Source organism: Vicia villosa, linkage group LG5 (assembly GCF_029867415.1).
Source record: "Vicia villosa cultivar HV-30 ecotype Madison, WI linkage group LG5, Vvil1.0, whole genome shotgun sequence".
NCBI lineage: Eukaryota > Viridiplantae > Streptophyta > Magnoliopsida > Fabales > Fabaceae > Vicia > Vicia villosa.
The window spans coordinates 151,750,194-151,822,056 of record NC_081184.1 but is presented as its reverse complement, the minus strand read 5'-3'; the positions used below and the strand labels follow the sequence as shown (position 1 = coordinate 151,822,056).

At 35.9% G+C, this 71,863-nt stretch overlaps 5 protein-coding genes across 8 annotated transcripts; 1 reads left to right on the top strand and 4 right to left on the bottom strand.

Moving 5' to 3' along the window:
• The first annotated feature begins 27,019 nt into the window (after window positions 1–27,019).
• Window positions 27,020–30,000, top strand: LOC131603219 (protein SCO1 homolog 2, mitochondrial-like). The gene is made up of 7 exons (XM_058875504.1): window positions 27,020–27,234; window positions 27,334–27,475; window positions 27,622–27,697; window positions 29,033–29,236; window positions 29,317–29,406; window positions 29,557–29,689; window positions 29,776–30,000. Exons 1-7 carry the CDS (start codon window positions 27,158–27,160, stop codon window positions 29,882–29,884), a joined length of 831 nt encoding a protein of 276 aa, XP_058731487.1. The 5' UTR covers window positions 27,020–27,157; the 3' UTR covers window positions 29,885–30,000.
• Window positions 30,001–30,203: 203 nt separating this feature from the next.
• On the bottom strand, window positions 30,204–35,649 carry LOC131603217 (disease resistance protein RPV1-like). The gene is made up of 5 exons (XM_058875503.1): window positions 34,838–35,649; window positions 33,616–34,675; window positions 33,042–33,350; window positions 30,871–32,532; window positions 30,204–30,343 (listed from the first exon to the last, which is right to left on the bottom strand). The coding sequence occupies exons 1-4, from the start codon at window positions 35,281–35,283 to the stop codon at window positions 30,904–30,906; spliced, it is 3,444 nt and encodes a 1,147-aa protein (XP_058731486.1). The 5' UTR covers window positions 35,284–35,649; the 3' UTR covers window positions 30,204–30,343; window positions 30,871–30,903.
• A 253-nt stretch (window positions 35,650–35,902) lies between these two features.
• Window positions 35,903–43,569, bottom strand: LOC131603216 (disease resistance protein RPV1-like). Of its 2 annotated transcripts, none has more exons than XM_058875501.1 (5): window positions 43,083–43,569; window positions 40,558–41,641; window positions 39,960–40,262; window positions 36,722–38,318; window positions 35,903–36,343 (listed from the first exon to the last, which is right to left on the bottom strand). In XM_058875501.1, the coding sequence occupies exons 1-5, from the start codon at window positions 43,532–43,534 to the stop codon at window positions 36,333–36,335; spliced, it is 3,447 nt and encodes a 1,148-aa protein (XP_058731484.1). In that variant the 5' UTR covers window positions 43,535–43,569; the 3' UTR covers window positions 35,903–36,332. The 2 variants fall into 2 exon arrangements, with proteins under 2 accessions (XP_058731484.1, XP_058731485.1); XM_058875502.1 differs by having other exon boundaries at window positions 36,722–38,273.
• Window positions 43,570–44,476: 907 nt separating this feature from the next.
• On the bottom strand, window positions 44,477–50,943 carry LOC131603215 (disease resistance protein RPV1-like). 3 transcript variants are annotated; one of them, XR_009284270.1, is made up of 5 exons: window positions 50,300–50,943; window positions 48,910–49,984; window positions 48,335–48,643; window positions 46,241–47,909; window positions 44,477–44,608 (listed from the first exon to the last, which is right to left on the bottom strand). XR_009284270.1 is itself a non-coding variant. In XM_058875500.1 (4 exons), exons 1-4 carry the CDS (start codon window positions 50,746–50,748, stop codon window positions 46,293–46,295), a joined length of 3,450 nt encoding a protein of 1,149 aa, XP_058731483.1. In that variant the 5' UTR covers window positions 50,749–50,943; the 3' UTR covers window positions 45,379–46,292. The 3 variants fall into 3 exon arrangements, 1 of the variants encoding a protein (XP_058731483.1); XR_009284269.1 differs by lacking the exon at window positions 44,477–44,608 and adding an exon at window positions 44,834–45,326 and having other exon boundaries at window positions 50,300–50,942; XM_058875500.1 differs by lacking the exon at window positions 44,477–44,608 and having other exon boundaries at window positions 45,379–47,909.
• An 8,181-nt stretch (window positions 50,944–59,124) lies between these two features.
• On the bottom strand, window positions 59,125–60,024 carry LOC131607806 (PLAT domain-containing protein 3-like). The gene is made up of 2 exons (XM_058879765.1): window positions 59,866–60,024; window positions 59,125–59,776 (listed from the first exon to the last, which is right to left on the bottom strand). The coding sequence occupies exons 1-2, from the start codon at window positions 59,935–59,937 to the stop codon at window positions 59,279–59,281; spliced, it is 570 nt and encodes a 189-aa protein (XP_058735748.1). The 5' UTR covers window positions 59,938–60,024; the 3' UTR covers window positions 59,125–59,278.
• Window positions 60,025–71,863: the final 11,839 nt, after the last annotated feature.

Sequence of the window (71,863 nt, the reverse complement as noted above, 5' to 3'; positions counted from 1 at the left end):
CCTGTTTGTTTTGTTTTGTTGGTTGATGCTCGACGCTAACCTGTTTGTTTTGTTTCAGATGCTATGCCCTTAAAGGAAGACAAAGTTCTGAAAGCAACCCAGGACAGAAAAAGACTCCGGGCGTTGAAGAACAAGAACCGGGGAACGACCTCGGGTGACCATTCTGGATCTGCAGGCTCCCCTCTGGTAATCCCGGAAGGCGGGACGCCGAAGAGGCCGCGTCGAACGGAGACGCAACGAGATGAAATGTCGGCTCCAGGATCTGAGCGCGGGTTTGTTCTCCCCCCTTGCTTCAACGAGGGCTTGTTTTTCGAGAAGTTCCCTTTGTCTGTCTCCCCGGACGAGGTTAGTCGAGTGGAAGGGATGTCCTCTTCTGCTCGTCAGAAGCAGTTGGCCAGCGACAGTGCTGCCGTCATGAGGGTCATTGGCATGGCCCAACTATTTGCTCAGGGGGGGCGGCGTTTCTGCTGATGTTTTGAAGAAGGTGGAGGACGAGAAGCGGATCGCCGAAGAGGAAGTTGTCAGGCAGAAGGCTCTTCGGGAGAAGACGAAGAAGAGGATGGAGGATCTGCTGAAGCTGAAGGATGATGAGTTGGAGGGTGAGAAGAGAAAGGTCACCGAGAAGGATGAGGAGTTAGAGAGGGAGAAGAAGAAGGTTGCCGAGCTCGAGCAGAGTTGGGAGCCGATGCCGGAGGAATCTGCCGACGTGGCGGTGTTGAAATCACGGGTGGAGTTCGTCGAGAAGATCGACGACCTAAAGATCGAGCTTGCCGATATGGCTGAAGCGGGGTTCAACTGCGCCGTTCAACAGTTGAAGCTCTTGAATCCGGATCTAAAAATGGACAACGTTGGAGTGTCGAGCCGGATTGAGGATGGTCGGCTGATCCCCGGCACACCTGAAGACGATTGAGCTTGTTTGGGGCCTGCGTGCCTTTGTCTTCTTGGCCTGCGCGCCGTTTTTTGATCTTTAGGATTTTTGGGGCTTATGCCCGGTATATTTGGGGCCTGCGTGCCCGACATTTTGATTGTAACCTTTGGACATCGTCGACCACGTTGGTCGGCAATTTTAATGTTTTATAATTTTGCTTGCTTATATCTGTTTATCTGCACCTTCAGTGTTATCGTTGTATGCTCGTGTTTTGATAACTTTCCTGTTGCGCTCGTATGACGAGGTATTTCCTCCATACTTAGAATATCTTTCGATTGTTTTAGGTAACTGATGACTTATGCTCGGATACGCCGGAGAGTTACTTATATACTTGTGATATTATCGGTTTTGTGGACTATGCTCGGCCTAGATTGATTGCCCGGGCGTGTTGAGTACGGCCCGGGTGCGCAGAGCAGGTGTGCGCTGTTAGCGAGTACGAGTCCATGATCATGGCCAAGTCCTCGCGGCGTGAACGGTCCCATCGCGAGCTGGGGTTCTGCCATGCAGGTACTTCCACGGAGGGTCTAGGTGTAGAGTCTTCCGTGTGGTCGGTTCTCCCATTTTGTGGTAGTATCCGACCGTTGCTGTCGTGGAGTTCTCGCGTTCGTACCTACGACGCGGGTCCATACCCGGTTAGCACCCGTGTTGGATACAGGCGTCCAGGGGTGTTAGGTCGGGTCTAACTGTAGTAACGTCTGAGTTTTTCAGCGTTCCAGGGCCGAGCAAGTCTTACTCCAAGGAGATCCTCGAGGTAGTAGGCGCCGTTCTCTGTTTTATCGTAAACTCGGTACGGGCCTTCCCAGTTTGGGGCTAGTTTTCCCTCGCGCGAGTCTTTCATGTTTCTGCGGAGCACTAGGGCGCCGATTTCAAATTCGCGCTTTATAACTTTGGCGTTATGGCGAAGGTCTATTTGCTGTTTTAGTTTAGCTTCTCGGAGGGAGGATCCTGCTCGGATCTCCTCTACCATATCGAGCTCTTCCCTCATGGCCTCGTCGTTAAGTTCTTCCTCGAGGGGGGATTCGGTGCGCCGAGAAGGTTCTCGGATTTCCACGGGGATTACGGCTTCGGTGCCGTAGGTTAATCTGAAGGGAATCTCGCCCGTGCTCGAATGGGGCGTCGTCCTATACGCCCAAAGTACACTATGTAGTTCCTCGACCCAAGCTTTTTTAGCTTCGCCGAGCCTCCTTTTCAGTCCTCGGAGGATGACTCGGTTGGCTGCCTCCGCCTGCCCGTTCGTTTGAGGGTGTTCGACTGAGGTGAAGTGCTGTTTTGTGCCGAGCTTGTCCACGAATTCTTGGAACTTCCTATCGGTGAATTGGGTGCCATTGTCGGTGATTATAGCCTGTGGCACCCCGAACCGAGCGAGTATGTTTCGTTTGTAGAAGCGTAGCACGTTTTGAGATGTGATCTTGGCGAGAGGTTCGGCCTCTATCCATTTCGTGAAGTAATCCACGGCGACCACCAGGTACTTATTCTGGTATGATCCGACTGGGAAAGGGCCGAGGAGGTCCATTCCCCAGGTGGAGAAAGGCCAAGGAGAGGAGAGGGATTTAAGCTCGTTGGGGGGAGCTAGGTGCATGTCGGCATGCCGCTGACATCTGTCGCATTTCTGAACATGCTCTTTGGCGTCCTGCTGCATAGTCGGCCAATAATAGCCGGCTCTGAGGGCTTTCCTCGCCAGCGACCGACCGCCGAGATGCTGGCCGTTAATCCCCTCGTGAAGCTCTTGCAGTACTTCTAGTGCTTGCGAGCCGTCGATGCATTTAAGGAGTGGGACGGAGAAGCCTCGTCGGTAGAGTTTATTTTCGATGACTGTGTACGAGCAGGCTCTCCTCTTAATGGTTGAGGCTTCCTTCGGGTCGTCGGGGAGCTCGTCGTTCGTGATGTATTTGTACACCGGGGTCATCCAGCAATGGTCGTCTCCGATGGCAAACACTTGTATGGCTTGCGTGTTTTTGCCTATGCTTGGATCGGACAAGATTTCTTGTATCACTGACTTGTTCCCTCCCTTCTTTCTCGTGCTCGCAAGCTTGGATAAAAGGTCGGCCCGTGAGTTGTGCTCCCGAGGGATGTGTGCGACGTCTGCCTTTGTGAATCCTTTCATCTTTTCTTTGACGAGCGATAGATACTCGGCTAGTGTGTCGTTTTTGGCCTGGTAATCGCCGCTAACTTGGGACGCAACCAGTTGAGAGTCGGTATAAATCATGACTTCCTGAGCGCCCACGTCCTCGGCGAGGCGTAGGCCCGCTAGGAGGGCTTCGTACTCAGCCTGGTTGTTCGATGTGGTGAAGGATAGGACCAAGGATACTTCGATGAGGAGATGTCGCGGGGAAAAATCGTTGTCTTTTTCGGGATGAGACACCTGATGCCTTCTTTGGGCTCGAGTGCTCATAAAAATGATTTTTCTTTTGTACGGACCAAACTTTTTATTGTTTCCAAAAGAGGAAAAGGAAAAAAGTTGCAATAACCTTAAAAGTGAGGGGAGAGATCTTGGGTAAGAGGGTTGGTTATACGAAGGGAAGGTATTAGCACCCAACGTATCTATAGTACTCTATAGGTTTCTTTGTTTTGTTTATTCCATTCTTGAGAGGTTCTTGTGAAATAGGTGGGACCTAAGGTGTTTGTTTGATTATGCTCGCAAAGATCATCGCGATCCTCTGCATACATATCCCCTAGAGGGAATCAGAGCATCTGTAGCTCGGGGTCTACGGGTGCTAAGGTTTGAATGGTTTTTTTTTGTTTTATTTTGCTCGCCAAGGATACGACCTTGTGCCTACGTATTCTCAAAGGGATGTTGAGAAAGTCAGAGCAATCGTAGTTCCCACTTATGCTAGTGGAAGCAAAGGATAAGAGACAAATGTCATCTAAATGTTCGATGTATCTAATCTATATCATCACATACATCTGTTTGATTTTGTTTGAAAATCTTTTCATTATAAGCCCGGGGCCATGCCACTTAGGGTGCTTAGAATGATAAAGATGTTTTTGTTGTTTAACCAGCCTTGTGGCAAAAAAAACTTTCAATGAAGTCAGCCTTGTGAGAAAAAGTTTTGATTAATCAGCCAGCCTCGTGGCAAAAGTTTCAATGAAGTCAGCCTTGTGACAAAAACTTTGATTAATCAGCCAGTATCGTGGCAAAACGGTTTGATTGATTAGCCAGCCTTGTGGCAAAAAAGTTTGATAAGTTAGCCAGCCTTGTGGCAAAAAAAAAAGTTTGATTGATTAGCCAGCCTTGTGGCAAAAAAGTTTGATTGATTGATTGTGATGATATAGAAGAGATACTCCTATCATAGAGATGATAAATGTCTAATCTCCTAGGGTATTTTGATTTGGATATTGGGGATGCTTATAAGAAGCCCGTGGGTCCTTGTACGAAGCCCAAGAGGAGGCTATCCGAGGGTCCTTGCATTGTAAGCCCAAGAGGAGGCTATGGGAGGGACAATCCAGGGTCCTTGCATTGTAAGCCCAAGAGGAGGCTATGGGAGGGTCACTCGTTTGTACAAAGCCCAAGGGGAGGCATGGTATAGTTGGTCTGAGCTCTTAGAGCGATTTCACCGGGAAACCATACTCTATGTCCTAACCTAAACTAGTGGAGATTCTTTGCACGAAGTCCAATAGGAGGCTATGGGGAACCTAGTGTTGTACTAAGTTGAACAAGCACACATATCACACATATGAACGAACATGAACAAGTATGAACAAATATGAACAAACATGAACAATTATATATATGACAAAGTGTGTGTGTATAATGGAGTTTATGAAGGAAATATACCTGTAAGCATGATCCATTTGTATACACAGGGGCTCGGGACTTACACTCGGGGAGAGGTCCGCTTGAGTTTATTCAAAGCTATGTAAACAGGTATTCACAAAAGGGCTTGGGACTTATACCTACATGGAGGCCCATGGTATTTTTGGGAAGATTTAAAGAAAAACCTTCATTTGTTATTCAAAGTTAAAAAATAAACTGATCGAGGTATGTACAAAAAGGGTGTACAATGAAATACCTAATTTCATGTACAGGAATGGGTATGTACAAAAGGGCTTGGGACTTATACCTACGTGGAGGCCCGTGTTTTATTTACAAAACATGGTTGATTGTTTATTTACAGACGCGTCGTTTGAAAAACTGTTTGAAAGTTTGTTATTTTGAAGAAGTTTTATTGTTTAAAAAAACTGTACAAAAGGAAAAGAAATGGGACTTACACTCTCTAATATTCGAGAGGCCCCACTTCGTTTTGAAAATCAATTGATCGATTAAAAGGTTTAATCAATAGTTTCAAAAAGAAATGGTTTATCGTCTTTGAAGAAAAATGCGATCGCTTGTTTTAAAACGATTTGAATTTGACAAAAGTCAACTTAATTAAGTTAAAACAAGTTCTAATACTCAATTAAGACCTAAGTGATTTAGGGTTTGATCAAAAAAATATTTACAAGTGATTAGGTTTGAAAATTAAATGAAAAACAAATATATAAAGTATTTAAAAACACTTAAAAATGTATCATTTTAAACCTAATTAAAAACACATTAAATAAATCTTTTTTGTTATTTTTTTTTGATATTGTCAAAATATGTATATTAAATAAGAGGTGTGTAAAAAATGAAGAAAAAATAAGTTGATTTGATTGGTTAAATTAAATGATGAAGTTGTGAAGAAAAATGGAAAAACAAAGTGATAAAAAATTGGGTTTTGTCTTCTAAAGGACTTGAACCCACGCCCTTGTGTTTACCATTCAAAAACATAACCAACTGGACCACGCGCGTGGTCTGATTAACAAAGGCATTGCATTGATTATATTTTGAATCAAATTTCCAAATTCAGTTTCAAAAATATGGCGCCAAGAACATGAATCCCATTTGAATTTGAAAATTCTCAAAACTGAATTGTTTGGATCAAGTGAATAGCCTATCTTGCTCGATTTTTCACAAGGAACATGATGGTACCATTTAATTTCATTTATTTTCACTCTAGGGCCATTGATTTTCTGATGAACACGAAGAACCCTAATTCTATGATTCATTCTGAAATCGTGTATAATTGATGAATTGTGAAATTGATTGAGGGTTATTGATCAGTGATAGTGCAGAAACAAGATAGCAACTCAATTTTTCATTTATGATGCATGTATGTATGAGTTTGAAGTTCAAGTAGCTTACCTTCAAAAACGGCCAAACTGGAAATTGAAATCGTGCCTGGAGGTGTTACAGATGTTGTTGCTCAATCTGGACAGCTTCAATGGACCTTAGGGAAGGTGTCTGGATGCTTGGAACAGTTTGAATTCATCTGAGCTAAGTTATGGAACCCGATCTGCAGAGCCTTCAAGTATGAATCGAATTTGAAGATGTAGGTGTTTCAGATCATGAATGATGGTTGGGACAGTTCATATGAAGTATATGGATGGTGTTTAGAAGGTTAGTTTGGACAGATATGAGCTTGAATAAAAATTGGCATGATAAGGCTTAATATATGCATATTTGAGAAGTGAGATGATGATTCTGAGATTTAAGGTGTTTTTGGGTGTATGAGTGATTCAAACAACTTCCAAATGATGTTTGTGAGTTGTGGGAAGCATCATTTTGCTCAGAACTTCAAAGGTTTAGAGGTTGAGCATTTTACCTCTTTGAAACTTAAGAAACTTGCAATTCAAGAAAGAAGAGAGAAAACCTATAATTGTGAGGTTTTGGTGTGAATTGAAGAGTGATTTGCACCTCTATTTATAGGCCAAGAGTTCTGAACTCAGACCTTTGCAAGTTGATCAAGAATTGGTGATTTGGCTTAAGAGATAAAAAGGAATCTTTCACATTAAATGCAAATGGTTAAAAGTGACTAAACCGTGGTTAAATCTCAAGCTTCTTATCCTCTTCTATTCTGATCTCAAACCAGAAAAATATCTTCCAATTATTGCATTGGTGTGTCATCACTTGCATTATTTGGCAAATTGGCTCATAACTTAGTGAAAATGGCATGAAATTTCAAGTGAAAAGTTCACTAATGTCAAAATTCAAAACCATAGCTACACTTCAAATTTTTTCATGCTCTTGGACATTTTGGAAAGCTCATATGACACACTTCAAAACCCTAGTTGAAAGTTTCTTCAAGATCTTTAAGGAAGTGGGTGAAAAAGATCCATGAACTTTGAAGAAAATGAAGTTTTAAGTGAAATTTTCCAAAGATACCAACTTTGAAGCACCATATCTCTTAAATGGTTGATCTTTTGGAAAAAATTTATATGTGACAAAGTTGTTCATTGGATCAAAATCTACAACTTTCATGTTGGAATTTTTTTTCAGTTTGTAGGTGAAATTTTGAGAAATTCCCTTCCAAAGTTTGGAAAAAACCATTGAAAAACACTTAGAAATTTTTCTAAGTATGAAAAGTCAAACTTTTGACTTTTGATTCTTGATTGATTTTCTTGATTTTTCTTGATCAAATGACTTCTCATATCATATATTGATGATTCAAAACTTCAAAAGTCATGGTTGACCAAAATTCCCCAAAAGTCAATGGTGATCTTGTACAGTTGACTTTTTCAGACGAATCGCGTTTCTGGAGATTTCAAATGAAACAGGCTATCCTCATCAAATGAATAGTATGAATGGATCATATTGAGGTATTAGAGGATATTGAATCATAGTTTGAGTTGTGACACCATGTCCTGATTAAAAAGGCAGTTGTTCAATGAATTAGGTCAAAAACCCTAATTGTCGACCAGATGAATTTGATGACTGTAGGTCTTGAATTGAGATGTAATTTCCATTGTATATTGTCATAGGGATTATTTGAAGATGATTGAAACCTTTTATTGACTTCCTGGGGATTTTTAGGGTTTCCCAAATGTGATCCCTGATTTCAGTCCCTAATAGTTCAAAAACCCTGATCTGAGGATTTGTCTGATCAATCTTTGTATAGGAGATGTTCTGAGCCAATGGATTAGGTCAAAATGATGCACTTGGGGTCTTGAGGTCATGTCCCAAGTCATTAGGTCAAATTCTGAGCAAAAGTCAGGAGTATGCTAACTTCAGTCAAAACCCTAACTTGGTTGATTCAGTGCCTTTGAGCTTGTTGAAATGAATCTCTGAGGACCAAATGTTGATTGTTGATGAAGATGGTTCATTTGAGATGAAGGGAGAACAAAACCCTAATTGATTATTACTTGTACTGATGAGTGATTTCCTGATCAAATCCTGCTGAGTCACAAGTAACAAACACAAGCTATGCAATTTGTTAGAGATGCAAATGATGCATATGCAAATGATATGAGGTGGTATCTTAGGTCAAAAATTGGGGTATGACAGGAGCCCCTCGTCGTTCTCCAAGATGATACCGGCTCCGCTGCCCGCGTGGCTTGAGGCGCCATCAACAAAGATGGTCCACTTATTCTCGGTGGGTGTTGGGGAGTTGGAGATCGTCGTCATCTCGGCCACGAAGTCGGCGAGTGCTTGGGCTTTTAACGCTTTCCTGCCCTCGTATTGTATGTCGAACTCGGACAGTTCGAGGGACCACCTCAGCATTCTCCCGGCCATGTCTGGTCGGCTGAGAAGCTGTTTGATCGGTTGGTCTGTCCGGACGACAATAGTGTGGGCGAGGAAGTAGTACCTCAGTCTTCTGGCGGCCGTTATTAGGGCTAGCGCGATTTTTTCTATCTGTTGATAGCGGACCTCGGGCCCCTGAAGGGCTTTGCTAGTGAAGTACACCGGCTTCTGCCCGTCTTCCGTTTCTCGGATCAGGGCCGCGCTGGCCGCCTCGCCCGAAACGGCCAAGTAGAGATAGGGAACCTCGTTGCTGTCTGGTCGGGATAACACCGGGGGTTTGGATAGCACTTGTTTGAGGTGGGATAATGCTTGTTCGCATTCCTCGGACCACTCGAAAGCTGCTTCCTTCCGAAGAAGCTTAAAGAATGGAAATGCATGCTGGGCGAATTTCGCGACGAAGCGGGATAATGCCGTGAGCATTCCGTTTAGTACTTGGATGGATTTTTTATTGGTGGGGGTAGGGAGGTCTGAGAATGCTCGGCATTTATCGGGGTTGGCTTCTATTCCTCGTTCTGTTAAGTAGAAGCCGAGGAATTTACCTGCCCGTACTCCGAAGGTGCACTTCTCTGGATTGAAGCGCATCCTGCAGGACCTGGCCTGCTTGAAGACCCGCTCGAGATGTAGCGTGTGGTCGGAGTCCTCTCGAGATTTGACGATCATGTCGTCCATATATACCTCGAGCGTGTTGCCGATTTCTCCTCGGAAGACCTTGTTCATCATCCGCTGGTAAGTTGCCCCGGCGTTTTTGAGTCCGAAGGGCATTACGTTGTAGTAATAATTGCCCGATTCGGTCATGAAAGCCGTGCATTGCTTGTCGCATTTCGCCATGGGAATCTGGTTGTAACCAGAATAAGCGTCCATGAAGGACAACAGTTTATAGCCGGCCGAGTTGTCGACCAGTCTATCAATATTAGGTAAAGGGTAGGCGTCTTTTGGACATGCCCGGTTAACATCAGTATAATCAACACACATTCTCCATTTTCCATTAGATTTTTTAACAAGTACAACGTTTGAGAGCCAAGTTGAATACTTGGCCTCGGAAATAAAATTTGCCTCTAGGAGGTCTTTTATAGCTTTCTCGGCAGCCTCCGCTTTCTCGGGAGACTGCCGACGCCTACGTTGTACTACGGCCTTGGCGGTTGGATTGATGGAGAGGTGGTGGCAGGCGACCTCAGGGTCGAGTCCGGGCATCTCTACGGCGCTCCAGGCGAACAGGTCGGCATTGGCTCGAAGGCAGGCTACGAGTTGCTTCCTCGGCAGGTCAGGGATGCCTTTGCCGATCTTCACTGCTCTGTCAGCGTTGTCTCCCAGGGGGATCAGCTCGAAATCTCCGTCGGGGACAGGCCGGACGGGATGGGGGGCCTTTGATTGTGTCTCTTCCCCGGTCTTCAGTTCTTCTTGTGTGAACCTTGCATCGAGGTCGACTGAGCTGACGTTGGCCGTTGGAACCTGATCTTCCCGCGGGCGTTTGTCTTCGGCTCTCGGTTTTTTGTTGGAGCTGGTCGGAGGGGCGATCAGCTCTAGTCCTTTGACGGAGGCATCGAAGATTCTCCTCGCAGCTTCAATGTCGGCGTTGATGGTGGCCACTTTCCCTGTCCTCGTGTAGAACTTCATCTTCAGATGGACCGTGGAGGGCATGGCGGTTAGCTCGGCCAGTGTTGGGCGTCCGATGATGCAGTTGTACAATGTTTTGCAGTCGATCACCAAAAACCTGGTTTTGACTTGTCTGGACGCTTCCCCTTCCCCGAAGGTGACAATCAGCTCGACGTAGCCCCATGGTTTGGTGGTGGCTCCGTTAAAACCCTGGAGGTCGGAACCCACATAGGGAGTGAGGTGCGAGTCGTCCAGCTGAAGTGTTCGGAAAAGGTGAGAGTACATGATGTCGACCGAACTACCTTCATCCACCAGGACTCGTCGAACATCGAAGTTTGCCATTCTGGCTCGGACGAGGAGGGGAATGGTGGCGTTTGGAGCTCCGCCGGGCAGTTCCTCGAGGTAGAAAGTGATTGGCTCCGACTTTCCTCGGAATTTCCGCAGAGTAGGGCCGAGGTCGGCATTGGCGCTGAGTAGCTCGTCGAACTTTCTCTTGACTGAACTGACGGTGAGAGAGCCGGGGTCGCCGCCGTTGGAGATGACCATTGCGGTGGGGAAATGTTCCCAGGTGCTGAGGGAGGTCGTCACGCCGAGTGAAGGGATGAAGTCTTCCGGTCGGGTCACGGACAACGCGACTTGAAGCGGTCTGCTGTCTGGTGAGTTCCCCTCGTCAGAGTTTCGAGGGATGTCTCTTCTGGAGGGTTCTCCCTTCTTGGTATATTTTGCCAGGTGGCCCTCTTTGATCAGGGTCTCTATGGCATCTTTGAGATGTATGCATTCGTCAGTCATGTGCCCGTGACTCTTGTGGTACTTGCAGTACTTGGACTTGTCCGTCCCCGGTCTTGTAGGATTTGACTTCGGGGGCCTGATGTTGGATTTTTTGAACTCGGCGTTCTGGAAGTCGGCCAGGATTCTCTCCCGGGAGGTGTTCAAAGGAGTGTAGTCGTTGAAACGCCCTGCCGGTCCTCGCCGTTCTTTGACATCTCGGGACCTGTCGTCCCTTCTTTTGTCTTGTCCTCGGCGTGACCCTGGATCCTCGAGGTTTGAGCTGCGAGCGGCATTACTGCCCCTCGAGGCTTTGATCGCGACTGCCTCGGCTTCTTCAAAGTCGATGAATGCCTTTGCTTTGCGAAGGAGGGCATTCATCGAGTGCACCTCCTCAATCTTGATGGCCTTCTTGAAGTCACTGCCGGGGAGAAGTCCTCGCTCCAAGATGTACCTCTTCATGTAGTCGGCCGTCTGCACTTGGACGGCCTCCTTGTTGAATCTTTCAAGGTAATCCCGAAGAGGTTCGTTGGGTCCTTGTACCACGGCCTCGAGATTGGCTTCCGATTTCGGTTGTCGTCGGGAGGCTGTGAAGTGGCTCAAGAAGAGTTCTTTGAGCTCGGTCCAGGAGTGGATGGAGTTCGGAGGGAGGTTCCTGTACCAATTCATCGCTCCCTTCCTGAGGGTGGTCGGGAAGATGCGGCACTTGATCGAGCCTCTGACGACGTGATAGTCCATGACCGCTTCGATGCTCCGAATATGGTCGTCGGGGTCGGTGGTCCCGTCGTATTGGTCCAATACTGGCGGTTTTTCCATCCCCCGAGGGAGGTGAGCTCTCCGGATGTTGGCGGACAAGGGGCTGTGGAAGTCCTCCTCGTCGCTCGGTCCTGGTGAACGGTAGTGCCTGTTTCGTCGGGAATCCTCTTGGTTGTCACCCAGCGCAGCTTTGGAGGGGCCCCAACGGCCCTGTTCGGGGGAGGGGCTTCTTTGTTCAGCGGCTTCAGGTTTCTGGTTCTTCCTGCTCTTTCTGGGTGGAGAACGGGAACGGGTCCTCCGGCGGCGATGTCTTCTCGGGGGAGACCTTGAAGAGGATGGAGAACGCCGACGGTATCTCCTCGGCGGTGAGCGCGAGGAGGAATAGGAGCGTGACCTGTAGTGCCTCCGGGGAGAGGGGCGACGTCGTCGCTGTCTTTCCAGTTCGTGAATTCGGTCGTCCTGGATTCTGAGGAGGCTATTCGTCAATTGTATTTCTTTGAGCAAGCGGACGGTGATGGGGTCAGCGTCCTCGGGAATGTTGAGTGGTTCCTCTTCCTCCCCATGACGGGCTCTCCGTCTCTCAGAGGTGTGGGTGAATGAGGAAGCATGTTTCCCATCTCGGAGGTCGGTCTCGTTCACATTCTGGGCATGCTCCGGCCCGTTGGTCGTTCGGATCTGCTCGCCGTTCTGAACGTGCCCTTCGGGGGGAACATGGTCGACATTCTGGACTTGTTGCAGGACCTGCAACGGCTGAGTGTCCCGGGTTTCATGCCCGGACCTTTGTCGCCGACGATCCCCCCGACGATGATTAGCTAGCTCGCGGGAGGATTCCTCGATCAGCTCGTGAAGGAGGAAAGGGTCAGCGTTTGGGATGTTGTTGTTGTTGTCAGCCATGACGATTGGAGATGATTAGCTTTGATCTTTGTTTGTTAAAGATGGGGAAGCAAGTTCCCACAGACGGCGCCACTGATCGTACCTGATCAGAAGAATCGTCGTAGGCTGCTCGGACTGGATCTTCTAGGAAGGAGAAGGGGGGGTGTACCTGCAAGGTACTCCAATGCCAAAGTAAGTTGACGAGCAAAGGAGCGCAAGTACTAGCTAAGAGTGAGTAAGAATTGAATACCTGACCCTCTACTGAGAGAGGGTATTTATAGCCCCCAGCGCTGGGCCATGATCACGCTAGTGGACTGGATTTCCAAGCCCAACTAGGAGACTGCCAGGTTTCCTAGGCGGAAATATCGGAGGTGCGTGATTCCCTCTGTCCTGGTTAACCGCTCCGGAATCCAAGGGAGACGCGGTCTTATAGGGGCCACGTGGACTCCGTAGTATTCGAAGGATTGGGTGTGAAGGACCACTGCGCGGAGCAGGGTCCTCGGCAGTTAGATGCTCGCGGGGAGACCACTGCACGGAGCAGGGTCCTCGGTCGTTAGATCCTGCTCGTGGAGAGCACTGTGCTGAGCACCAGCTAGAAGACGGAGAGTGGCGCCGGGCAATGCCTAGACGAGCATCGTCCGCCAGTAGCTTAGGTTGGTTTGGGCCTTTAAGCCTAATGGGCTGAAACTAGGTTGGGCCAAATCTTGGCCCAGCCCAGAACAATGCTCATCACCCACATAAATCGATCAATGTCATAATCATCAATAAAACACATATCTCATACCAACAATACATGTATAATAAACACCAGTTATACCCACAACATCATACAGGTAAGACATTCATTAGTGTACCTATAAACATATCCCGCCACAAACAAATAAGATCGGGTGTTTTTAAAATAATTCAAGCCACAACTCAAAACACCATTTGAGTATATAAATTATTAGATTAGCTTCACTGTACTCGAAACGGCACCAAAATCCGGTTTACGGTTTAAAAGTTACACATTTTTAAACTTGTCAAAACGACCTGTCGCAACAACTAACAGCACGCGGCACCACACACATTCGCGACGCGGAACGAATCGGAACTACGCCTTCGCGGCGCAAACAAGGTTTCGCGGCGCGGAACGAGAAGGAACTACGCCTTCGCGGAGCGGCCATACGCTCGCGGCGCGTACTGAACACAACAAAACTTCCTGGCCTTCTGCCAAGCAGTTCGCGGCGCCAACTCCTGGATGCGGCGCGAACTGGCGATTTCCAGAACTCCGAATAGCAGAAAACAGCCTGCGATTTCATCCCTCTTTCACCGAATCACTACCAAACCAATCTCATCCCAACCAGGTTTCGCATACAGTGAAATAACACATATTATGACACATTTATAATACATTCAACCATCCAATTATCACCAATACATGATCAATATAATCAATATGCATCAATCCTCCCAAAACCTAACACTTCTATAACCTAAGCACAACCCAATTGATACGAATAACACGATCAAATTCTATCATACTACCTATAATCCCATAATAGAAGATAAACGGAAGAGTCCCCCCTTACCTGAAGGTTGATTCTTCGCTCTTCCTCGGTTCGCACTTCTCCGCTCCTCTTCTCTTTTCACGTTCAGACTCTTCTCTTCTCCTTAGTTCTATTCCTCTTTCCCACAATTCCTCTATTTTGTGGAAAATAAAATAAAACTGTTTTAATTAGTAATAGGGCCTACCAATACACCCCCCTCTTTACTAAAAGCGACACTGGCCCATCCGTCTCATTATTCCCATTTTTCTCAGTTAACTCAAATAATTCTAATATTTAATCCAAAAATTAATTAAGTTAAATAAAGAATTTTATGGGGTGTTACATCCATCACATTCAGGAGCAAGGTATTTTCTATCCATTGTAGATGATTATTCTAGAAAATTATGGGTATTCATCCAGAAGACTAAGGATGAAACTTTTGAGAATTTCAAAAGTTGGAAGACTCTGGTTGAAAATCAGACTGGCAAAAAGGTCAAGAGGTTGAGAACCGACAATGGCCTTGAATTTTGCAATAAGGCATTCGACAGTTCTTGTGCTGCCTCTGGTATTGCAAGGCATAGAACTACTGCAGGTACTCCACAGCAAAATGGTTTGGCTGAAAGGTTTAATCGAACTATTTTGGAGAGAGTCAGATGCGTGTTGACTAGTGCGGGGTTAACGAAGGTGTTCTGGGCTGAGGTTGTTTCGACAGCAACATATCTGATAAACAGATGTCCTTCGACAACGTTAGATATGAAGACACCTGTGTCATACCCCAATTTTTGACCTAAGATACCACCTCATATCATTTGCATATGCATCATTTGCATCTCTAACAAATTGCATAGCTTGTGTTTGCTACTTGTGACTCAGCAGGATTTAATCAGGAAATCACTCATCAGTACAAGTAACAATCAATTAGGGTTTTGTTCTCCCTTCATCTCAAAAGAACTATCTTCATCAACAATCAACATTTGGTCCTCAGAGATTCACTTCAACAAACTCAACAGCTTTGAATCGACTGAATTAGGGTTTTGACTGAAGACAGCATACTCCTGACTTTTGCTCAGAATTTGACCTAATGGCTTGGGACATGACCTCAAGACCCCAAGTACATCACTTTTACCTAATCCATTGGCTCAGAACATCTCCTACACAAAGATTGATCAGACAAATCCTCAGATCAGGGTTTTGAACTATCAGGGACTGAAATCAGGGATCACATTTGGGAAACCATAAAAACCCCCAGGAAGTCAATCAAAGGTTTCAATCATCCTCAAATAATCCCTATGACAATATCCCATGGAAATTGCATCTCAATTCAAGACCTACAGTCATCAATTTCATCAGGTCGACAATTAGGGTTTTTTGACCTAATTCACTGAACAACTGACTTTTTAATCAGGACATGGTGTCACAACTCAAACCATGGCTCAATATCCTCTAATGCTTCAATGTGATCCATTCATACTATTCATTTGATGAGGATAGCCTGTTTCATTTGAAATCTCCAGAAACGCGATTCGTCTGAAAAAGTCAACTGTACAAGATCACCATTGACTTTTGGGGAATTTTGGTCAACCATGACTTTTGAAGTTTTAAATCATCAATATATGATATGAGAAGTCATTTGATCAAGAAAAATCAAGAAAATCAATCAAGAATCAAAAAGTCAAAAGTTTGACTTTCCATACTTAGAAAAATTTCTAAGTGTTTTTTCATGGTTTTTTCCAAACTTTGAAAGGGAATTTCTCAAAATTTCACCTACAAACTGAAAAAAACTTCCAACATGAAAGTTGTAGATTTTGATCCAATAAACAACTTTGACACATATAAATTTTTTCCATAAGATCAACCATTTAAGAGATATGGAGCTTCAAAGTTGGCATCTTTTGAAAAATTCACTTGAAACTTCATTTTTCTCAAAGTTCATGGATCTTTTTCACTCACTTCCTTAAAGATCTTGAAGAAACTTTCAACTAGAGTTTTGAAGTATGTAACATGAGCTTTCCAAAATGTCCAAGAGCATGAAAAAATATGGAGTGTAGCTATGGTTTTGAATTTTGACATTAGTGACCATTTCACTTGAAATTTCAAGCCATTTTTGCAAAGTTATGAACCAAATTACCAAATAATGCAAGTAATGATGCATCAAGACAATAATTGAAGATATTTTCTGATTAGAAGATCAGAATGGAAGAGGATAAGAAGCTTGAAGTTTAACCATGGTTTGGTCACTTTAACCATTTTTGCATTAAATGTAAAAGATTCCTTTTTATCTCTTAAGCCAAATCATCAAACTTTGATCAAGTTGCAAAGCTCTGAGTTCAGACTCTTTGGCCTATAAATAGAGGTCCAAACTCCATTCAAAATCACACCAAAGTCACACAAATTATAGGCTTTCTCTTTCTTTCTTAGAATGCAAGTTTCTTAAGTTTCAAAGAGGTAAAATGCTCAACCTCTAAACCTTTGAATTTCTGACCAAAGTGATGCTTCCCACAAACCACAAACATCATATGGGATGTGTTTGATCCACTCACACACTCCAAAAACATCTCAAACTCAAAATCACTACCTCACTTCTCAAATATGCATAATCTAAGCCTTATCATGCCAAAATCCATTCAAGATCATTTCTGTCCAAAATAACACTTCTAACACCTTCCATATACTTCATATGAATGATCCAAACACTCACATACGACCTGTAACACCTCCATCTTCAAATTCGATTCATACTTGAAGCAACTGCAGTTCAGGTGCCATGGCCATGCTCAGATGAATTCAGCTTGTTCCAGACATCCAGACACCTTCCATAATCATCATTGAAGCTATCCAGATTGATACAAAGCATCTGTAACACTTATATTGAAGAATCAAATCTCCAGTTTGGCCGTTTTTGAAGGTAAGTCACTTGAACTTCAAACTCATACTTGCACGCATCATAAATGAAATATGAGCATACCATCTTGTTTCTGCACCTATGAGGATCATTAACCCTCAATCAATTGCATCATATCATGATCATACACGATTTCACAATGATTTGTCATATTAGGGTTCTTCGTGTTCATCAGAAAATTGATCACCTTAGAGAAAAAATAAATGAAATTAAATGATACCATCATGATCCTTATGAAAAAACGAGTGAGTTAGACCCTTCACTTGATCAATTTGGTTCAGTTTTCAGAAAATTCAAATTCAAATGGGATTCATGTTCTTGGCGCCATATTTTTGAAACTGAATTTGGAAATTTGATTCAAAATATAATCAATGCAATGCCTTTGTTAATCAGACCACGCGCGTGGTCCAGTTGGTTATGCTTTTGAGTGGTGAGCGTGAGGTCGTGGGTTCAACACCCTTAGGGACCAAAACCTTTTTTTTACAACTATTTTTCTCTCATTTTTCACACAACTTCATTTAATTATTTAACTAACCAAATTAATTTATTTTCTCTTCATTTTTTACACACCTCTTATTTAATATATATATTTTGACAATATAAAAAAAAATCACAAAAAAAGATTTATTTAATACATTTTTAATTGGTTTTAAAATGACTTGTTTTTAAGTAATTTTAATACTTTTAAATATTATTTTTCATTTGATTTTCAAATTTAATCACTTGTAAATATTTTTTGAAGCAAACCCTAAACATCTAAATGTTAATTGAAGACAATCTTCTTGTTTATCTCGATTAAATTGATTTCTTTCAAAATTCAAATCGTTTTAAAAAACGAGCGATCCCGATTCCTTTTCAAAAACAATGAACCATTTCTTTTTGAAACTTTTGATTAAATCTTTTAATTAATCAATTGATTTTCAAAACGATGTGGGGCCTCTCGAATATTAGAGAGTATAAGACCCACTCTTTTTTTCCTTTTACAGTTTTTCTTTGTACAGAAAACTTTTTCAAAACAATACTTTTCAAACTGTTTTTAAAACAATAAATCTCACATCTTTTTTTTCAAAACCACCCACCCTGTTTTATGAAAATAAAACAGGGGCCTCTCGAATATTAGAGAGTATAAGACCCACTCCTTTTTCTTTTTACACAGTCTTTTTATTCAAAATAAATAAACTTTCTTTCAGAACAAACTTTCAAACCGTTTTTCAAACAACGCGACTGTAAATAAAACGATCAACCATGTTTTGTAAATAAAACACGGGCCTCCACGTAGGTATAAGTCCCAAGCCCTTTTGTACATACCCATTCCAGTACATGAAATTAGGTATTTCATTGTACGCCTTTTGTACATATCTCGATCAGTTTGATTTTTAACTTTAATAACAAACCAAAAACGAAGGTTTCTTTAAATCTTCCCAAAAATATACCATGGGCCTCCATGTAGGTATAAGTCCCGAGCCCCTTTGTAAATACCTGTTTACATAGCTTTGAATAAATTCAAATGGACCTCTCCCCGAGTGTGAGTCCCGAGCCCTGTGTATACAAATGGATCATGCTTACAGGTATATTTCCTTCATAAACTCCATTATACACGCACACTTTGTCATATATAACTGTTCATATAACTGTTCATGTACTTGTGCATATTTGTTTGTACTTGTTCACATTTGTGATTATGTTATATGCTTGTTCAACTTAGTACAACACTAGGTTCCCCATAGCCTCCTATTGGGCTTCGTGCAAAGAATCTCCACTAGTTTAGGTTAGGACATAGAGTATGGTTTCCCGGTGAAATCGCTCTAAGAGCTCAGACCAACTATACCATGCCTCCCCTTGGGCTTTGTACAAACGAGTGACCCTCCCATAGCCTCCTCTTGGGCTTACAATGCAAGGACCCTGGATTGTCCCTCCCATAGCCTCCTCTTGGGCTTACAATGCAAGGACCCTCGGATAGCCTCCTCTTGGGCTTCGTACAAGGACCCACGGGCTTCTTATAAGCATCCCCAATATCCAAAACAAATACCCTAGGAGATTAGACATTTTTCATCTCTATGCTAGGAGTATCTCTTATATATCATCACAAACAATCAATCAATCAAACTTTTTTGCCACAAGGCTGGCTAATCAATCAAACTGTTTTACCACCGTACTGGATGATTAATCAAAGTTTTTGTCACAAGGCTGACTTCATTGAAACTTTTGCCACAAGGCTGGCTGATTAATCAAAGTTTTTGTCACAAGGCTGACTTCATTGAAACTTTTGCCACAAGGCTGGTTAAACACAAAAACATCTTTATCATTCTAAGCACCCTAAGTGGCATGGCCCCGGGCTTATAATGAAAAGATTTTTAAACAAAATCAAACAGATGTATGTGATGATATAGATTAGATACATCTAGCATTTAGACGACATTTGTCTATTTTTCTTTGCTTCCACTAGCATAAGTGGGAACTACGATTGCTCTGACTTTCTCAACATCCCTTTGAGAATACGTAGGCACAAGGTCGATCCTTGGCGAGCAAAACAAAACAAAAAAAAACCATTCAAACCTTAGCACCCGTAGACCCCGAGCTACAGATGCTCTGATTCCCTCTAGGGGATATGTATGCAGAGGATCGCGATGATCTTTGCGAGCATAATCAAACAAACACCTTAGGTCCCACCTATTTCACAAGAACCTCCACCACAACAAGAATGGAATAAACATAACAAAGAAACCTATAGAGTACTATAGATACGTTGGGTGCTAATACCTTCCCTTCGTATAACCAACCCTCTTACCCGGAATCTCTCCCCCACTTTTAAGGTTATTGCAGCTTTTTTCCTTTTCCTCCTTTGGAAATAATAAAAAGTTTGGTCGAAACAAAGAAAAATCATTTTTTATGAGCACTCGAGCCCAAAGAAGGCATCAGGTGTCTCATCCACAAAAAAAGAGGAAACAAAACGGTTTTTCGCCCGCGACAACCTGAAGAAGTTTGGTCGGGACATCCACCAGATCTCGACAAACTGAGAGTATTTGGATGCATAGCCTATGCTCACATTAGGCAAGACAAGGTCGAACCTAGAGCTCTGAAATGCATGTTCATGGGATACCCCGAAGGAGTCAAAGCTTATAGGCTATGGTGCCTAGAGCCAGGTCACATGAGGTGTATCACTAGTCGAGATGTAGTTTTCAATGAAGCTGAAATGGATTTTAAGAAAACTGATGATGTTGGTCGAAGTACAGAAACATCTGACGAAGAGCTGGAACAGGTAGAGATTCCTGTTGAGGTGGAGCATGTTGATGCTGAATTGCATATCCCAGATGAAGTCGAAGAAGAAGCAGAAGATGCTGAAGTTGAGGAAACTGACGATGACTACCTATTGTCGAGAGATAGGTCGAGAAGAGTCATCAAGCCACCTCAGAGACTTGGATATGCAAATCTTATAGCTTATGCCTTAATCTCTGCAAGTGAGGTTCTAGACGAAGAACCTAAAGACTATAAGGAAGTTATGAGGAGTCGAAATAAGAATGAATGGCTGAAGGCCATGGATGATGAGATGAAATCTCTTCATGATAATCATACTTGGGAACTGATCAAGAAACCTGCTGGGGCAAGGTTAGTCAGCTGTAAATGGATTTTCAAAGTTAAGGAAGGAATTGAAGGAGTGACGTCGAAAAGATACAAGGCAAGGTTAGTTGCAAGGGGTTTCACTCAGAAAGAAGGTGTCAACTTCAATGATGTGTTTTCTCCTGTTGTGAAGCATAGGTCCATTCGAATGTTGCTTGCCATGGTGACACAGTTCGATCTTGAACTGGAACAGATGGATGTGAAGACTGCGTTCTTGTATGGTGATCTAGATGAAACGATCCTGATGAGGCAACCTGAAGGGTATGTCGAAAAGGGGAAGGAAGATTATGTGTGCAAGTTAAAGAGATCTTTGTATGAGCTGAAACAATCTCCTCGACAGTGGAATAGGAGATTCGACAAGTTCATGGCACGCATAAGTTTCATTAGAAGTCAGTTCGACCACTGCGTTTACTTCAGATTTCGACCTGGTAATTCATTTGTTATTTTGTTGCTTTATGTGGATGATATTCTCATAGCAAGCAACAATGTTGAAGATGTGACGAGGGTGAAGGCTGATCTCAATAAGGAGTTTGATATGAAGGATCTGGGAGCTGCTTCCAGGATTCTTGGAATTGACATTCGAAGAGATAGAAAGAAGTCGAAGTTATGCTTATCTCAAGAGGCATATCTACGAAAGATTCTCGAAAAGTTTGGTATGTCGAATTCGAAGCCAATTGTGACTCCAACAAACCCTCAATTCAAGCTGAGTATTGATCAGTGTCCCAGTACTCACGTCGAAAGAGCCTATATGAATAGCATCCCATATGCTAATATAGTTGGTTCTTTGATGTATGTTATGGTCTGTACTAGACCCGACATAGCATATGCAGTAAGTCTTGTAAGCAGGTACATGGAGAACCCTGGAAAGGCTCACTGGCAAGCATTGAAGTGGATTTTAAGGTACATAAATGGGTCTCTGAATAGAGTCCTAATTTATGGTGGAGCCTTGGGTGAAGATAGTAAAGCAGTAATAGAAGGATATGTCGACTCTGATTATGCAGGTTGTATGGATTCCAGAAAATCTATTTCTGGATATGTTTTCACTATGTTTGGCACTGCAATTAGTTGGAAAGCAACACTTCAGAAGGTTGTTGCTCTATCAACCACTGAAGTGGAGTATATTGCCCTAACTGAAGCTGTGAAAGAAGCATTGTGGCTTGAAGGTTTTGCGAAGGAGTTGAAACTTCAAGGTCGAGGTTTCACTGTTAAATGTGATAGTCAAAGTGAAATACACCTGTCGAAGAATTCAACCTATCATGAGCGAACTAAGCACATTGATGTGAGGCTGCATTTCGTCAGAGGAGTAATCGAGCATGGAGAAGTCCAAGTGCTGAAGGTTTCGACTGAAGACAATGCTGCTGATATGATCACCAAGACATTGTCGAGATGCAAGTTTTTCAACTGTATGCAGTTGATAAAGCTGCATGAAGAAAGCTAGTCTATTCCTTGACGTTGTAGAGTTAGGTCCAAGGTGGAGATTTGTGAGATATTGGATCGAACTCTAGTATTGTCGAAGGATAGCTTCTTGGTTCGACAGTTCGACAGAGTTAAGCATGAAGTCGAAGGATTGTTCACATGCTGGTGTCGAAGTGTGCATGCTGTAGTCGAAGATGGGTCTAGCATGCAGATGTCGAAGATGCTAGGGCTGTTAGCATGTTAAATTAGGTTTTAGTGTTTAAACCCTAATTTGTTAAGTTAGCTTGTTTATTAAGTTGGCTTGTGTAATGGGCCTTGCTGAAAAAGCCCATTAGTTAGTATGTTAGGTCTTATTATAAATAGCATACTAGTCTCTCATCATTGCTAAGCTGCAAATCCTAATTTAGGGTGAGAGAGGTTATTTGTTATTCTTGTAAACTTGTAATCTTGTTTTAAGAGAAAGTAAAAGAATAGCAGTTATAACCAATTCTTGTGTTCCTCTTCTTCCTTGTCCTTTATTCTTCCATTGTATTATACTTTGTTCTTGGTATTGAATTCACAACAGTTGGACTAGGCATCTTTGTGAGAGACACACCACTTGTTCACCTAAAACCTTAAGGTGATAAGTGAGTGAATTCTCCCACTTATAAATGTTCAAGTCACCACATTTCTATCCAATGTGGACTATTTCTTCACTTACTCACATTTGCATTATTATTCTAACAGATTTTTCTTTAGCCATTGGATAGCTCATATAACAACTATGCACTCAACATAAAAAGAAGAGGGACCGATGATACTTCAAAAGAAAGCAAATACAAAAACTCCAAAATTATCACGAGCGATCCCTCTACAACCAGCCTTGTCATTACCTGGGGAGAAAGCTTCATCACAGTTAAATTTAAGCCAACCTTGAGGAGGAGGTTACTAAATGATCTCTTTGATGGAGGGAGCACGAGGCAGCCAAAGAGAGGTATCAAAGGCTTTAAGCAGAAGGAAGTCATCCATGGAAGATGTGGCACAAAGATTATCGTTGTTTCTAGCGTGAGACATTTGAGCCTCAATGCTTGAAAATTGCAATAATACTAATTATAGTATGAGTTTTGTTTATAAATCTAGAGGCATTCCTAGCATTCCAAATGCCATTTAAAATGTAAACAATGCTAGAGTGATGATTAAGGAGCATTGAGGAGAACCATTACCAATCTTCCATAAATTCTCTAAGTTGGTCGGAGAGTGATTATCATTAATATTCCTACATAACCAGAACCAAAGGCGTCTTGCATAGTTGCAAGCGAAGAAAATGTGTTCCAGAATTTCAAAACTGGATATGCTCAGAGAACAAACAGAGGCTATGTTACACCCTCTATACATAAGTTGATCATCAATATGGAGTTTCCCAAGCATTAATTTCTAGACAGTCATAGCTTTAGATGGAAGGTTGTCATTGTTCCAAGGCAGCAAGTTTGAAGGAATGGATTTGATTAAGTAATCCTCTTTCAGACATAGGGGTTCTAAAGAATCATGAGGCCAACTTAACTGATTATTGACATCTCTGTTTGAAAAACATGCCAGAGAAATTTGTGGTTGCACAATTGGTGTGGGAAAACTCTAGTTAATCTTATGCAAATTCTTTCAAATATGCATGGTAATTTGAAGGCCAAGTTGCATGACATCATTGAGGGAAATTTTATAATTCTTCCTCAATATTTGGTGCTCATGTGTCTTGCTGCGCCTCGACTCACAATTGGGGTGTTCATCAACGATAAAGGAAGATAGGAAAGTTTGGAAGCTAACTATTAGTAATGGTTAAATTTCTGTTAAAACTACCTTTACTCATCTCTCCTGCTCTCATCAAGCCATTGCATGCAGGTATGACTATCTTGAACTCATCAATCCCACTGTTAAATTCAATCTTGTTTTGGAGATTAATTTATGGAAAACTGTGTCAATAGATGATAATTTATGTTTAAGGGGCCTTCAATTGCCCTCCTGCTACAACCCGTGTTTAAGTAATGAGATTGCATCATTTATTATTTTAAAGTTGGACAGAGGTCCACCAATTAGTTGCTTGGAGGATTGTTGGAAGGTCATTGACAGTAAGGGCTCTATACCATGCAAAGTTGTTATCATTGTTAGCGAGCAAGTTGGACAAAGGTCCACCAATTAGTTTCTTAGAGACTACTCTATTCAAGCGCCGCAACAAATTCATTTTTTTGACAACTCCCACTTACATGGAGAGAAATACTTGCATGGAAACAATCTAAATCTATATTCTTAAGAACAACCAATAAAAATAGAGAATAATTTTAATTTATTTTAATTTTGTTTTGGGTTAAATAAGTTTTTAGTCCCTATAAATATGACAACTTTTAATTTTAGTCCCTGCAAAAATTTTCTTCAAACAATGGTCCTCGCAATATTTTCCGTCCCTATTTTTAGTCCCTCCCGTTAAATTTCACTAACGGAGGTTTACGTGACACGCCACGTGTAACGCCACGTCAATTAAAGTAAATACTAATTAAAAATAGATAGATTGCGGTGGTTTTAAACCCCCTTTAAATAACTTAAAAAACCAGAAATTTACATGAGCAATTAATTAAACTGTTGGTAGGGAAATCTTTGTTACCCTCATTCTTCACATTATCAAACCTACAAACCTTGATTACACTCTCTCAATCCTCTTTGCATCTTCTATATACCATGAGATAAGAATGTTAATAATATCTAAACCATATTTAACAACCTCTATTACATATACTAAAGCAAAAATCCATTAAACATAGAAAACCTTCCACCATTGCCGCATCTACAGCAACCACCACCACGACACAGCCACTGAACAATGAACCACGAGTACTACCTCCACGAATGAATATGAGGGTCTACTTGATGTTCGTCTTAAGGCATGTTATTCTGGGTGTCTTGGTATGTGTCTTGTTCATTATGATTCTTGATTTATATTACATTAGCTTCTTGAGAATAGAAGTGATGACGATTTAATTCTCGTTTGATTGCAGGGTTATTTTTTATGATTGTTACTTGGTTTTCATATACATAAATAAATATGGTTGGCATTGGTATAAATTGATCTTATATTAATTTGTTAATGTACTTGATTACATAGTGATGGAAATTATGGAACTCTATTATATCAGTGAAAGCTTATTTATCATGAATTTGTTTTCATTGGTGTTTCTATTAACACCTGCATGGTACGTTCATTCATTTATAGTCTCTATTTTGCAATTGATGATGTATTAGGGACAGAGTAATGATTAATTAATAGTTTGAAATTAGTTAGATAGTAACTTTTTCATGATCCAGTTAACTTAATTGTTTTATTTTATTTTATGGTTTTTTGCTTTAATATATGCAATAGAGGTTTCAATTGAATACATCTTATTGAATTATGTAAGTAATTAACAGTGTCAACAATGAGCCAAATTAGTGTCTTCCTGAACATTATTCCTCTTAAGTTAATATAAAGTTAGAGAGGCCATATTAAATTCAATGGGTTTATACATTACTTTAATTCACGAACTGCATCATCTAATGCATGCATCGATGACAAAACTCATTGAGCTGCAATTAAATCCCAAATCATACCACATTAGCCATCATGCAACTATGGGCACTACTCAATTATAACTAAAATTTAAAAACCTTGAATTTGAAAAATACATACAACAGGTCCCATGGATTAAGGATTGGGTACACCTTCAAAAAGATTCCTGAAGTGCAGGAATGCTTCTGGTGTGATTTGTCAGTAAAGTATGATGCTGAAAATTGGGAGCTATTAATATAAATATCTCAATGATTAGGAGTGATAGTCTAAAATCTAAAATTTGAAGTAGAACATATTGCATAAAATATAGTAGAAAATCTATTAATTGTATTTACTTTCTTACATTTGTTTTTTGGTTTAGAAAATAAAGTGAAGAAGACATTTCTTATATAAAAAGGAAATAGACTATTAATAGATGATTTTGTAAATTATTTGGAAGGATAATGACTGGAGAAAGATAAAATAATATTTGATTACTATATATCACATTTGTATTTAGATCAAATTTTCAAAATAAGAAGATTAAAAAAAAGTTACGGTTCTTTTTACTGTTCTTTATATGTGATTGTTTTTTCAAGTAATTTTAAGGGGGTTTAAACCCCCCGCAATATGTCATTTTTCTTTAGAATTGACTTGAACTGACGTGGCATGACACATGGCATGACATGTAAGCCTCCGTTAGTGAAATTTAACGGTAGGGACCAAAAATAGAGACGGAAAATATTGCGAGGACCATTGTTTGAAGGAAAATTTTGTAGGGACTAAAATTGAAAGTTGCAATATTTATAGGGACCCCTAACATATTTAACCCTTTTGTTTTTAATTGAATTTATGAGGTGGTTGAAATTATGAAAAAGAAAGAAAATTATGTATTTATTTTTTAATTAATTCAAATTTTATGATTGGTTGTGTATAAAAGAATTATATATATATATATATATATATATATATATATATATATATATATATATATATATATATATATATATATATATATATATATATATATATATATATATAGGAGGGAAGTAAGTTATTATAACTTAAACCACATCTTGACCATTAATTCTTATTAATCTAATCGTTAAAAATGATAAAGAATAAGAATAAATTATCAAAATATAGAGTAAGTTATAATAACTTATTCATGGAGTAAATATATCCCTTTATATATATATATATATATATATATATATATATATATATATATATATATATATATATATATATATATAAAAGAATTTTCTTACATGGAAAAAAATTATTTTTTAAATAAACTCATTAATCAACTATAGGAATGATATACATACTAATGTATCTATAAACTTCAATAAAAACAAAGTCTTTCTAATTTTAAAATTTATTAGATTTGAGATTTTAACTTTAATCCCTTCATTTTTATATCCACTTTTCTTTTCGATGATGGACTCAAACCCTCTTTTAATTAAAAAATTTCCATTATCCAACATGAAAAAAAAACGATAATGAAGGTAGGTCAGACCGTGAGTATCGTATATCTCTGTTCTGGTATAATCTTGGTGAACAAGAAAAATAAAATTTTAAAATTTGTATCAGCAGCATAACATGTCATGGGTTTTTCTCACCAAAAACCCTTTCCACCGTTTTATTCTCAAAACTTAAAATCTAGAATATTAATTAATTACCAATAGCCATGACTGTTTCAAGATTTTTACACTTTTCTTCCAAACACCGTTCCACCCGTGAAGCTCTCGCTCTTCTTCTTCCCAGGTCACTCTCTAAACCCCAAATTTTCACTCTTTTTCAATTTATTTTCCAATTTCATGCGACTCATGTGTAGTTATTGTTATTTTTTTGTTGTTGTTATAGGCGTGTTCCCTCCAACAAAACTCAATCTGTTAGATATTCAAATTCTACAAAACGTGATAAACCAAGACATGATCTTCATCCTGTATTTCCTTCACAATCTGAGGGTTCTCGCTCCTCCTCCTCCTGGGGAGCTAAAACTGTTGTATGTTACCTTTTCCGTTAATTTACTGTTTTTTTTGTTCTTTCATTATTATCATTACTATGCAGGGATTGTATGATTGTGAATCTTGTTTCAAGTGGATTAGAATTCAATGTAACAGTGCTACTCTTGATTTTTTTCCCCTGTAGGCAGCTGTTGCTCTAGGGTTTGCCGGGATCGCGGCTTTTTTTCATTATAACGATGAGAGGAGAGTTGTTCCAAAAGGTATTTCCAAGTTTTTTCAATTTTTTCTTTTTTTTTAATTTCGCCATAAGCCTGTATGAGTTGCAATGTCGTTAATCGTTATCCCCGTAGAGCTGAAGAAGAGTCAAACAGTTAGAGGTAGAGGAAGACCTAGAAAAACTATAACAGAAGTTATTAATAAAGATTTTGAGATTAACGATTTGAATAGAAGTATGGTCTTAGATATAACATTATGGCAGAAGTTAATTCATGTAGCCGACTCTACTTAGTGGGATAAGGCTGAATTGTTGTTGTAACATAATTGTTTTTGGTTTCTATGACTCTGTTAATTACATTTATACAAGTGTGCCAGCTTCCAAAACATATGACAAACATGAAACTTTCACATTACATTAAAATCGGATAGCAATCACTCTCTACAACTGAGGAGCTATATATATTCTGCTCATTTTGTCACACAATATTTTGTACATTAGGTTTTGGATCATAGTAATGTACCTAACCTATTCAAGTCACTTTTAGTGCCATTTCATGGGTACTCATGCCAGCTTGTAAAATATATTTAGGGAGGGGTTCTGCTAAAATACTCGACTAGGCAAAATACATTCAGTAAGATTTAGGTGCTCTATTTTTCTTAGTTTTATCCAACTTAGTTACTTGCTGTTAATTACTCGCTGTTAATGAAACTTAATCTCTCAAAAATAGTGTTTTTCTTTGGTCTTCATTTGTCTCAAGCCGGTTCTCAGTGAGCTGCATATACTTTGATGACTATATCTAGATATCTAGTATACCTAGAAGGCTAGAGCAAACAATCAGAGGAGAATGGTAGGTTCATATCCTAATATGTTGCAAATTCACTATCAGATACTTCCTATAAATTGAGCTGTATAACTAAATATACGCACATGAAGTGTTGCCGAGATAATTGAGGATCCGTTTTTGTATTGTATCCCTAATATCGTATTTCTTTTAATGGTTCTACTGTTTTACCAAGTAGCCATTTGTTGGCACTAAAGTCAGAGCTAGGGATAGATCCTAGTTCTATTGCTTTATGATTTGGGTGGAGTTGAATTATACTAACTAAAATGACCTGACTTGCAAAAGTAAGGCATGCAGTTGAAATGGTCAAGCCAATACTTTGTAATAACCACATAAGTTCTGTCATTATTCTAATCCATGGTTATATTTACGGAATCATTTGTGACCTTGGGGTGAAATAGAACCTTTTCATTTTGTAGTTCTAATTTTCCAGTTTTAGATATCAAACCATGGCGAGTTACTTGATTTGATAAGTGTAATTGCATTATAAGTTGTTTTTATGTCTGTTGTCTTAGTTACTTTGTTTGTTGGATCCAGGCGATCAGCGGGATAGCTGCAGTAGAAATATAGTCAGTGGACCTATAATTGGTGGTCCTTTTACTCTGGTTAATAAAGAAAAACAGACGGTTACAGAACGCAATTTTCTTGGTAATTGGATCCTCCTGTACTTTGGCTATACCTCATCTCCTGATATTGGGCCAGAACAAGTTCACCTTATGGCAAAGGCAATTGATACCTTAGGTTTGACACTTCTATCTCTGCTTACTTTATTATGTTTATTTTCTGATAAACCTTAACAGAATGCGTTTATTATGATCCAGAATCAAAACAGAATCTTAAAATTCTGCCAGTATTTGTTACCATTGATCCTCAACGTGATACTCCCTCACAACTCCGTGCATACCTTGAAGGTTAGATTGTCTCATTGACAAAAATATTGTGATTTGTAATTACTGAAACTTTTGGATTTAGTAAATTATGTTCTATTTTATATTCAAAGACAACATGCGTCCTTTTAACTTTCGTTGTCTCTTTTTCCCTTTAATGTACATGTACTACAGAGTTTAGCTCAAGAATCGTAGGATTAACTGGAACAGTTGCAGCTATTAGGAAGATGGCACAAGAGTATCGTGTGTATTTTAAAAAGGTAGAAGAGGATGGAACTGATTATCTTGTTGACAGTTCCCATAACATGTAAGCCATTATTCTGCTCTCATGCATTTCCTTATGAAATTCTGTATGATTACACTTAACATAGATATAAGTGTTAAAACAATCAGGTATTTGTTGAACCCTGACATGGAAGTTGTGAGATGCTTCGGAGTCGAGTATAACGCTGAGCAGTTGTCAGAAGCTATATGGAAAGAGCTGAACAAAACACCCTTGTGATACTTTAGAGTAGGAATTTTGTGCTTTAATTCACTACTGTTTCTAAGAGCCAACATTTTTCTGTTGTTGCATAAAAAGAATCTTATTTTTCATTTCTAAAGGCTGGGATGTTTATATTAAGGGATGTCAATTCTTTCGACAAATTAGTTATTAGAGTACTGATTTTAACTACAACAAGTTATTACTGTGATACTTATAATAATAAACACATTTACTAAACAATGTGGAAGAATGCTTAAAAAGAGTTTTGATAGATTGAATCTGTTGTACATTTGAAAATCGAAACGGTCTTCAAATTAAATGTCATGCCACAGCTAACTATTGCATACCCAAATACAACAAAATCACAAATTCAATTCAAATGAGCAGTCTCTCTCTCTATGACGATTGACGAGGGGGTGTTTAGAGTTCTCCTTGAAGTGCTGAAAATGATGTTTCAGAGTTGTGTCTACCAAATGTCTGAAATACAAATAACAACTTGTTATCTATTTACCAAATGAAACAATAGAGAAAGTAAAATCAAAGTTAAGTAGCTTGACAAGATCAATGATACTATGAGACTAATTTCTCTAGATTGATGAAGCAAAATGTTTAATTGTTTATAGGTTTGCAACTAAATGCACCAACCTAATTCACTGAAATTATTCAAAAGTCAAAACATTAATGGACATGTAAACATTTGATTTTATTTACCCGAACTATTCTAAAAATTTATTGTAGCCAAAATAGTAACAGATCAAGGAAATTGTAGTCATGGAAAAACAAAGCAAGTTAACATGTGCTGAATTGTTGATACCGGACATTTGAAAACTTATGTCAAGGAATCCATGGAATGCCACAAAAGTATTCAATTTAGAGTACTTGTGATTTGTTAATTAAAAAATGCCAAGATTGTGAATTATAAAACAAAATTTCAACATTTAAAGGTTGCAACAGAAAAATTGTTGGTGATGAGACAATTTATTCACAAAAGAAAAATTACTTACTTGTAACAACTACTCATCCGACTCAAATATTGTTCACATTTGGTTCTTTCGAATATACAGAGGACATATTGCACACTCTTTCACAATTACGTTTAATTGATAATCTGAGGGCCTAACATAATCATCACCTAGGATCTCAAAAGTGAAACTTTGGGCATGAATGAGCTTGTTGCAAATGGTTGCTCGGTCTAATTCATATTTCCATAGGAATGTGTGATCTCGGATGATAAATCTATCTCCCAGCATCCAATTCATATCGTCATGAAAAACGAATGGCTTACCATCTGATATAAAGCTTAATTTGTATGTAATGCTACTACCTCTTCTTGAGTCATCCATATCTTCACCTCCTAAAACAACACACAGAGCAAAACCAATGAGCCTGTTTTCACTGCACACATATTCATCATTATTTTTCACAGTTATTGAATGCCCGTGGCAACGGTGAAGGAACCAATCTGGAACTCTACTCCCCGGAAAACAAAAGACCGCTGACAGATATGCATTATCAGTGATCTTAATACATGCTTTGTTTACTATATAATTCCAAGAAAATGCATCTAACTCTTCACTGTTGGTGAGAAGAAATTCGTAGGAACCATCCATTTTGTCATTGGAATCAGACATGAGTGCCAACAATGAATTTCGCACCACTTTCTTAATGGATGTGCAATCAAATGCCAACAACTGAATTAGATTCTGTGGAAGCTTTGGAATACATTCAAGGCTTTTGCAATCACTTAAATTAAGTGATTTCAAACTTGAGAGATGAACCATACTCTCAGGAAGATTCACAATTCTGCTTCCTTGAAGTGAAATTTTAGTCAAGAATGACATACGACCAATGTCACTTGGGATTTCTGGAAAAATCCTAAGCATTGAGCAACCCGAAAAATCAAGTTCTGTCAACTTCAATTTGAAAATGCTGCTTGGAAAAGTTTCAAGTGATTTACAGTAGGTAATGTCTAATTTGAGAAGTTTGCTGAGACTTCCAATGGAAGATGGAATAGTCTTAAGCTTTTTGCAACCTCGCAAACTCAATTCTTCAAGCCCAACCAAACGGTGTAGCGATGAAGGGAGTTCCTTTATTGCTGTTTTTTCTAAGCTGAGCACTTTTAGATTTTCCATAATCTCCTCGATCTCAGGTAACTCTTCCAACTTTAAACAATCACTGAGACAAAGTCTTGTTAGAAACTTCAAATTTATAAGTTCAGCTGGTAGGCTTGTTAGGGACTCACATTCCGAAAGATCTAACAAACAAAGCTCACTGATACTTGAAAACATATCTGAATCTATATCCATATCCCCAATCCAGTCGCCTCCCTCAAAATTTGACTCATAGGAATTAAAGCAATTGTATGATTGAACCACGTCAGTTGTTCCGGTGATTAGAATTGTTTCAATTTTGCGACAACCATGCAGAGCAACTAATCCGGTTGATCTTGATAGAATATTGCTACGAATACTTAAACTCTTGAGTGATGTACAGCCATCTACACATAACCGGTTAAGTTTGTGGAGGAAGCTAGAGGAGTACACTTTTTTCAAACTTACACAACCACTAAGAATTATTTCTTCAATATTAGGAAACAAAGACAGGTCAGGTACTCCAATCATCTTCTGAGAACAGCTAAGGTTAAGTCTCTTCAAATTTGGTAAAGTCTAGAAAAAAAGAATAAGTCACCAACTATGAACTTGAACCCATTCAAAAAGTTGAATTGATTAATAAGAAAAAAAATTAACTGACATATAATTGACATATATTGATGGTATAATTCTTTTTATACTTAATGATGCATACCAATTAAATTTTTTAATATAAAGTAATTAAACACTTCAGTTACAATGTAAGTAATTTCTATTAAATCATAATGAAAAAATTAAATTGTTTTTAATTGTCAATTATAATATTGTTAAGAATAAGTTATATAGCCATTAGATACATTAGACTATGTGTCCATTAGATACATTTTTGTTCAATGAATCTAAAAAATTAAATTTTGCTTATAATAAGGAATAGAGGGAGTATAATAGATATTTTTAAGTTATAGTAATGTATGAATATTTAAATTATTTTAAAAGTTATATATATGATTCAATATATAATATTTTAAAAATATAAGTTATCACCAAAGTACAAAACACACAATATAAATCTTGAAACAAAATACCTGATCTCTCTCCCATAGTTGTTCAAGATCGCTTGAATGCATATCAAGTGCAACAAGATTATTTGGGCAAAAATCTTGCGGCAAAGATCTTTGAGGGAAACCAACCCAACCAAGAAATTTTAGATTATCCGGAAAACTATTAAGAAATGTATGAAATGTCACATTTGAGTAACTTTCAAACCAATAAGAATTATAGAACTTAATCATTCTGAGATTATGCATTTTCTTAAAAGTTTTGGCATGTAACTGAACTTCGTTTATTTTGCTTAAGTCCAATGCTATGCTCTGGATTGCATCTGTTCCCTGTCCCTAAACGCCAACAATGAAAATTATTAAAGATAAATAAACAGTAAAAAGGATTCCGTGAAATGTACTATTTTCTCTTTTTTTAAATATAAGCAAAAATTAAATAAATAAAATATTAACGTAATTAGTTAAAAATTCTTATCAAATATATTAATCAATTTTAATTTATATTTGAAACTAAAGCTAGTAACTTTTAAGCATTTTGCAAAATGTGTAAAATAAAGCTCATGGGAGAGATAGAGTAGATTTGAGGGGCTAACCAACATACCTTGTTCTTTTTTAAAACATTATATATATCTTCAGGTTTGTGCAATCGACTACGTTTTTCCGGATTATTGACACTTTGCTGTCGAACAACTTCATGTCCCATTTCTTGTATTCGATCATGCATCCAAACTCTACCTTCTAAAATAGATATAAGACACCTATCTTGAAGAACATCCATTCCAATACGAGTAGAAAAACCATAACAATCCAGTGTTTGAACCACGCATTTCTCGGTTTCTCCTCTACAGAAACAAGCTATATCAAGAAATATATCTTTTTGTTCGTCATCAAGTCCATCATAACTCAATTTCAACACATTGAAAATTTTAGGCTCGGGATTCTTTTCAAGCTTTTGCAACTCACTTTCCCACGCTTCCTTTGCTCTACCTTGAAGAAATAAGCCCAAAACTTTAAGAGCTAATGGAACTCCTTTAGCATAATTTAATACCTTTTTTGTTAAACTCGCATAAGTTTCTATTGGTTCTTTTTGTTTAAAGGCATTTAAACAGAAGAGTTGTAGAGAATCTTTCTCGTCCATCTCAATTACGTGATACATTTCATCAACATTGGCATTCTTAAGTACTTGTTTGTCTCTACTAGTCACAATAATTCTACTCCCGTGGACAAAATTACTACATGTCCCAATTAAATCAATAAATTGATCAGAATCTTTGACATCATCAAAAACAAGAAGAACCTTTGTCCGTTTGAATCTAGAGGAAGTAATGTCTTGTTTATCTAGAAGGTGTGATAAGTATTTGCTTTTAACATTGTCTACTCCATATTTTTCTATTTCCAGTTGAACGTTTTTTACTATGCCTCTAGAATTAAAATGAGTTGCGAGTTTTTCATAAATTGCACCGGCAATTTCAGTTTTTCCTATCCCTCCCATACCCCATATTCCTATAATATGGACAGCCGATGACTCGAGGTGCAACAAGTTTTGGATTTGTTCAATATGCTTGTCAATTCCAATCTTTCCTTCATGATTATATAAGCCACAACGACTCAACTTTTTCAGAATATCTTTCACAATCTCTTCAACAAGTGTGCTATCTGGCCTGGAGAATAATGCAAAAATTTAAAGCATTATTCTCATCTTCATACAAACTAAATGAAAAGAAACTTGAGTATGAACCCAAACACCCGCATAAAACTTGAGTATATAGATCAGAACTACTATACATATAATAACGAGAAGAGCATGTAAATAAATTAGTGACCTGATTTTCTGTGAATCCCAGCCAGAGAGTTTAGCTACTTGGGTTAGAGCAGCCTTCCATGCGTCCACTTTGTCGCCTAATGGCAGATGTTTAACAAAATCGTCAGCATAACTCTTTTTCTGATGCCTAACATTTGACGGATCCACCCTATAGAAGACTGGTATCACTTCCCTTTCATATTTCTCCTTACATTCGAGTATCTTTGTGAGTTCATCTAAGCACCACGTAGAAGAAGCATAGTGTTTTGACAAAATAACCACATAAATAGCTGATTCTTCTATTGCTTTGCACAGTGCTGGAGAAATTTCTTCGCCCCTGACAAGTCTATTATCAATGAATGTTTCAATCCTTTGCCTACACAATTCTGCATGAAGATGACTGGTGAAGTTGTCACGAGTGTCCTCTCCTCTAAAGCTGAGGAACACATCGTACTTTGGATGAGACATAGCAATAGAACTATAGCAGAGCTATTGGTACCCGACAACGGATTCTTGGTTTTATTGTGTTGTGTGTCTTTTTCCTTTAGATAGAACAATCATTTATAAAGGCTTGATCATAGCTGAAACTTCCATGTCTTTTCTATATATATTGTTTTCTGCTTGACTTTGAATCAGCTACTGTAAGTCATATAAAAAGCTAGACACGCATTCAATAGATTTGGACCATTTCAAACCATTATTTAAGAAGAAAAATAAAAAACATCAAAATCAATAGGGTTATTGTTTTGGACTATTAGAGTTTGACCGGTTGATAAGGTGAGGAGATATTCCTAATACACCCCCTCACGCCCAGCAATCTTTCTGATATTATATAAGAGTTTGACCTAACTCATCCTTACAAAACCGGTTGGTAATGTGAGGAGTGTTCCTCAATATATACTCTTTCAATGCTCTATCTCCAACCAATGTGGGACATCAGGATCTTTCTAATATGGACTAATCACCTACCGACAATATTAGGAAGATCCTAAAGTCCCACATTGGTTGGAGATAGAGCATTGAAAGATTATATATAGAGGGACACTCCTCACCTTACCAACCGGTTTTGTAAGGATGAGTTAGGTCAAACTCTAATAGACAATAATCGGCTATTCCATTTAAAACCATTTCTACTCCTTGACTTTCACATCACAGTTGTACAAAAATATAGGAGCATCGGATCAGTTGATCTCATACTAATAATTAAACAAGTGATCATAACGTGGAGAGCTCAAAAGTAGGAAAAGATGCTTGCACGTCAATATACACTGCTGTTGCATAACAAGAATTTTTCAAGAAATTACTTATTTCCTAAACAATGTGGAAGAATGCTTAAAAAGAGTTTTAATAGATTGAATCTGTTACATAATTTAATCAATTAAAATGTCAAACCACAACTAACTATTGCATACCCAAACATCAATAAATCACACATTCAATTTAAATGAGCAGTCTCTATGACAAGGGGTGATTTGTGTTCTCCTTTAAGTGCAGAAAATGGTGCTTCTGAGTTGTGTCTACCAAATGTCTGAAATACAAATAACAACTTGTTATCCATTTACCAAAATTAATCGATACAGAAAGTAAAATCAAAGTCAACGATATGAGGTTCATTTATAACAACAACAATCATTCGAAAGTCAAAACATTAGTTAACATGTATATTTGGAATATTGGGATTTTATTTAACCAAAAATTTTAAAATTTATGGTATCCAAAATGGTGACAGTTCAAAACATGTGCCAAGGAATCCATGAAATGCCATAAGAAGTATTCAGCTCAGGGTACTTATGATTTGTGAATTGCAAAATTGTTAATTTTACAACAAAATTTCAACATTTAAAGCTTGCAACAGAAAATTATATTGGAGATAAGACAATTTATTCACATAATAAAAATTACTTACTTCCATACAGAGGATGAATTCCACACTCGTTCACCATTATGTTTAATTGACAATCTGAGCGCCTAAAATAATCACCTATGATCTCAAAAGTGAAGTTTTGGGCATGAATGAGGTTGTTGCCAACGCTTGCTCGGTCTAATTGATATTTCCATAAGAATGTGTGATCTCGGATGATACAACTATCTTCTGGCTTCCAATTCAAATCGTCATAAAAAACGAATGACTTATCATCAAATAAAAGGCTTAATTTGTATGTAATTCTACTGCCTCTTGTTCTTGTGTCATCACCTCCAAAAACAACACAGAGAGCGAAACCAATGAGTCCATTTTCATTGCACACATATCCATCATTATTTTTCACAGTTATTGAATGTCCCTGGCCTCGGTGAAGGAACCAATCCGGAACTCTACTCCCTGGAAAGCAGAAGAGCGCTGACCGATATCCATCATCAGCGATCTTAATCCATGCTTTGTTTACAATATAACTCCAAGAAGATGCGTCTAACTCTTCACTGTTGGTGAGACGAAATTCGTAGAAATCATCTATTTCGTCATTGTAATCTGACATGAGTTTCAACCATGAATTTGACACCACTTTCTTAATGGATGTGCAATTTAATGCCAACAACTCATTTAGACATGGTGGAAGCTTTGGAATACATTCAAGGCTTTTGCAATCACTTAAATTAAGTGATTTCAAACTTGAGAGATGAACAATACTCTCAGGAAGATTCACAATTCTGCCTCCTTGAAGTGAAATTTTAGTCAAGAATGACATACGACCAATGTCACTTGGGATTTCTGGAAAAATCCTAAGCATTGAGCAACCAGAAAAATCAAGTTCTGTCAACTTCAATTTGAAGATGCTGCTTGGAAAAGTTTCAAGTGATTTACAGTAGGTAATGTCTAACTTAACAAGTTTGCTGAGACTTCCAATGGAAGATGGAATAGTCTTAAGCTTTTTGCAACCTCGCAAACTCAATTCTTCAAGCCCGACCAAACGGTGTAGCGATGAAGGTAGTTCCTTTATTGCTGTTTTTTCTAAGTTGAGCACTTTTAGATTTTCTATAATCTCCTTGATTTCAGGTAACTCTTCCAACTTTAAACAATCACTGAGACAAAGTCTTGTTAGAAACTTCAAATTTATAAGTTCAGCCGGTAGGCTTGTTAGGGACTCACATTCCGAAAGATCTAACAAACAAAGCTCACTGATACTTGAAAACATATCTGAATCCATATCCCCAATCCAGTCGCCTCCCTCAAAATTTGACTCATAGGAATTAACAATACTGTATGTTTGAACCACATCCGTTGTTCCGGTGATTAGAATTGTTTCAAGGTTGCGACAACCATGCAGAGCAACTAATCCGGTTGATCTTGATAGAATATTACTACGAATACTTAAACTCTTGAGTGATGTGCAACCATCTGCATGTAACCAGTTAAGTTTGTGGAGGATGCTAGAGGAGTAAACTTGTTCCAAACTGAGACAACCAGTGAGACTTATTTCTTCAATATTTGGAAACAAAGACAGGTCTGGTACTCCAGTCATCTTCATAGAATAGCTAAGGTTAAGTCTCTTCAAATTTGGTAAAGTCTAGAAAAAAAGAATAAATCATCAACTATGAACTTGAACCCATTCATAAAGCTGAATAGGTTAATAAGAAAAGTGTACCAAATAACAGTGATGATAAAAAAAAATTGAAGTTTATATAGCAGGACTCAATTCAAGCTCTAGAATGATATGAAGACATGTTCACCACACACGACTTTTTAAAATCGCTTTACTTTATGTTACAATGTTATAGTTACAAAGATTTCTTCGGAGACTAATCTTTGTTGGAAAAATTGTTGAAATACGAGATGAATTAATTCTCTTCTCTCAACTAAATTTCTCCTTAATAGGTCTAAATTATTACTTTGATCAAGGTATGATATTTAATATATAAGTTAATGTATACTATTAAATTACATGACTATAAATATTAAATCATTTAATTTTTCGTATACATAATAATTGAGATTAAACGAGCTCCGGTTAGGGATGAGAATAAGTTAGACTGAATTAGGCTTTGTCAAGCTTGAGTCTGACCTACTAAAAAAATTCAAAGCATAAGTCTGGCCTTTGGCCTATCAAAGATCTATTTTTCAGCCGGAGCCTAGCCTTTTCGAAGGTCTGATTAGCCTAATAGCCTATTTAAAAAGTCTATATCATTTGAACATATCTAAATAAACACATCAACTAATGTTTCAATATACTAGAGAATCAAAAGTACAATGAGACTAAATGTTTGTTTACAATGACTTATTTAATCTCAGATAAAAGCATAAGTTTTGTGAGATTATTAGTTTTGGAGAATTTATTTAAAACAATTTATGACATTATTCTTAAGGTTTTTTCAACTTATTTTCACAAGTTCTTCAAGATAACTAAACTTTACTTTTGTATTTTATTATAAAATACAAAATATAATATAAAAAATAATAAATTTATTCATAAAATAGGCCGGTCTGATAGGCTTAAAAGACTTTATTCATGGTCTGTGACCTAGCCTATTTAACTAAATAGGCTTAAAAAAAAGCCTAAGACTTCTCTACTTAAAAAAAGTCTGGCATGGCTTTAGCCTGTGTAGGCTAGGCCGTATGCCCCTGTTAGTTGGCCTGACCTATTCCCACTCCTAACTCCTGCTTGTATTATGACCTCTCGGCACGAACTCTTGATTACTAGAGCCCCATTCCCCTAGGAACCAGAGCGCATAAAGCAAAAATAAAATAAAATAATTGAGATGATAAAACATGGTTGAATTGGCATAAACAAACATTCTATACATAATTGATAGAGGTGTGCTTGTATTAAAGTTTTATAAATCGCGTATCCTCTACGCGCAACTATAATGATTAATCCCTAGAGTCAAAGATGACCATAATAGACGGCAAAACTCTTTCTCAAAAATTTTCACACTGTTGCGTGCCCAAGATTGAGTTCAAATCCAAGATCTTTGATTAAGCTGCAAGAGACACTTACCATCTCATCCAAGTGCTATTAGGTTTGTATTAAATTTAGCATAACAAAACTTAATCATTTTATGTTAATTCATAATATTTTTAAGTTATAATAATTTATGAATATTTATATTATTCTAAAAATTATATACACGATTGAATACAAAATATTTTTAAAATATAATTCTATAATCGAAGCACAAAGGCACATAATATAAAGCTTGAAACAAAATACCTTATCTCTCTTCCAAAGTTGTTCAAGATCGCTATAAGGCATATCAAGTACAACAAGATTATCCGGGCAAAAGTCCTGCGGCAGAGATCTTTGAGGGAACCCATCCCAACTAAGAATTTTCAAATTATCCGAAAAACCATTCAAAAATGTATAAAAAGTCACATTTAAGTAACTTTTAAACCTATAAGAATCATAGAACCGGATCATTCTGAGATTAGGCATATTCTTAAAAGTTTCAGAATGTAACTTAACTTTCTTTATTTCGCCTAGGTTCAATAATATACCCTGGATTGCATCTGTTCCCTGTCCGTAAACACCAATAATGAGAATTATTAGAGATGAATAAGCAGTAAAAGGGATTCTATGAAATGTATTACTTTCTTTTTTCTTAAATATAAGCAAAAATTGAATAGAAAATTAATCTAGTTAGTTAAAATTTGATCAAATATATCAAGTTACTTTAGTCGATTTTTATTTATATTTAAAACTAAAGCAAGTAACTTTTAAGCGTTTAAGCATTTTACAAGTGAAAAATAAAACTCGGGAGAGAGATAGAGAATGAGTTATCAAGTTAAATTTGAGGGGCTAAAAACCATACCTTGTTCTTTTTTAAAACATCATATATATCATCAGGTTTGTGCAATCGATTACGTTTTTCCGGATTATTGACACTTTGTTGTCGAATAATTTCATGTCCCATTTCTTGAATTCGATCATGCATCCAAACTTTATCTTCTAAAACAGATATAAGACACCTATCTTGAAGAACATCCATTCCAATACGAGTAGAAAAACCATAACAATCCAAAATTTGAACAATAAGTTTCTCGGTTTCTCCTCTAAAGAAACAAGCTATATCAAGAAATATTTCTTTTTGTTCGTCATCAACTCCATCAAAACTCAACTTCAAAATACTGAAAATTTTAGGATTGGGAATCTTTTTGAGCTTTTGCAACTCACTTTCCCATGCTTCCTTTGTTCTACCCTGGAGAAATAAGCCCAAAACTTTAAGAGCTAATGGAACTCCTTTAGCATAATTTAATACCTTTTCTGTTAAACTCGCATAAGCTTCTATTGGTTCTCTTTGTTTAAATGCATTTAAACAAAATAGTTGTAGAGAATCTTTATCATCCATCTGAACTACATGATACATTTCATCAACATTAGCATTCTTAAGCACTTGTTTGTCTCTACTTGTCACGATGATTCTACTCCCGTGGCCAAAATTACTACATGTTCCAATTAAATCAATAAATTGATCAGAATCTTTCACATCATCAAAAACAAGAAGAACCTTTGTACGTTTGAGCCTAGGATCAAATAAAAAGTTGAGTCCAGAGGAAGTAATGCCTTGTTGAACTAGAAGGTGTGATAAGTATTTGCTTTTTACATGGTCTACTCCATATATCTTTATTTCCTGTTGAACATTTTTAACTATGCCACTGGAACTAAAATGAGTTGCAAGTTTTTCATAGATTGCACAGGCAATTTCAGTTTTTCCTATCCCTCCCATACCCCATATTCCTATAGTACGAACTGTCGATGACTCGAGCTGCAACAAGGTTTGGATTTGTTCAATATGCTTGTCAATTCCAATATTTCCTTCATGATCATTTGAGATACAACTATTCAATTTTTTCAGAATATCTTTCACAATCTCTTCAACAAGTTTACTATCTGGCCTGAAAAATAATGCAAAATAAAGGACATTAGATATATTCACATATATAGGTGACATTTAAGGATTCTTCATAAATATTTAAGTTTGTTTAACTTGAATAAAATTAATATATATTATTCATTACAAAACTATTATTTAATTTTTTTATATATAAATTATATATGTAATTATATATCATAAAATTTATTATTATTATTGGGAGTTAAAAAGTCGACACCTCGAGTTAGGTCTCAACTCCGTCCCTAGTAGTGTTGTATTTTAGAGTCATCATTCAAGGATCAATCCTTGTCCCTCGAGTTATTGTCAAATGGGTATGTCTAAAACTTAATCAACCACTTATAAAGATGTTTCGTGGTGAAACGAAAATCGTTCGGCGAATGATAATGTAGTGTTTTGCTACAGTGGATTTGAGCTTCTGGCGTGGTGAGAGGTTGCTGACATAGAAAGTTAAGAGCATCTCCAATGGTGCAACTTACATTTGAGTTCTTTATGGGACCCACTAAGCCACATCATATTAAAATAATTTATTTAATTTTAACTTTAATAAAAATTTGATATGGGTCCCACAACTTTACCTCATAACTTGATTTGATTGGGTACTACAATCTTTTAGTTGTTGCATTGCAATGCAACTCTATTATGACATGGCAAATTTTTTAAATATTTAATTATTAAATTAATGGTACAAGTGGAGAACTCAATAGAAGAAACTATCATTGGAGATGGTCTAACACTCTAACGCCAAATCAGTGAGAAAATAATAAGTGATGTGAGAATGAAAATGGATTTTGATTATTTGAGAATGACACATTTTCTCTCTTATATAGTGGGAGCGGCTTTAACCAAAAACGTTGAGTGCAACGTGCACCATAATTAGCCGTCAAATTGATATGGATGTCTGGTGAGTCGTGATATTCCTGAAGGAAAAATTACCTACTTTAGAGGTAATAGATGAGTCAATGTTTTTCATGATCGCTACCATCGCTTTGCCATTGGGCTTTTTGTCCTGGGCCTTTGTGAGCAACACATAATAGTTGCCCCTATACTTGTTAAAAGGTACAATGATAGCCCTGTATTTGTAGGATTATTTGTGGTGTTTAGAATACTTTGGGTTTGATCAGAGAAGTCCTGCGTGTATTTTTCTGAGAAATTGGAGATCCTTCTCTCATTCTAAAAATAAGGTATTTATAGAGGTACCTTGGATCTAGGCTAGAGAGCTAGAAAGTGGCTTGCCCTAGCTTCATGACCAAGGAAGGCCATCAGAGGACTTGATCCTCTATAATAAATAATGCTCATATTTTCACCGTCATTAATTACTCTCTCTATCTCATTCTTTTGATTTCTCTCCTCTTCACACTCAATTATTCACCACTCTTGTGATTGCTTGTTCCAACACTTATTAATAAAAAAATGTGAGAAGAACGTGTAAATAAATTAATGACCTGATTTTCTGAGAATCCAAGCCAGAGAGATTAGCTACTTGGGTTAGAGCAGCCTTCCATGCGTCCACTTTGTCTCCAAATCGTCGTTGATGTTTAACTAAATCGTCTGCATAACTCTGTCTCTGATGCCTAACATTTGACGGATCCACTTTGTAGAAGACAGGTATCACTTCCCTTCCATATCTCTCCTTACATTCGAGAATCTTGGTGAGTTCATCTAAGCACCAAGTGGAAGAAGCATAGTGTTGTGACAAAATGACCACATAAATCGCTGATGCTTCTATTGCTTTGCACAGTGCTGGTGAAATCTCTTCGCCTCTGTCAAGTTTATCATCATCTATGAATGTTTCAATCCTTTGCCTACACAATTCTGCACGAAGATGACTCGTAAAGTTGTCACGAGTGTCCTCTCCTCTAAAGCTGAGGAACATATCGTACTTTGGATGAGACATAGCAATAGAACTATAGCAGAGCTATTAGTACCTGAGATTGGAATCTTGGTTTTATTGTTGTGTGCCTTTTTCCTTTAGCATGAACAATTATTTATAAAGACTTGATCATAGCTGAAGCTTCCATGTCTTTTCTATATATATTGTTTTCTGCTTGACTTTGAATCAGCTACAGTAAGTCATATAAAAAGCTCGCATTCAATAGATTTGGACCATTTCAATATATAAGAAGAAAAAAACAAGAGTTGTACAATTAAAAAGTCTAATTTACAGTATAATAACATTGTTCAACTTTTCTTGGTATCTACTACTGCTTCCTGTCCTTATAATAAAATTAAAAAATAAAAAACATCAAAATCATTAGGGTTGTTGTTTTGGACTAATCACCTACCGACAATGACCAGCTATTCCATTTAAAACCATTTCTACTCCGTGACTGTCAGATCACAGCTCTACAAAAATACAGGAGTATCAGAGCAGTTGATCTTCATCCAACGATCACCCACGCTCTACACCGGATATACGGGATACCACTTCAACGACATCTCCTATATAACTGTGATCAGAGTCACACATAGTTACAATTCTACTTATAATTAAAACCTTTTAACTTAATCTCATATAACTTGAGCATCAAAATATTAATATTTTTTTACATGTACCATCTCTAGTCACCATGTCAAAAGAATTTTCACTGTGATCTTCATTAACATACTAATCATTTTCTGCTCCAGTATGGAAAAGTGGCGTCTCCCTGCTAGTCATCGTCCAAGGGAGCTTCCCTCTCACCACCGTCACCGTCCATGAAGGAGACACAAACAGAACTCTACTGAAGAGTGTGTCACTCGCCATCAACGGAACCCGTTCACAAAACGGATCACTGAGTGCATCATCCCTAAGTATTTAAAGAAATCCCCAAAGGTGGAGACTTATGACAGTACTAGAGACCTCACCGAGTACTTCGTGCATGTGGACACAATTTTAGTTACCATCAGGACAGGAGCGGAGTAAAGTGCAAACATTTTATAGAGCCGCCATGACTTGGTTTAAGGGTCTCAAAGATAACTCCATCATCTCCTGCAGAACAATATGCAAAGAATTCACATCACACTTCACCTCCTGAAAGCGTAAACAGAAAGACAATTGTCGTACTTAACGCCATTTTGTCGAGGAACAAGGGACCCTGATCCTGGTTCTTAGAGTACACCATTTCGAATACGTCTATAGAAAGAACCATGCAAGAGTATGCTAATACATAGTTCAAAGAATCCGAGGTGAAATATCCTAAAGCCAAGAAGGATAATTTAAGTCAGACAAATTCTCTATTCAACCACGAACATTTTGTATTTCTCAACATTTCAATTCTGTAAGCATGTTTAGAATCAAGAAAATGGATGACTCGAATAATGAAATGAATTACGTTGTATTTTATATTCTACTCTCTTTAATGTACATGTACTACAGAGCTTAACTCAAGAATCATAGGATTAATTGGACAAGTTATAATAAACAAATTTACTAAACAGTGTGGAAGAATGCTTAAAAGGAGTTTCAATAATCTGTCGATAATTTAACCAATTGAGGCCTTAAACCTTATTCAAAATACTGTACATTTTAAAATTGAAACGATCTTCAAATTAAGTGTCAAGCCACAGCTAACTATTGCATACTCTCGACAAGGAGAAATTGCACATTCAATTTAAATGAGTAGACAATCTCTAGGATGAGGGATGATCTGTGTTCTCCTCGAAGTGCAGAAAATAATGTTTCCTTCTGAGTTATGTTTATCAAATGTCTGAAACACAAATAACCACTTGTCATCTATTTAATTACCAAAATCTATCCATATACAGACATTAAAATCAAAGTTAACTAGCTTGACAAGATCAATGTGTTAGGAAAAACCAACGCATATAGAAAAGAGAAACACAATTACAACTTGAGAATATAACTCCAAAACTGGAGAAAAAACTACTGTCGGTGTAAAATGACAATTAAAGAATAATATTATGGCAAAATTGTAGTAACACGTAATCTACCCTCAACTACTATTATTCTCCAACGTAAATATTTAACTACAATTCACTACACTCTAACAAAGATTATAATGAAAAATATTTAAAAAAAATCAAATAAAAGTTGAAATTGTATTTGACCAATGCATTTTATAATGAAAACTCGAATCCATTATATACCCTTCAACTCTCTCTACCCTTAATAATTAAGTGATGTGAAATATTTCTTAAGATGTATATTTTCAACCAGCACTAACACAATGGTATGAGATTAATTGCTCTAGATTGATGAAGCAAAATATTTAATTGATTATAGGTTTACAACTAAAGGTACCAAACTAACTCAATGATACGTTCAGTAATGACAACAAAGTATTCAAAAGTCAAAACTCTAACATCTAAACTTGGAATTTTATTTACCCAAAGGATTCTAAATATCCTCCATTTAGGAAGTTGTAGTCATGAATAACAAAGCAAGTTAACATGTGCTGAATTGTTGATACCAGAGACTTCAAAACATGTATCAAGGAATCCAGGGAATGCCACAAAAAGAATTCAATTTAGAGTACTTGTGATTTGTGAAATTAAAAATCTCAAAATTGTGAATTACACAACAAAATTTCAACACTTATAGGTTGCAACAGAAAAACTATTGGTGATGAGACAATTTATTCACAAAAGAAAAATCTCTTACTTGTAATAACTAGCCATCCATCTTCTTTTGTTTTTTTTTCCACTAAACTGAATTATTGTGCAGCTTTGCTTGCATTCGGTTCTTTGGTAATAAACAGAGGACGTAATCCACACTCTTTCACCTTGACGTTTAATTGATAACGTGAGGGCCAAATTTCACCTAGGATCTCAAAATTGATGTTGTAGGCATCAAAGAAACTATTGCTAATTCTTGCTAAGTCAATTTGATGATTCCATATAAGCGTGTGATTTTGGATGAAAGACCTATCTCGATACTCACAATTCAACTTGCCATATGAAAAGTCTAGCTTACTATCAGATATAAAGCTTAATTTGTATTCAATGCCTCTAACTCCTATTCTTGTGCCATCCATGACTTCATCTCTAAAAACAAAACAGAGAGCAAAACCAATGAGCTTCTTTTCACTGCACAAATGTTCATAATTACTTTTCACAGTTATTGAATGTCCCTGGCAACGGTGAATGAACCAATCCGGAACCTTACTCCCTGGAAAACAGAAGAGCGCTGACAGATATGCATTATCAGTGATCTTAATCAATGCTTCGTTTACTATATAACTCCAAGAAGATGCCTCTAACTCTTCACTGTTGGTGAGATGGAACTCGCAGATACTATCCATTTCGTCATTGGAATCAGACATGAGTTTCAACAATGGATTTTGCACCACTTTCTTAATGGATGTGCAATCAAATGCCAACAACTCATTTAGACATGGCGGAAGCTTTGGAATACATTCAAGGCTTTTGCAATCACTTAAATCAAGTGATGTCAAACTTGAGAGATGAACCATACTGTCAGGAAGGGTCACAATATTGGTTCCTCGCAGTGAAATTTCAGTCAAGGATGATAATACACCAATGTCAGATGGGACTTCTGGAAAGGTCCTAAGCATTGAGCAACCATTAAAATCAAGTGCTGTCAACTTCAATTTGAAAATGCTGCTTGGGAAAGTTTCAAGTGAGTCACAGTAAGTAAGGTGTAATTTGAGAAGTTTGCTGAGATTTCCAATGGAAGATGGAATAGTCTTAAGCTTTCTGCAACCTCGCAAAGTCAATTCTTCAAGCCTAACCAAATGATGCAATGATGAAGGTAGTTCTGTAATTGCTGTACCGTCTAAGTGAAGCGCTACTAAGTTTTCTATAGAACCACTGAGACGAAATCTTGTTAGAAACTTCAAATTGAAGAATTCAGCTGGTAGGCATGTTAGGGACTCACATTCCAACAGATCTAAGCAACAAAACTCGTTGAAATTTGAAAACATCCTTTTATATATATCACCCAAAAACCCGTAGCCTCTCGCAAAATATGAATCTATTACTGTTTTATCATCAAATTCGCAGTTTAAATATCCATATACATCAGTTGAACTGGTGATTAAAATTGTTTCAAGGTTGCGACAACCATACAGATGAACTGATCCAGTTGATCTTGATAGAATATTGCTAGGAATACTTAAACTCTTGAGTGATGTACAACCATCTGCATATAACCAGTTAAGTTTATGGAGGATGCTAGAGGAGTAAACTTGTTCCAAACTTAGACAACCAGTGAGAATTATTTCTTCAATATTTGGAAACAAAGACAGGTCTGGTAATCCAATAATCTTCTCAGAATAGCTAAGGTCAAGTCTCTTCAAATTTGGTAAAGTCTAGAAAAAAAAGAATAAATCATCAGCTATGAACTTAAACCCATTCAAAAAGTTGAATTGATAAATAAGAAAAGTGTAACAAATAAATAACAATGATGATAAAAAAGAAATTAAAATTTAACACATAAATATTCAACTAAGAATAAATATAAATCCAAGGCCAGGTTGAAAGGCAGAACCCTCTTAATTAGAGGGAAGAGATCATACCGTCTCAACTAAATGATCTTGAGTTTGTATTAAGTTTAACATAACAAAATTAAACCATTTTATTTAATTTTAATTTATAATAATTTGAAGTTATAGTAATTTATAAATATTTAAATTATTTTCAGAATTATATATATGATTTAATATATAATAGTTTAAAAATATAATTCTATCATCAAAGCACAAAAGCACATAATATGAAGTTTGATAGCAAATACCTGATCTCTCTCCCATAGTTGTTCAAGGTCGCTTGAAGGCATATCAAGTGCAACAAGATTATTTGGACAAAAATCTTGCGGCAAAGATTTTTGAGGGAAACCAGTCCAACCAAGAAATTTTAAATTATCCGGAAAACTATTAAGAAATGTATGAAATGTCACATTTGAGTAACTTTCAAACCAATAAGTTTTGTAAAACTGAATCATTTTGAGATTATGCATTTTCTTAAAAGTTTTGGCATGTAACTGAACTTTTTTTATTTTGTTTAAGTCCAATACTATGCTCTGGATTGCATCTGTTCCTTGTCCCTAGACACCAACAATGAAAATTATTAGAGATGTAAAAAGGATTCCTACTATTTTCTCTTGTCTTAAATATAAGCAAAAATTAAATAAAAAAATGTAATTAATTTAAAATTCGGATCAAATATATCAACTCACTTTAATCAATTTTTATTTATATTTGAAACTAAAGCAAGTAACTTTTAAGCATTTTGCAATAGGAGTAAAATAAAACTCATTAGAGAGATAGAAAATGAGTTATCAAGTTAGATCTGAGTGGTTAACAAACATACCTTGTTCTTTGTTAAAACATCATATATATCATCAGGTTTGTGTAATCGACTACGTTTTTCCGGATTATTGACACTTTGTTGTCGAACAATTTCATGTCCCATTTCTTGTATTCGATCATGCATCCAAACTCTACCTTCTGAAATAGATATAAGAGACCTATCTTGAAGAACATCCATTCCAATACGAGTAGAAAAACCATAACAATCCAATGTTTGAACTACACATTCCTCGGCTTCTCCTCTACACAAACAAGCTATATCAAGAAATATATCTTTTTGTTCGTCGTCAAGTCCATCATAACTCAATTTCAACACATTGAAAATTCCAGGCTCGGGAATCTTTTCAAGCTTTTGCAACTCACTTTCCCATGACTCCTTTGCTCTATCCTGAAGAAATAAGCCCAAAACTTTAAGAGCTAGTGGAACTCCTTTAGCATAATTTAATACCTTTGTCGTTAAAGTCACATAAGTTTCTCTTGGTTCTTTTTGTTTAAAAGCATTTAAGCAGAAGAGTTGTAGAGAATTGTTATCATCCATCTCAACTACGTGATATATTTCATCAACATTGGCATTCTTAAGCACTTGTTTGTCCCTACTAGTCACAATGATTCTACTTCCGAGGCCAAAATTACTACATGTCCCAATTAAATCAATAAATTGATCAGAATCTTTCACATCATCAAAAACAAGAAGAACGTTTGTCCGTTTGAGCCTCGGATCAAATGAAACGTTGAAACGTTTGTCTTGTTGAACTAGAAGGTGCGATAAGTATTTGCTTTTTACATGGTCTACTCCATATAGTTTTATTTCCTGTTGAACATTTTTAACTATGCCACTAAAACTAAAATGAGTTGCGAGTTTTTCATAGATTGCACCAGCAATTTCAGTTTTTCCTATCCCTCCCATACCCCATATTCCTAGAATACGAACAGTTAATGACTCGAGGTGCAACAAGGTTTGAATTTGTTCAAGATGTTTGTCAATTCCAATCTTTTCTTCATGATCATTTGAGGCACAACTACTCAATTTTTTCACAATATCTTTCACAATCTCTTCAACAAAATTGCTATCTGGCCTGGAAAATAATACAAAAATTTAAAGCATTATTCTCATCTTCATAAAATATAAATGAAAAGAAACTTGAGTATGAACCCAAACAACATAAAATTGTTTCACAGCCAACAGATACTAGGATGTAACAAGAAAGACAACAAAAATTTAATAAGAAATGACATTGGATATATTCACACATGTAAGTGACATTTAAGGATTCTTCATAAAAATTTAAGTTTGTTTATAAATATACAAAATTATAATGTAAACTTTTTTTTATAAATTATATATATATATATAAATAATAATAACAAGAGCATATAAATAAATGAGTGACCTGATTTTTTGTGAATCCCAGCCAGAGAGATTAGCTACTTGGGACAGAGCAGCCTTCCATACGTCCACTTTGTCCCCAAAAAGTAGATGATGTTTAACAAAATCGTCAGCATAACTTTGTCTCTGATGCCTAACATTTGACGGAACCACCCTATAGAATACAGGTATCACTTCCCTTCCATATCTCTCCTTACATTCCAGTATCTTTGTGAGTTCTTCCAAGCACCATGTGGAAGAAGCATAGTGTTGTGACAAAATGACCACATAAATAGCTGATTCTTCTATTGCTTTGCACAGTGCTGGAGAAATCTCTTGGCCCCTGATCAGTCTATTATCTATGAATGTTTCAATATTTTGTCTACGCAATTCTGCATGAAGATGACTAGTGAAGTTGTCACGAGTGTCCTCTCCTCTAAAGCTGAGAAACACATCATATTTTGAATGAGACATACTAGCTAGCAGCAATAACACACTATAGTTGAAATTCTTGGTTTTGTGCTACTTGCATTATAGCGTATTAGCGTCAACATTAATACTACTTGCTCACGAAACTTCCATGGAGTTTCTCTCTTTCTCCTTGTTGTCTGCTTGACTTTGCATTAGCTACAGTAAGTCATGCATTGCTTGAGAGCCACTCATTCATTATCTCATATATCTGTATTATCCGTGGAAACGTGGCTCAATACAAACTACTTTTTCTCTTTTAATATAAAAACTAGTAACATACCCGTGCTTGCTTAAGCACGATGTGTTAGAAAAAATATTAATTGCAAAAAAAAATTATACTTGAAACAATAACGTAAAAATAAGTTTGAAAAATTAGTATATATAAAGAATTAAATGAGATGTTATAGGTAAGTGTCTAAGGTTACTATAAAAAAAATTAAATAGTGTGGAAAATAATAGATTATAGGACAAATAATTGGTGTGGTTAATGGAAATGAATGTAATTTAAATTGAATATAAAAACTTAGATACAAATAAAAAAAATGTAATTGTTGGATAAGTGAATTATATAATGTTATGAATTTAGATTAAACAAATTATTAAGTAATATCAAATACGTGATATATATTAAAGATTAGGTATAATAAAATAGGACGCATGCAATGTATAATTGCATTTAAATTTAGAACAATTGTTGGAGTAAAAATATCATTAGATGTCATAGTTAAAAATTTAGAATAGTATTTTAGATATAAATATATTTGAAAGAAATATATGATTTAATAATAATAAATAGATAATAGATAACAACAATGATGAATAAAAGTGTAGTTCAACGTTTTACATGAATAAAAGTAGAAAAAAAATTGTAACTGCAAGGAAATGAAAGGGTGAAACATATAGGGAAGTGTTCCATGACATATGTTTCATTTATCGCGAATAATCCATTCAAGTTACTGTTTTTCTTCCCACACCTTTCTGTGTTGACCCAAACGAACCACCTGTAGACCACCCTTCTACATTCTCCGATACGATGGAAGGAGACGCACAAAATCACAGCCCGACCACAGTGAAGATTATGAGTTCAAGGTATGTTTATATACTTATGCGTTATTAAACTGTATACTGCGATCTCCACTGCATGCGCCGTTGTGTCGCACCGGCAACCTATTTTTCACATCGAGTTTGTTCACAAAGACACTGTGTAAGTGTGTTAATGTTCTAATACATTATTGTCACAGAAAATAGGGTTGATGTGATGTATTAGGTTTTACAGCTTCGTTGCATGTTCTGATATTGCATTTTTGTATGTTTAGATTTTTATAGGAGGACCGTCCACGGAACCTATATCATTTGTGGTAATAAATATCAGTCTATCGCAAGATCGTTTTAGATATAGTAATCGTCACACCAATTGGTAGTTAACCTATTTTTTTATGCAGAAGTGAAGATGGTTCCCATATAATGAAACGTTCAGGGAAACGTACGCGGAGTGCCACTCTGAAAGCTATGTTGGAGGAGTTAGCACGTGCAAAGAAAGAGAGGAAAGAGGCAATGGAGGAGATCGCTGCATCGCAGGTGAAAACGGAACTTGGAAGTGAGGATGAACCTCCTGTTGTCAGGTGTGTAGCTGGACAGATTGGGCAAGAAGGAATAGGAGGGTTCCATAAAGGAAAGGGAAAAGGAAAGGTAGGCGGGTCTGGTGGTAGTTCTGAGAGAAACATGTATCACGCAACCCTTTATTTAAGATCTTTTTCTGCAAGGTATGAGTTATATTGATTCATTAACATTTTGTTATATTCTGGTTGAGCAGACAGCAAGTAGGAAATAAGATGACCTTGTTTTGTGTCTGACCATGTGTAGGAGTAATAAACGTGACAAAGTGTTGGCAAAAACAAAGGGAAAGGTTGCAGTAGTTGGTAATGGCGAAGTATTGCCAAAGATGTGCAAGAAAGGAAAGGGGAAAGTTATATACTCAGGAAGTGCAGGTGGTGCGACACAAAAAACTTTGAATGAAAAGGTTGAACAGTCAAGTGACACCGAAAGGTAAATGTGTTATAAACATCGGTACATACGGTGAGGTCTTAATGATGTATTTAACCATAAAAGTCATGTGTAGTATATGGTGAGGTTTTGTTTTTTAACAGATTTTATTATATTTATAATGCACCGTGTTTAATTTGCAAGCTGTTATGTTTTTCCATGAAGGAGTGATTTTGAGCTGAATGGCTTGCCGTCTTCCAAGCATAACAAACAGCATAAGGCTGCAAATGCATCAGTCAAGAAGAACCCATCAATGGAAAAACGCAAGGCCATAGCCGCTTTGCCTGAAGAAATGTTGCACGGTAAGGGAAAGCGTAACATGGGAAAGCGTAAAAGTGTCAGATGTGTTCAAGGTGGACCCGGAAGCAAGGATCAACGGTGTTTGTTGTAGAATCGGACTCCATGGTTGACAGGAACCGGTTTAGCAGACGGCTGCGAAAAAAATGGAATTATTGTTCATAATAACTACAATGTGAATGTGGTATGAGGTTCTGTAGAAGGTTGCATCAAAATAAACTGCACATATTAAGAAGAAGAATGGGTTCGCATGTCACAGGGGGTACTTACTCTAACTGTTCATGATAGGTGTTGGAAGACAATATCATGTAAATAGCTCAAGTGATATGGTCTGGAGATGTTAGTAAACTGCATATACATAAATAGACACTCAGAAAAATATTGAAGGTGGAAAGACGTACGTTGCATCCCTAAGGACCAAATTAACCTGTAATTTCTTGCTTCCGCCATGTTTCTGGGCATACCCGATACTTTCAACGATACCAATAATGTCTGGGAGTCATATATATCAACAATAAAACATTATTACCGATAAGCATATAAACAAAACACATCAGAGAAACATTATCTATCATATATATTATCGATAAGCATATAAACCAAAAACATCAGAGAAACATCATTAACATATATTTTATATTACCGATTAGCATATAAACCAAAAACATCAGAGAAACATTAATAACATATATATTATATTACCAATAAGCATATAAACAAAACACATAAGAAAAACATTATTAACATATATATTATATTACCAATAAGCATATCTTTATGAGTTTTCCGGTTATAATATCAGCAAAACTCGTAAACATGTGTTGCTTTGGCTGTATCTCATGTTTGTTGACATCAGAAACAGTTGTTCCTCCAGTAAACTTCACCATAAACCTATGGCCAGAAGGTTTAAACACCAACTTATTTGGCTCAACTTTGAAGTTCGACACCGTATAGGTCTGGTCCAATGCAAATCTGTCATTGTATGCAGCCGTATACGTCGTTGGTACAACAACATGGATATCACACCCCTGTGAAAGGTAGTATATGAGTCAGTATACTATTATACATATATCCAACGCTAAACCCTAACATCTTCTATTTGCAGCAACGTCAAACAAACAATGCAAAACTTATATTGACTCAATACATCTTCAAATATGCAACGTTTAAACCTTACATGTTTGTCGACAAAAATCATTTCAAAGTGTTCTTTGTTGTTGGAAATAACACTTCATTTATGCTCCATACGAACCGCCACCTTCCACAAATCTTGTGTCATTGATGTTGGCAATTTTTTCGAACGGTCTGGCCATGGTAGAGAGAGGGAGCGAGATTTTTCGGTGGAGAGAAAAAGAAGTATGAGCACAGATTTAAGATGATTATTCGGTGGTGGAGGAGAATAGAAGTTTGTGGGAGGGATATTGAAGAGAGAGGGGAAGATGAAGTAGAGTAGGTGTGATAAGTAGTGATATGATGGAAAAGGATGACTGCAAAGTTTGTCTTCTCGAGAAAAAAGGAAAAGAAATAGTCATATGCAGAAAGTGGTACACGTGATGGAAGAAAAAGTGGTAGTTTTGAAAAGGTTGAAAAAGTGTTAGTTTGGAAAGGAAGAAAAAGAAGGAAACAAAAAGTGTATAATTGGAAGGAAGTAGAAGACATTATCCACCTGTCAGGCAAATTTCCAAAGAAGGGTAAAATTGGTATTTCAAGAACAACTGATTTTCTTATATGATAGATGCGTTGACTTTTTTTTTAAGTCGTCCGTCAAAATTAATACAATAACCAAAAATAAAAGTCATTTGATTGTTATTTTTGTAAAGATCCATTGATATATAATTTCAATATTTAATAATTTAAAATGTTTTATATTGAAAGACTAGAATATCTAAAAAGAAAAGAAAGATGTGTTTTTAATAAATAAGTTAATATAGTTATGCAACCATTGAAGATAATATTTTACATCATGGTCATATTAATAAGACTACTATAAATTAAATGATATTTTTTGTCTTTAATACGAAATCGAAAAATGATTTTAGAAACATGACACAGACTTGTTTTTAAATGAATGAAAGTCAATTTTAAATAAGATTTGTATCTTGATTAGAAGTGGTTGGATTCACATAAGTCATCTCATTCACAAACTAATTTAGTTTTGTACAACTCTCCAATATTAAGTTGTGTAAGTTTTTTTTTTTTTTTTTTTACTATTACCACCTAATAATAGGAGAAAAATGACGATCAAATGACAAAATCTTCATGCAATTTTTTTTTGTTTTCGCACCGGTTCCGACTTAAATAGTAGATCGACTAATCCGGCTCGTGCTACGGAGGTACGTGCACTGGCCAAGTGTTGTTTCAACCAGGAATCGAACTCGGTATTCTCCGAATATCGTCCTTTGCAGAGACTCGTTTACCACTCGAGTCCAAGCGCTTAATTAAATCTTCATGCAATTTTTATAAAAGAAAAAAGAGAATAAATAAGATGTTGGTGATAAAATAAATTGAAATATGTAGATAAATTATAAAGAAATAGAAAACATAGTTTAACTAATTAAGGCAATGACATGTTAATTGGTGTTAGTGTAACTTCAAATATAATTTTATTAGGTTTTAAGAGGATAACCTACATAGAATAAGAGAAAATCGGACATCTCTTTGCGGGGCGGGTATATTGGGTAGTACTTTACGTTGTCCAAGGCTTCACCCATGACGCCAGGAGATGAGCAATACTCACCCGATAAGAATATATTTTAGAATTTAATCAACCCACTCCCTTAAACATCATACTGATACTGATTAGTTCGTGAAAGTCATACCAGAAAATCAACCTTCATTAACATGTAGCCATCAACATCCAACTATTTCATCCTCAAGCCTTCAATCAACATTAACCTCAAGTTCTAATTTTAATGAATCAGACTTTATGCCTATTGAAGTCACACTCATCCAAGCCATACCTTTAGAAATTACAACTTTTGAAACTCACTAACTAGAAGTTCAGACCAACTCTGTTCAATCTAAACCTGAACTTACACGAACAAGCAATACAAGACCAAAGAAACTTTATTCTTAATGAACCTCAACTTGCACCTCAGCAAACAATACTAGAAACCCAACATGAACCACAATCTCCTGAACATCAAACCCTTCCATCTATACACTCTGCTCATTCTACCCCTTCAAGAGAAACAAATGTTGTGTCAGGATCTGGAAAATATTTATATCCTTCTCTGAAGTAAGATGCCCTCCTGTCCCTTCACACCTCAACCAATTCCTAATATGAACCCTCCACCTAATATTCAAGACCAAATGGAAGAATTTAAGACTAGTATTTATGATAGGATTAAGGATCTGGTTGTGAGAGACTCACAACATCCGACTACATTGCATATGCTGCTAAGTTGGATACTCTTCAAACCTATGTGGATACAACTCTACAAAATCTGAAGTCTTTCACATCTGAGATTGTAGCTTATTCTAGCCAGAAGCAAGAGCAATTAGAGGCTAAAATGGTTATGTTGATGCAAATCAAGAGGCTATGGGAGCCCGACTTTATAATGGGGTTGCTAATCAAGATTCTATATTAAACAAGCAAGAAGAAATGAATGCTCAGTTGAAGTATGTGGTTGCAAAGCAGAATGACATGGAATCTGACATCAAGGTCATCCTAGAGATTCTGTAAAAACCCTAGGCTTTAGGACTTAGAACCGTTTGTTGTTTTTACTATTATTAAAATATTTTTGCATATGAAAATCATTTTTTTGGTTTAATAATATTTTTCTCCAGTATCTTTTCTTATTTTCTGTACTTTATGTTTTTGTTGATGACAAAAGGAGGAGTAAGATAAATAAGTATTTAAGCACTTGAAATTGATAATTAAGACTAATTTATTGCTTGAATTCTAAAGATTAATTTATTTTACTTTAAAGATCAAATTTAATTAATCTTCATAGAACTTATCTAAAGCTAACAAATCTTGATTTTTGGACTATTAGACTCAGGGGGAGCTTACGAACCTTAGACCCTGAAGTGAACTTGTAAATTAAATTAACAATCAGTGTTCTTAAAAACTTGTGTTTGTCATTATAAAAAGAGATAGACATTGTTGGAACAAAATTGATTTGTACCATATTTCTAAATTTTTTATGATAACAAAGTATTTAAAGAAAAATGGGTATATGTGTTCAAGTGTGTAGGATCGTAGACTAAAATTTATGATATAAACTTAGTACTGAGACTGAAAATGAACTTTAATGAGAAGCTAAAAGATCCTGAGTCAGAAGGATCAAAATCTAAGAATTAGACTCTAAAGACTCGGACTCATAAGGAAGTCAATTTCTGAAGACCAGAGTCTTAAGAAAGTCAACCTATGAAGATCTGGACTTTGAAAGTTCAGAAGCTGGGATCCAGATTATGAAGAATCGAACTCCTAAGCAGGTTAACACAAAGATCAAGAAGACTATGTTAAGTCACTATCAAACTCAAATGTCATTTTGTCTACTTCTGATCATGTGTAGAACCAAATAAAATCTGCACAGACAATAGGGATGCAACAGTTAATTTCTTTTGTAGCAAAAGTATTCATATGTGTTTTCAACAATATTAACCATATTAAGAAACATTTTGATGTATATGATCAAGCTTCTCCAAGACTCACTTGTGGAAGCTCTTTTCTTTAACGACTATTTTGTGTCTCTCTATATGAGGAGCTTAAGACTTGAAGAAATATAACTAATCTTGGACAATAAAAAGAATCGTTACTCTATCAAATCAAAAGTACAAGTTTAACTTTTAATTTTTTAATTTTTTATTTTTTTTATATCTTAGAAGTTCGTTAGTCTTAAGAGTCTTATTGAGTTGTATTTTATTTACACCTTTGATTGTATCTCAAGTGTAATATTCAAACAAGTTTGTATTTAATTAAGATAGATTGTTAGAAGTCTCTTGTTTGTGTACTTGAGCATATGAAGTCTCTTGCTTATATACTTGAGTATTAGAAGTCTCTTGTGTATTTGAGCATTGAAAGTCTCTTGACTGTGCTTGATCATTTGTAATTAGTTGTAAGTAAAGTGAAATTCCTTAGAAGCGGAAGGGGACTGGACTACTCTCGTTTTGTGGGAGGAACCAGGATAAAATTTCTTGTGTCTCTCTTTTTTTCACTCTCTACCTCCGAACTAGTTTTTATCCGCTGCAAAGAATTAACTTTGTATTAGATTCTAAACCTTATGTTCAGAATCTAATAAGAGTGTTTTACAAAAGAAAGAAAAAGCTAACACAATTCAACCTCCATTCTTGTGTTTTTATCACCTTCAGAAATTATGCAAGAAAAACTAATTTTCGGGTTCTGTTGAGGTTTGTAGTCGACTACAACTTGTTACAGACGTCACTACACGACTTTCACTTAAATTGAGAAATGACCGACAGAAGAAGAAAGGTGCATCAAAGCCCCCACCCTTTAGAGTAAAGGCAAGGGCTTCGGGGAAATTGTTCAAGATCGTTTAGAGGGCCAAATAACTACGATCTAGAGGGAAATCATGTAATCTCAATCCAAGATCAGTTAGACGAACATCCGCATCTTGCATCGATAGATTAGCAAGTTGTTATAAACGTTCTACTATATAAAAGGAAGAACGTGACATTTCTTAGGTAATTCGAATTCAAATCTCATTTACTTCATCTTACTCTCATAATGACTTGGACATTGAAATATTAACCTTGCATATCGTCCTCTCCTCCACCGTACTAAAAGCTCGAGTCCACTGTTGCGATCCACATCAATCGATATTCGATCAATTCTGATTTCTACGAAGGAAAATTTCTAAATCTTAAAATTTGAAAATTATTTTAGAATTTTCAAGAAATTTTTAAGACTCATAGGTAAAAATAGATCCTGTACTTTTGGAAGAAGATAATTCCTAAAAAATTTCGCATACAAAATTTGTTATAAGAGGCGAGTTACATGCCGGGAAAAAATGTTAGCTGCATAGACAAGTTGACATGCATAACAAGATTGTTTTCAGTTTTTAGAAATCAATGTTAAGTAATTTATAAGACTTTATTTAAACATGACAAATTTTAAGGTATCATAGATCAACACAAGGAAACAGAAACGGGTTATTGACAGTAAAACCCGAATCCAATTCAAATAACATACACACAACAAAAAACACCACGAACTTCAAACCAATTCTCACGCGCCAGCATTCAAAATAGAAAACTCAGATCCAATCCTATTATGAACCGATGGGCCAGTTTTGGGCCGGGCCTGATCCAAACTGTAACGACAATGATTCCTGACGGCCCACAGCTGATAAGGACTAGTATCCGTCGCGAGCCACTGCTCAACCTCGAACTGCTCCTGCGAACACGACACGTGGGGCCCAGTAGTAGTAACCTCCACGTAGTTACAGTACCAACCGTGATGTGCACCGCCACCGTCAGACGTCACGTTAACGGCGCAAACGGGTCCGTCTAAGCAAGGTCCTCTTCCGCTGAAGATATCAAGGTTACCGCGTTCGAAGTAATTGTAACCCGAACCCATTAACCCGCCCCATGGAACGAGGCTTTTGATGTAGATGTAGTAACCGTATTTGTCGTATAGTTTGATTCCGATCTTTGAGTCGGTTCCTCCTTTTAGAACCGAACCGGTTCGAACGTAGACCGTGTAGACGCAATCATCGTCGGAGTCCTGTATTCAATGAGATACAATACAAATGATTAGTTTTGATGATTTGAAAATGAAGATCGGAAGAGAGAGAAAGAGATGGTGATTCTTACGGATCTAACGGTTGTGGTGAAGGAGAGGGAGAAGAGGAAGAGAATAGCGATGAAGAATGTCGTGGTTGCCATTTGTGTGAAAATGGTGGTGAGGTGAGATAGAGGTAAGAGGCGTTGATAAATAGCGCGAGGGGCACATGGTTGCACGATGCGGTTCTAGAGAATTTTGTTTTAAAATAGTAGGAGTATACATTACATTACTATTTTAGAAAGCTAATTGAAAATTTTTCCAACTATTTTTTATCTGTAATTTCTTTAATTATTTTTAAATTAATAAAATCATTTTAATCATATTTACAAGATTTAATTTCTTTAAATGATTTCAACCAACACTTTCATGACTGATAATAAACTTTCTTGAATTCAATTCAAATTTGAAAATGGTAAAATTTAGGGAAATGTTTTTTTTATCCTATGGGATGTGTCTCATATTTTGAAATTTTCAAAAATACTTTTGATTTATTTGGAGATGTTCAGAGTTCAGACGCGCTTAAAATTACACTCGTCTTCATAATTTCTGAAAGCCTTTTCATTTTGAATAAAATTTAGTTTAAAAATATATATTCGTATATTATTTAGGATGTATTGGTAACAACCATTGTACTTATTTATGGTATTTTTATTTACTTAATGAATATAAGGGTTGTTATGAATATGCATTATAATATTAGTTGGCTTTACATTATAATATTTAATTTTGTCTATTTCACATCCTTTGATATTGGTTAAGTATTACTGAGTAATATCAATTATTAGAATTTAGATTGCAAAATTTAATTCAATTAACTTTAGCAATAAAGCCTTCTTATTTAACATAAGCTGTGAAAAGCATGAATATGAAATGATGGAAACATTTCGTATATTGTTGTTAGTTTGCTTATTCAGTAAAATTCATTGATTATCTTCATCAGTAGTGCTAATTGCTTTTAGCTTTGACTATTTTTTCCCTTTTCTGATTGTATTTATTGTCAAGAATCTAATAGAAGGAATTTTTTGTGACACCCCCTAAATTCCATCAATTCTTCTTGCTTTAGCAGTGGTTGAAAAATCTCTGACTTCTGATTGTAGGAATGGATGCTCAGGTGTCTTATGTATTTCATTTAGAACGGAAATTGCACCCCGAAAAATTCAAAAATCAGCTGCTTAATCAGGTATATCGTTGTTTCTGCATAACTATAAGAAAATGCATAAAGGTAATATTATGCTGAGTAAACAGCAACATTACTGTTGAATGAGAGAAAAATAGAAAGGTATACGGCTAATGACAAAATATAATACAATATGTCAATCCTATACAATAAATACATGGATCCTGATCTTATTTTTAACAACTCCACCAATTCTTTCACTACTCATTGGAATATGTAGTTTCAAACCACCAAGATGTACTTTCATTATCCATTTTTTTGTGTGATTGATTTTGTGATTCTATTTAAAATTGTCAAACGAGAAGTGGGATAATACACCACCTTACATGTTCTTGTCCCTCATGAATAAAGGGAGCTTCTCCTTGAAAATCCTTAAAAAATGTCTTCCATTCTCAATCAATTTTTCACCACCAAAATACTATTCTTGTATTTTATCACATCAAAATGAGCAAAAGAAGCTGAAATTTAAGGTAAATATCATTCTTTTCATTCCCCATTTCTTGCATTAATGTGTTTTTTGAGCTGAAAATATGAACGTTGAGTCCGAATATGCATCTCTAGACTCGATTCATTTGTTCTGGATATCCATCTCCAAATGTGCATAATACTTTAAATTTTAAATTTGTTTTTCTGTTATAGGTGGTATTAGATATGATCTACCTGAATATCTCAAAGTTATTATAAGGATGAATGTTAAACAGGGTAAAGTGGATGATGATGTTAAACTAGATGATGTTAAACTGATTTTTGTCGAGGTAGAAGTTCATGAAAAGTTTATAAATAAATAAGAGTTTATAGTTCGTGAACATATGCTACAATGAGTTTGCATGGGGCTCGAAAAAATGAGATTTGGCGTTGTAATCAATAGGTCTGGCAATGGTTCTTATAAAATACAAGCATTTGTAACAATGAGATGCAAAATAAGTGGCACGTACCATCCACCAATTAGGAAGTTGAAACATGATGACATCGGATCGAGAAAATGCGAGTGCCCGTTCAAATTGCGCGGATAACATAAGGCGAATGATACATGGAAATTTAATGTGATCCCTGGTTTACATAATCACGGCTTGAGTGACAAGTTAAACGGTTATCCCATTGTATGTCGCTTTATTCTGAATGAGAAGGAACTTATTCCGGGCAAGACAATAAACATGATGGTGCCGAAAAACATAATTGTAACTTTGAAACAAAAAAATACGTCAAAATGTTTACAATATCAAACAAGTATATAATGTGTGTTCTCGAAACAACAAGGCGGTAAGAGGTTCAAGATCTAAAACGCAACAATTGTTGAAGTTTTTGGAGGATGACCACTATGTTTCTAAGTACTACGTTTTTCAGGATAAAAGTCACAATTCGAGATATATTTTTGAATCGTCCTGATTCCATCAAGTTGTTCAACATATTTCTCAATGTACTCATAATTGTTTCAACATCCAAAACAAACAAGTATAGACTTCTAGTCTTGTAAATTGCTGGTGTTACTTTTACGGAGATGACTTTTTCTGTCGATTTTATATTTTTGGAATGCGAAAAAGAGGACTGATAACACGATTTTATATCATATATTTAGCTTAAAATCCATAAATATTATTAGCATTTTCATTTAATTATATTGTTTTATTATGATATTATGCGGGTATTTATGATGTTTCAGGTATTGCATTCGTATTAAGATTATTAGTGAAAAGGAGAAGAAATGGAGCAAAAAGCATCCATATTTATAAAAGAGAGGTGTTAAACAAACTAGATGTTGACCCGCGCGATGCACGGAAGACTCTTAAAAAGATAGTGAAAATTATTATCATTTATTTTTAAAATATTGTTATCTTAAATATCTTAAAATTAAAATTTATTAAAATTATAATGTTTATAAATTTAAAAATCTTAAAAAGCGTGTTCTTTTTTATTTCTGTTGTCTTTTCTTCATGATATTTAAAATTTCCTCGAATTTAAAATAATACAATTTAAAATAAAGATGTTGTCACAAATATTGTGCAAATATAAAATCTCCTTAATAGAAATATATATTTCAGCATAGAAATTTTTTATTATGGATTAAAAATACTGCATACAATACTTATTAATCAAATTCTTTATTGAGGTGATTTTATATAGTTCACTAATGTATATGTGATCAATATTAGCTATGTGTTCAACATGTGTTATAGTAATAAATAATATGATCATTAATTTTATTAAAATTGAAAAGATAAAAAGAATTGCAAAGATAAGGCATGTTTATAATGAGTTCTAAAAATAGTTTTAGATTATTGTTGAAATTAAAACAATAAGAATAATTTTGAAATAAATCAATAATAAAAAATAAAATGAATATGACATTTAATTTAGATGTGCGATATTTAATTATTAAAAATAAATTGATTGATATTTTCTTTAAAAAACAATAATAATAATAATAATAATAATAATAATAGTAATAATAATAATAATAGTAATATAATTGTATTTAATATAAATCTTAATAGAAAATTTAAAAAATATAAAATGTGAGAATTCATATGAATTTAAATTATAAATTTGATAAATATTTTATAGATAATTAATATATCTTTTATCAATTTTAAAATATCCAATAAACTTATAATTTTTTATCATAAAATTTTTTTAACTACTATTTTATTTATAAAAAGGTTAAAAAAAATTATTTTGTTTATTAATTTAGTCCTGTATGAGTTTTATATTAAAAATATTCATGTAATTTAGAAGGATTTCTTTTATAGGAACATTTTTATGCTAAAATTTTATTATTATTATTATTATTATTATTATTATATTATACTTACTTTAATTATTTAACCTTTCTTTTTATTTATTATTTTTTAATTTTTCACGAAGTTTCAAGTTATTCATTAGTTTCATATCATTATTACTATATAATAATATACAATAGAAGTTACAAAATAAGTTCAAATATTTATTCTAATAATAACTATTATTATATAGAGAAGTTACAAAATAGAGAAAAATATAGTTTAAAAATGACGAAAAAATAAATATAATTTTATATTAAAAAAATTATTGTCAATTTAATGCGTTGGTTTTCAAAAATATCATTCTTAATTTAATGTGTTGATTTTATAAACAATTTATATAAAAATAATTATCAATTTAATGCATTTATTTTATACAAATGATTATGATTTATTAAAATAGTAGTTTATCTTCTAAATTTTTATTTTGAAAATGTATTATTACTTTAAAAAATAAAAAAAAAAATTAGTAAAAAATGTGAGTATTTCAAATAATTATAACTTATTTTTATATTAAAACATAACTTAAAAATTAGTTCAATATTTATTCCAATTATATATTTTTTAGATTGCTCCTACAAAAGTGACTATTTAATTTAGGGTTCTGCTAACTAGTGCCCCCAGGATAAGAAGCATTAAATGAACTTTAATTGTAATTTTATTCTTTTAAAAAAAACTATAATTAAATATATTTAATTATTAAACTCACTCAAATTAACTCATTCATTCATTTTCTCTTTCATACACTACAAAATTTCTACACGTGAAATTAAATGAAATTTGAAATTAAAATATTACAATCTCATTTCAATATCATTATCATTAAAATATGAGAATAATTTAAAAAGAATTAATAATATTTTTTTAAATTAAAAATCAGTAAGTATTGCAAATGAAATATTCATCAACAATTAGCAACAATAAATATAATAATTTATAACGTCTCAATTTTTTTATGGTTTAGAAAATTTTATTTTTTTTGGTCTTAAATAAAATTTTCTGTCTTAAATGACACATTTAATAAACTTTTTTTTTTAAGAATATTAATAGATTCAAAATGTAGTTAATGATCCTTAACGAGTGCCCCCGGGGCACTCGTTAGCATTGCCCTTTAATTTATTACGAAAAAAACAAATATATGCAATATGTTAATTGAATAATTATGAGAAATCAAATTATTTTTCTGTAAATATTATCTATAAAAAAGAATTGATGTCAATATAGTAAATATTTTTTAATTGTCATGAAATCATAATGGGAAGTTTTTATAAATGACTATAATGACATTGATTGACAAAATTTGAAGATGTGTGACCACTCGACAAAAAATATTATATTGATGTGACACAAAAGGTTATAATGGATGAATAATAATGACATTGATGAATATAATATAACTGTCATTTAAATATTATTTCGAATAATTGTAATGAAAGATAATTTTATCATTGGTAATAAATTGAAATAACTAAAACTTTATATGTGTATAATTGTAATTGTAAATAAATTAAAATAAAGAAAATTTACGTTTATTATTATTATTATTATTATTAATAATAAAAAAGGGTTTTCTCTAGCCGCCCATGAAAACTCTGTAGAAACCTTCTGCTTCAGCTTTCACGGCGTCACTGGGTCTCGTTTTGGATTGCGGAAGTGGAAGAAGCGTTTGTTTCAACCCTGTTTGTTTCAACCCTCTCTCTATCTGATGGTATTCTTGACGGCACCCACTGAGTGTTTGGTCAATCATAATAGGGGCTGAAGTTAGTTCTTCTTCAAGTACGATCTGTGAACAATTTTGATAGTATTACTCCGAAGGTGCTTTCAACCACGGGAGTTTCCCTTTTGTTTTCACAGGTTTGTTTTAATTTTTCAGAGTTGTTATTATTCTGAATTTTTTTATAGTTTAGTATTTTTTTTAATATTTAATTTTATTGAAGTGTAAATGTTTTGAAATCAGGAGTGAAATCTATTTTCATTGATCCGAATCAAAGGAAGATAATAGTTGTTGGTACTGTGTATCCTATGAAATCTATCCTCAGAGAAGGAAGAAGTACTGGCAAAATCAGAAGCGTCAGAATGCTGTTTGTTATTAACCTTTAAACATCAGGAATTCCCGGAGAGATCACATCACTAAAGTAATATAGATTGTCCTCAATTTCATCTACAGCAGCCGTAATGGTAGCCTTTGAGTCTGGGCCTGGATTTCTGTCTTAGCAACCATAATAATTTTATTAATATTATTATTATTATTATTATTATTAGGTTTGTATAATTAAGGTTTAATTCTCATAAATTATTATTATTATTATTATTATTATTATTATTATTATTAGGTTTATGACATATAGGTTTTATTCTCATGAATTAGTATTATTATTAAGGTTTTATTCTCATGAATTATTATTATTAATATTTATTATTATTATTAGGTTTGTATAATTAAGGTTGTATTCTCATGATGACACGTGGTTTAGATTGTTATAAGGATGACATGTGACTAGGGTTGCCATCATGACATCTTTACATTTATATTAAGTAGATAAAGGGGTGCAAAGAAGATCTAATTGTCCAAAGATGGAAGCCCAGCCCACGAAGGAGCTGGACATGACCACTTCAGCGCTTGGCCCACATTGAAGAAGACCAAGTAAAGAGTGTGTCATACCCCAATTTTTGACCTAAGATATCATCTCATATCATCTGCATATGCATCATTTGCATTTCTAACAAATTGCATAGCTTGTGTTTGTTACTTGTGTTCAGCAAGGTTTAATCAAGAAATCACTCATCAGTACAAGCAACAACCAATTAGGGTTTTGTTCTCCCTTCATCTCAAATGAACTATCTTCATCAACAATCGACATTTGGTCCTCAAAGATTCATTTCAACAAGCTCAAAAGCTTTGAATCGACCAAATTAGGATTCTTCATTCAATCACTCATTCTTTGCAAGATAAATTCATGTTCATGGAGGTTTTCATTTTAAATGCACCATTGCCAATTGGTGTGATTTAAGAGACTTGTTTGGAATCTATTTCATGTTTTTTTTGGGCTCATGGATTGCTCATGGTGAAGATTTGATTCATACGGATTATTTGATCATTCATGGGAATTTCATCAAAGTTGCAAAGAAAATATCATGTTAGTCCTTTGCCGGAAAATTATTTCAAAAATGATTCAAGATCATGGGTTCAAGGATTTTAATTCAAGATCATTTCAAATTCATGGTGCAAGAATATATTCCAAGACTTGAAATTCAAAACTTCACTACTTCAAGGATATTCCACCATTTCCTTTCAAAAAAGGATCATTCAAATTTTCAACATTTCAAAGGAATTCAAATTCCATTCAAGATCATTCAAGAAAATTCAAACTTCATTCAAGTTCTAACAAAAAATTCAAGCATTTACATGGAACAAATGAATTACAAAGGAACTTTATCTAAAGTTCAAGAATTAATCATTTCAAAATTCCATTCATTTTCAAGAATACAAAGTTCATACAATTTAAAGTTGGAATGAATTGGAATTACAAGAAAAAGAAAATAAAGCTTCAAAGACTTTCTTGAATTCTTCAATCTTCAAAGTCTTCATTCTTCAAGTTCAACTTTCTTCATGCTTTTCTCAAGAATACTCATGTCACATGAAAAAGAAACAAAAGGGGTAAGATTAGCAAAAAGTTCAACAAAATAATTCAAAAGCCTAAAACAAGATAAAAGGGATCAAAGAGATTTTTTTATGACATAAGGAATATCTTTGCATATGTCATAAGAATATTCTTATTCTTATTCTTGCAATGATTATAACTAGGAAATCAAGTTCATTAATACCAAACACATCCCTAATTTTACCTATAAATAGAAGTGATCTCCCTTGGAATTAATCACACCAAAGCAACATAACTTCTTGCTTTCTCTCCTCTCTATTGCTCATATTTGTTTAATAACATAACTTCTTGCTTTCTCTCTCTCTATTGCTCATATTTGTTCAATAGAACTCTTGGCAAGAAATTCTCAAGCCAAGAGAAAAGGAGGTAATTCTTCATACCTCACTTGAAAAGGTTTACCTTCAAGTCTCCAAACAATTTGGATTGTGGGAGACTTGAAGACGAAGCTTCAAGTTGCTCGGATGCTCCTAGTGAGGTATGATGAATTACCTCCTCCTTCTTTGTAACTAGAACAAAGACCTTCAATAGAGAGACTCATGGCTTGAGAATTTCTTGCAAAGAGTTATATTGAACAAATATGAACAATAGAGAGAAGAGAAACAAAAAGTTATGCTGCTTTGGTGTGATTAATTTCAAGGGAGATCACTTCTATTTATAGGTAAAATCAGGGATGTATTTGGTATTAATGAACTTGATTTCCAAGTTATAATCATTGCAAGAATAAGAATAAGGATATTCTTATGACATATGCAAAGATATTCCTTATGTCATAAAAATATCTCTTTGATCCCTCTTGATTTAGGCTTTTGAATTATTTTGTTGAACAACAACAATTTGTGACAACTCAAAGCAAAAATTCAGCATAACAACGACAATTTGCAACAGTTATGAAACCAACAGAGTAGCAACAAAAAGTTCATAACAGTTGTAACAATGAGCGATTCACAGTTACACAGCAACAAATCCGAAGCAGTAGCAGCCAAATTTCGACTTAGAACATTCAAAGCAGAATAAAGGAATTACCTGAAACAAGCTGATCAAAGAAGCAACCAACCGTCTTCTTCCGACGTCGCGATTCTGTGTCACCAACTGGAACTGACACGCAAGTCATACAATCAGAAAGCGAAAACAGAGGGAAACGAGATCAAAAGCACAAAGACAGGGCAGAAGGGAGTTCGGATTCGTACCTGTCAGAAGCCGACTCTGAAATTAATTCACCGGACTTGCTCCGGTCAGGTTCTTATTCTTCACTTCCTTTTAGAAATTGTTATGTTAGTTTGTTCTTTGTGTTGCACCGATTTGAACGCCTGCTTTAATTCACTTGAATTTACTTCCGATTATCATTTAATCTGAAATTGTTGCGGAATATCAAAATCAAATATTGGTGAAATGAACTTCAAACCCAGATACATGAATAAGAACAAAATTTATAAGAACCATACCTTTAAAACAACCTCTTGTTCTTCCATGGCCGCCGTCCATGGCCGCCGAGAGAAACCAAGTGAGAGTGATGTTGTTGTTGTTATTCACCACCGAGCAAGTGATGGAGAAACCGAGAGCAAAGAGAGTGATTGAGGGGAAGAATTTCGTGTTCTTCCATTGAAGATCACCGTGAGTGAGTGAAGAGAGATCGAAAGGGAAACCGAGTGAGAGCTTAAGTTGTTGTTGTTCGCTGAATGAAGAGAGAACCCGTGAGAAGAGCAAATCGAGAGGTTTTCAATTGATGTTGTCTGCAGAGAGTAGCGAGAGCGAGAAAGAGCTGCGATTGAGAGAGTGAATCGTGGATTGCTGTTGTTTGTTTCTGTTCTTCCGTTTTTTTCTATGAACGAGTGAGAGAGAAAAGAGGCGCTGCTGGCCCTCTCATTTTGTTTAGGGTTTCCTCAACCCAGGTGTGTAGTAACGTGGGCGGATCCGGGTCACACTGACCCGACCTGGTCCGGCCCAATTATTTTATTTTATTTTTAATTCAGCTTTCAGCTTTTTGGGCCATGCACCCCCAATCCGTTTTTTAACACCTCTGGCCCACTTATTAAGTTTCTTTTAACTATTTATTTTAATTTTCTTTAGAAAAATAGTTTGCAAAAGAAAAGGATTAAGTATTTTAATTTTAATATAGGATTTTAATTTTCTTTTCTAATCCTTATTAAAAATGACAAAAAAATATGTTTTTTAAGATTAAAAGTTTTCTTTTAATATTTTCATATGTTTATAAGTGTTTTTTTTTTTAATTCTTATTAAAACAACAAAAATATATTAGATGCATATTTAAGTTTGTGTTTCTAATTATTTTATCTTTTCATGAAAAACCACAAAAATATCTTCTTTTAGAATTAATTTTTATTTGAATTTGATATTTTTATATTATTTTGTGTAGTTAATCATTTAAATTTCTAATTGGTTACTGTTGCACATCACTTGAATTTTCTAACTTCATCCGAGACTTCGAGATTATTTCTCTGTTGTTCTCTGGATTTGTCTGTTTTGTTTGGTCTTCCACTTGCTGTAGAAGTCCATAAACAATTATCGGATGATCATGGGATGCTGTAAGCTGTGAGCTTATCTGATGTTCTATTTTGATGGTGTGGATGCTTAATGTCTGTTGAGATCCTAATTTATTCCAAGCATACCACTTGAAGATCAAGGTAACACCTCAAACTCAGAAATCCAATTTTCTCATTCTTCGAGGTAAGCCTAAAACTCAATCAATTGTTTTCACAACAGTAATCAATTCATTTTCAAAACACTGGGCCTCTCGAATATTAGAGAGTGTAAGTCCCATTCCTTTGTACAGTTTTTCTTTAAACAGAAAACTTCTTTCAAAACTTTCAAACTGTTTTCAACAAACGATCAACTGTTTTCAAACGATAAAACCTCGCGTTTTTTAACAAAACAATCAACCATGTTTTATAAAATAAAACCTGGGCATCCCTTATGGTATAAGTCTCATTCCTTTGTATAAAATTAGGTTTTTCATTGTATATACGCCTATCTTTTTATACCGCGATTGATTTGATTTAAACCCTCGAATAACAAGATCAAAAATTAGGGTTTTCTTTAAAATCTTCGTGGGCCTCCTTTAAGGTATAAGTCCCAAGTCCTTTTGTAAATATTTGTTTACATAACTTTGAATAAACTCAATGGGCCTCTCCCCGAGTATAAGTCCTGAGCCCCCGTGTACATAAACTGATCATCCTTACAAGTATATTTCCTTCATAAACTCCAATGTATACTCACACTTTGTCATATATATGTGCTTGTTCATGTACTTGTTCATGTTTGTTCATACTTGTTCATGTGTTTGTTCATATTATATATGCTTGTTCAACTTAGTACAACACTAGGTTCCCCATAGCCTCCTATTGGGCTTCGTGCAAAGAATCTCCCTTAGTTTAGGTTAGGACATAGAGTATGGTTTCCCGGTGAAATCGCTCTAAGAACTCAAACCAACTATACCATGCCTCCTCTTGGGCTTTGTACAAACGATTGTCCCTCCCATAGCCTCCTCTTGGGCTTACAATGCAAGGATCCTTGATTGTCCCTCCCATAGCCTCCTCTTGGGCTTACAATGCAAGGACCCTCAGATAGCCTCCTCTGGGGCTTCGTACAAGGACTCACAGGCTTCTTAGAAGCATCCCCAATATCCAAATCAAATACCCTAGGAGATTAGACAAATATCATCTCTATGATAGGAGTATTTCTTCTATATCATCACAATTAATCAATCAAATTTCTTTTTTGCCACAAGGCTGCCTAATCAATCAAACCTTTTGCCACAAGGCTGGCTGATTAATCAAAGTTTTTGCCACAAGGTTGGCTTCATCGAAACTTTTGCCACAAGGCTGGCTGATTAATCAAAACTTTATGTCACAAGGCTGACTTATCAAAAGTTTTTGCCACAAGGCTGGCTAATCAACTTGTTTTTGCCACAAGGCTGACTAAACAAAAATCATCTTTATCATTCTAAGCACCATAAGTGGCACAGCCCAGGGCTTATAATGAAAAGATTTCAAACAAAAAACAAACAGATGTATGTGATGATATAGATTAGATACATCGAACATTGAGATGACATTTGTCTCTTATCCTTTGCTTCCACTAGCATAAGTGGGAACTACGATTGCTCTGACTTTCTCAACATCCCTTTGAGAATACGTAGGCACAAGGTCTCATTCCTTGGCGAGCAAAACTTCTCCCTCAAACCATTCAAACCTTAGCACCCGTAGACCCCGAGCTATAGATGCTCTGATTCCCTCTAAGGGATATGTATGCAGAAGATTGCGATGATCTTTGCGAGCATAATCAAACAAACACCTTAGGTCCCACCTATCGCACAACAGAACCTCCCCAATAGCATAGAATGAAATACACAGAAAAACATAACAAAGAAACCTATAGAGTACTATAGATACGT

Bases quoted from the DNA above. Each gene is read 5' to 3' on its own strand.
- LOC131607806 (XM_058879765.1), bottom strand. From the start codon at position 59,937: ATGGCAACCACGACATTCTTCATCGCTATTCTCTTCCTCTTCTCCCTC. The intron at 59,777-59,865 runs GTAAGAATCACC...CATTGAATACAG, and splicing joins TCACCACAACCGTTAGATCC to GACTCCGACGATGATTGCGT.
- LOC131603217 (XM_058875503.1), bottom strand. From the start codon at position 35,283: ATGTCTCATCCAAAGTACGATGTGTTCCTCAGCTTTAGAGGAGAGGAC. The intron at 33,351-33,615 runs GTATGTTGGTTA...GTTGGCGTTTAG, and splicing joins ATGTTTTAAAAAAGAACAAG to GGACAGGGAACAGATGCAAT. The intron at 32,533-33,041 runs GTATTTTGTTTC...CTTTTTTTCTAG, and splicing joins AACTATGGGAGAGAGATCAG to ACTTTACCAAATTTGAAGAG.
- LOC131603216 (XM_058875501.1), bottom strand. From the start codon at position 43,534: ATGTCTCATCCAAAGTACGATATGTTCCTCAGCTTTAGAGGAGAGGAC. The intron at 41,642-43,082 runs GTCATTAATTTA...ATTATTTTTCAG, and splicing joins TTGGATTCTCAGAAAATCAG to GCCAGATAGTAAACTTGTTG. The intron at 40,263-40,557 runs GTATGGTTTTTA...GTTTACGGACAG, and splicing joins ATGTTTTAAAAAAGAACAAG to GGAACAGATGCAATCCAGGG.
- LOC131603219 (XM_058875504.1), top strand. From the start codon at position 27,158: ATGACTGTTTCAAGATTTTTACACTTTTCTTCCAAACACCGTTCCACC. The intron at 27,698-29,032 runs GTATTTCCAAGT...TGTTGGATCCAG, and splicing joins GAGGAGAGTTGTTCCAAAAG to GCGATCAGCGGGATAGCTGC. The intron at 29,237-29,316 runs GTTTGACACTTC...ATTATGATCCAG, and splicing joins AAAGGCAATTGATACCTTAG to AATCAAAACAGAATCTTAAA.
- LOC131603215 (XM_058875500.1), bottom strand. From the start codon at position 50,748: ATGTCTCATTCAAAATATGATGTGTTTCTCAGCTTTAGAGGAGAGGAC. The intron at 49,985-50,299 runs GTCACTCATTTA...ATTATTTTCCAG, and splicing joins TGGGATTCACAAAAAATCAG to GCCAGATAGCAATTTTGTTG. The intron at 48,644-48,909 runs GTATGTTTGTTA...GTTGGTGTCTAG, and splicing joins ATGTTTTAACAAAGAACAAG to GGACAAGGAACAGATGCAAT.